This window comes from Micromys minutus, assembly GCF_963924665.1.
Source record: "Micromys minutus genome assembly, chromosome: 2".
Taxonomy (NCBI): Eukaryota; Metazoa; Chordata; class Mammalia; order Rodentia; family Muridae; genus Micromys; species Micromys minutus.
The window spans coordinates 21,776,366-21,842,581 of NC_137971.1; the positions used below are offsets into that span (position 1 = coordinate 21,776,366).

The 66,216-nt window shown below is 37.8% G+C and overlaps 1 protein-coding gene across 4 annotated transcripts; it reads right to left on the reverse strand.

Moving 5' to 3' along the window:
- Positions 1–20,895: 20,895 nt before the first annotated feature.
- HELLS (helicase, lymphoid specific) lies at positions 20,896–54,824 on the reverse strand (the record flags this gene model as incomplete). Of its 4 annotated transcripts, none has more annotated exons than XM_080911491.1 (21): positions 54,705–54,824; positions 49,753–49,875; positions 46,425–46,481; positions 44,470–44,503; positions 44,313–44,377; positions 42,029–42,067; positions 40,744–40,971; positions 39,064–39,246; positions 37,869–37,916; positions 34,139–34,335; positions 32,785–32,881; positions 31,307–31,468; positions 30,374–30,513; positions 30,153–30,291; positions 28,844–28,927; positions 28,642–28,761; positions 26,737–26,853; positions 25,304–25,463; positions 22,668–22,764; positions 22,082–22,158; positions 20,896–20,990 (listed from the first exon to the last, which is right to left on the reverse strand). In XM_080911491.1, exons 1-21 carry the CDS (start codon positions 54,807–54,809, stop codon positions 20,896–20,898), a joined length of 2,367 nt encoding a protein of 788 aa, XP_080767617.1. In that variant the 5' UTR covers positions 54,810–54,824. The 4 variants fall into 4 exon arrangements, with proteins under 4 accessions (XP_080767617.1, XP_080767616.1, XP_080767619.1 ...); XM_080911490.1 differs by having other exon boundaries at positions 37,773–37,916; XM_080911493.1 differs by lacking the exons at positions 32,785–32,881; positions 34,139–34,335.
- Between the last annotated feature and the right edge of the window lie 11,392 nt (positions 54,825–66,216).

Sequence of the window (66,216 nt, forward strand, 5' to 3'; positions counted from 1 at the left end):
TCTGAGATCTTAAATTTTCTTCTTCAGAGTCTTGAATTTTTTGTCATACAGATCTTTCAGTTAATTGGTTAGGGTCACACCAAGGTATTTTATATTACTTGTGACTATTGTGGAGAGTGTTGTTTCCCTAATTTTTTTCTCAACCTCTTTATCCTTTGAGTAGATGAAGGTTACTTCTTTGTTTGAGTTCATTTTATAGCCATTCATTCACTTTGCTGAAGTTGTTTATCAGGTTAGAAGTTCTCTGGTGGAATTTTTGGGGTCACACAAGTATATTATTATATCGTCTGCAAATAGTGATGTTTTGACTTATTCCTTTCCAATTTGTATCCCTTTGACATCTATTTATTGCTTAATTGCTCTGGCTATGACTTCCAGTATGATATTGAATAAATAGGGATAAATAGGTAGCTTTGTCTAGTCTCTGATTTTTTGTGAGATTGATTCAGATCTCACCATTTAGTTTGATGTTGGATCCTGGTTTGCTCTATGCTGCTTTTACTATGTCGAGGAATGGGTCTTGAATTCCTGACCTTTCCAAGACTCTTAACATGAAAGGTTGTTGAATCTTGTCTAATGAGATGATCATTGGGGGGGGGGCTTTCTTTGCATTTGTTTAGATAGTAGATTATGTTGATGGATTTCCACATATTGAACCATTCCTGCATCCCTGAGATAAAGCCAACTAGACATGATGGATGATTGATTTGATGTGTTCTTGGATTTGGTTTGCAAGAATTTTATTGAATATTTTTGCATTTATGTTAATGAGAGAAGTGGGTTTTAAATAGTTTGAAGAGTATTGCATTGGGTCTTCTTTGAAGGTCTGATAGAATTCTGCACTAAACCCATATGGGCCTTTTTTGGTTGCGAGAAATTAAATGACAGCTTCTATTTCTTTGGGGCTTTATGGGACTGTTTAGATATCTATCCGGTCCTGATTTAACTTTGGTACCTGGTATCTGTCTAGAAAATTATGCCTCTCTTCCCTATTTTTCAGGTTTTTTTAGTATAAACTTTTGTAGTAGGATCTGATGATGTTTTTTAATTTCCTCTGTTTCTGTTGATATGTCTCTCTTTTCAATTCTGATTCTTTTAATTTGGATACTGTCCCAGTGCCTTCTGGTTAGTCTGGCTAGGGGTTTATCTATCTTATTCCTTTTTTGAAAGAACCAGCTCCTAGTTTTGTTGGTTCTTGTATAGTTCTTTTTTGTTTGTACTTGGTTAATTTCAGCTCTGAGGTTGCTTATTTCCTACTGTCTACTCCTCTTGGGTGTATTTGTCTATTTTTGTTTTAGAGCTTTCAGGTGTGCTGTCAAGCTGCTCGTGTATGCTCTCTCCAGTTTCTTTTTGGAGGCACTCAGAGCTATGAGTTTTTCTCTTAGCACTGCTTTCATTGTGTCCATAAGATTTGGTATGCTGTGCCTTCATTTTCATTAAATTCTAAACAATCTTTAATTAATTTATTTATTTATCCCTTGATTTAAGTTATTATTGAGTATTGTTCAGCTTCCATATGTATGTGGGCTTTCTGTCATCTTTGGTATTGAAGACCAGCCTTATTCCATGGCGACCTTATAGGATGCATGGGATTATTTCAGTCTTCTTGTATCTGTTGAGGCCTGTTTTGTGACCAATTATATGGTCAGTTTTGGGGAAGGTACCATGAAGTGTTGAGAAGAAGGTATATTATTTTGTTTTAGTATGGAATGTCCTATGGGTATCTCTCTAATTTATTTGTTTCATAACTTCTGTTAATTTCACTGTGTCTCTGTTCAGTTTCTGCTTCCATGATCTTTTTTGATAACTTTTGTTTGAAGGTCTTTTTATTTGATGTTAGAATGGCTACTCCAGCTTGTTTCTTGGGACCATTTGCTTGAAAATATTTTTTAAACCTTTTACTCAGAGATAGTGTCTACCTTTTTCACCGAGGTGTGTTTTCAATATGCAGCAAAATGCTGGGTCCTGTTTATGTATCCTGTCTGTTAGTCTTGTCTTTTTATTGGGGAGTTGATTCCATTGATATTGAGAGATATTTAGGAATAGTGGTTGTCCCTTCCTGTTATTTTTGTCATTAGAGGTAGAATTATGTTTTTGTGGCTATCTTCTTTTGGGTTTGTTGCAAGAAAATTACCATCTTGCTTTTTGTAGGATGTAGTTTCCCTCCTGTGTTAGAGATTTCCATCTATTATCTTTTGTAGGGCTGAATTAGTGAAAAGATATTGTGTAAATTTGGTTTTTTCCTAGAATATCTTGGTTTCTCCATCTGTGGTGAGTGGGAGTTTTGCTTGGTATAGTATCCTGGAATGGCATTTGTGTTCTCTTGGGTTTGTATGACATCTATCCGGGATCTCCCAGCTTTCAATGTCTCTGTTTAAAAGTCTGGTGTTATTCTGATAGGTCTGTCTTTATAAGTTACTTGACATTTTTCCCTTACTGCTTTTAATATTCTTACTTTGTTTTGTGCATTTGATGTTTGAAAAGAATTTTTTCTGATCCAGTCTATTTGGAGTTCTGTAGGCTTCTTGTATGTTCATGGACATCTCTTTCTTTAGATTGGGGAAGTTTTCTTTTGTAATCTTATTGAAGATATTTACTGGCCCTTTAAGTTGGAAATCTTCAATCTCTTCTACACCCATTATTCTTAGGTTTGGTCTTCCCATCATGTCCTGGAATTCCAGGATGTTTTGGGTTAGGAACTTTTTGCATTTTTTATTTCCTTTGACTGTTGTGCCAATGTTGTCTATAGTATCTTCTGCATCTGAAATTCTCTTCTTATCTCTTGTATTTTGTTGGTGATGCTTGCATCTATGATTCCTGATCTCTTCCCTAGGTTTTCTATCTATCCAGGGTTGTGTCCCTTTGTGATTTTTTTAAATTGTGTCTATTTCCATTTTTAGATCCTGAGTGGTTTTGTTCATTTTCTTCACATGTTGTTAGTTTTCTCCTGTATTTCTTTAAGAGAGTTATTCCTGCCCTTCCTAAAGTCCTCTACTATCATCATGAGATACGATTTTTAAATCCAAATCTTGCTTTTCAGGTGTGATGGGATATCTAGGACTGATGATGCCAATTAGCCTTGGTTTCTGTTGCTTATATTCTTGTGCTTGCCTTTCACCATCTGGTTATCTCTAATGCTACCTGACCTAGTTGTATCTGACTGGAGCTTGTTCTTCTTGAGATGCTGATTGTGTCAGAACTCAGCAGAGTCCAGGTGTCTCTGTGATCCTGTGATTGTGGGATCCTGAGATCTTCAGTGTATCAAAGTTTCTGAAAGTCAAGCTGCCTCTGAGACACTGAAGTCTTAGTGTAACCAAGCTCCTGAGTCCTTGAGTGTGTCAGTGCTCCAGTGCTCCTTAATGTGTCCAATCTCCTGGGAGTTGAGCTTCCTCTGTGATCCTGTGATCCCGGGTCTGTTAGGACACTGTGAACCTGTCATCCTGTGTTCCTTTGATCCTGTGATCCTGGTCATGTTAGAGCACCTGGGTGACAGGCTTCCTCTGGGTATAGTGGAAGTGGGTGCAGTACTAGCACCCAAGGTCTGCTTAAGGCACAAGTTCAGACCTGAGGGGACACATGCCACTCATAACATTGTTTTTTAATTAATGAAAATAAACATGGCCAGATGGAGGCAGGTAATCCTAGCTCCTCAAGAAGCTGAAGCAGGTGTGTCTTAAACTCTCAGCCTGCCTGGGTTACAGTGAGTTTGAGACAATCCTGGACACATTATAGAGAATATCTCAAAACAAAATGTGAAATCAAGATTTTGATACAGTTGAGTATTTTCTTAGCAGATTCAAGATTCTACATTCAATTTCCAATGACGTTTTAAAAACCAAAAAAGAAAACAATTATTAGAAGATAGCTTTGTTTGCCTTAAATAAGTTAAATTTTTATTAGATACTCTGTATTTACATTTGAGATACTATCCCTTTACCCTGCCCTGCTGCCATTTCCCTTCTCTCTCCAGCTGTGTGGAGAGCCTTTTTGGCACCTCTGGTCAGCTGGTGGCAGAGAAATATTAATTTTTCAGGACACCATGAAGTGACCCATAAGCCAGAAACTGGCTTTTATGCTGCACCCCTTAAGGGCTGGAATTAAGCACATTGCATCTGAAGTTCAGAGCAAATCTGCTTAGGACAGTAACCTAGGGAAGTACATTTGCATTTGAAGCTCCAAGAATGCAGTTCTAGACAGGGCAAATTCAGCCAGGGCAGATTCAGTAGGATGTAGGCTCAGCAGTCTCTTTGTCTCAAGACGCTTTTTTGTCCCTGATCTTCACACCTGTCCTCCAGAAGGAAGTTTACAGGATCTTTGATTGTTAACTTGCTGGTTCCCAGTCTTAAAACTGTTATCTTTCTGCATGCAATTAAAGTGGTTTCAACCTCAGAGCTGGCCAAAGTTGTAACCATTAACTAACTTGTCTCTTTTCTTTCAATCCTCACTCTGGTTCTGGAGGACCCGAGTTGTTTGCCTGAGCTGGTCTCAGACAAGTTGCCTTCACAAGGGTGCACTTTCTGATCCCATTTCTAACTTAAATGGCACACAGGCCAAACATGAGAGTTAAATTGATAAGTAGTATCCAAATTGATTCATATTCCAGGATTGAAAACTAACAAGAGGTTCCTGTTGTAGAAGTAACCTTTAATATCACTATATCACCAGTCAGGGCTCACATTTTTTGTCAAAGCTCACCCTCTAGTGGAGGTTGGTTCTATTTCATGATAAACCGTCAACAGAATATAGGTTTTTTTTTTTTTTTTTTTTTTTGCAGGTGTGTGTTTTGGTTAGGATTTATTTATTTCATGTGTATAAGTGTTTTGCCTGCATGCATGCATGTGCATTATGTGCATGTCTGGATCCATCAGATGTCAGAATGAGAAATCAGATACCTAAGGGCTAAAGTTAGATAGTTGTAAACCTTCATGGGTTTGTGCTGGGAACCAAACCTAGGTATGTCTTCTGCAAGAACAGCCAATGTGATAAACTCATGCATACTCTCTCCAACCTCTATAAGGTTTTTAATTTCAGTATCACTTTAGCCCATTACATTACATTACAACAAATTAAGTCAGAGGAAATTGGTTTGTGGGCAATTTTCGACAAAACTGTTCTAATAAAATATGAATAAAATTTAATATGAACATTCTACAAATGTACATCAGCTATAATTGAGGTTGATAAGTCAAAAGGTTCATAATCCGCACAATAATGAAGAAATGTCCACAGCTAGAGTAACTGAGATTTATACTCACATTCAAATATTATTGTCTTTAAAAGAATGAAATGCAATCCTTTATACTAAATAGAAATATTTGGGCCATATTACATAAAGTGAAACAATCCAGGCACAGAAAGCCAATATTCTGTGTTCTCATTCATAGTGGAAACTAAAAGAGCAAGATTATCTTATAAAAAAAAAAAAAAAACAAGGTGGATTGCTGTGGTCAAGAGGTACTTGCTGACAGTAATCTTGTGTGGTGGTTCCTGAGGAAGTGTGACCAGCAACTAACCAAATGCAGATGTGGATGCTTGGAGCCAACCGTCAGACTGAACTCAGGAAACCTGGTGAGAGAGCTGGCAGAAGGTCTTGAGGAGCAGAGGGAGATTGCAACCCCACTGGAAGAACAACATAGTCTGGCCTGAACACCCAGTTCTCCCAGAGTATAGACCACTAACCTGGAGGGATCCTTGGTTCCAGATATATGTGTAGCAGAGGATGGCCTTACTTGACAACAATGGGAGGGAAGGGCCTTGGTCCTAGTGAGGCTTGATGCCCCAGCATAGTAGGATACTGGAGTGGTGGAATGGGAGAGTATATGGGTGAATGGGGGAGCACTCTCATACAGGCAAAGAGGAGGTGGAAGAGCAGGTGTGGGGTGGGGACTGGTGGAGGGATAACTGGGAAGTGAGATAATGAAAGGAAATTAAATTCTAGGATTAAGAACATTTTAAAACAAGTCCAGGCATGCCCAGCTAAACCCATTGTTACCTTAAAGATAAGAATGCAGAAGCTGGCCCCGGCTGTCTTTTACAACTTAGTCAAATGTAAATTAGATGTTAACCACATGTATCTGGACTTAGATAAGCATCTGCCCCACCAGTCTCCTGACTTCCTAACTGCAGGTAGGCTATGGGTGTTGGGTAAACTTTGTACTTAAGAGTCCCCAACCCTCTCTCCCAACCCCCGCCCTATAAAATCCCCCAGCTTTCCAACATCATGGCCTATACCTCTATCTCCTTCGTGAGATACGTATCGGCCCGGAGCTCCATCATTAAACTACCTCATGCTTTTGCAACAAGGTCTCTCGTGTTTCATTGGGTAACTCCGTGTCCTGAGACTCAAGTGGGGGTCCCCAGAAGGGGGTCCTACAATATCATGGGATGGGGGGTTGGGAGGGGGTAACCAGGAAGTGGGATATCTTTGAGATGTGAACAAATGTAATGATTAATTTTTAAAAAAGAAGAATAGAGAGGCTGGAGAATAAAAAATAATACATTTACATAGGGAGAAGAAACTCTAGTTCTCCAAAGCATGTCACAGTGGGCTCAGTTACTTCAATTTCTTACATATTTTATAAAGAACTAGAAAATGTTGATTCTGATTCTCCCAAGAACTGACAAATGTCTAAGGAGACAAAATGTTATTATGTAATCATTGCAAATATATGCATGTGCTATAAACATGTATAATTACTTGTCTATTAGTTTTAAAAGATATTTGTGCACAAGTAATGAGGAATTTAACAAAAGAAGCCTATTTGGTAAATAATGATACCTAACCAGGCCCCTTTTCTATTACAACACACCATGGCAGTGGATGTTCAGAATTATTTTTTAATTTTTGCATAGGAGAGAAAGAAATAGTCTTTGGAATTATTAATTTCAAATTTGGAGAAAGGGGGTTCAGAGTGAAAGTCTGATTCTCAATTGACCTTTCCAGTTTATTTTGAAGAGAATGTAAATATCAAGGTCATTTGGAAACCAAGCTGAAAATTCATATTTAAGATGAGCAGAGCCAAGAGTGGAGAGAAGGTAAAAATTACCATCAATATTCTAACTCAAAATCTAATTGTTTCAAAAATCCAGCTATAAATTTGTTTTCTTTCAGATATTGTGAGGTTTGCTGATTAGGCTTCCCTTCAACAAACTCTGCTAGAAAGAACAAAGACAGTTCCCATGGGGTAGGAAGCAGATGGCAAAGAGAAAGCAGAGACCTGGCCTTTGTTGGAATTTGTAGGCAAACAGACAGCTGAGACAGGAAAGGCAGACTTTTTAAGGTTAGGATTGCAAACTATGCAGAAACTTCTGGGCCCTGGTTGTGAGGAGTTCTTAACTGTTCCACACCCTGGCCCTAAATGGATTTGCAGCTAGAACATAGACCCAATGCATGGGAATTTTTTACTAAAGAAAATGGTTGAGGGCCATAGATTGGCTGTATTGTATGTCAAAAACATGCTTTGGGAAAGCTATGTTCTACTGTTAGCTATATTAGCTAGCTTTGGGAGGGGCAGCCCAAGATGTTAGAGTCTCATAAAATATAGAAAATAAAACTCACAATTAGTACAAAAATACAGATAGAGGATAAGAAGAGGAGAGGAGAGGCCAACAGAGACCAAGGACCCGAAGCATCTGGCTACTTTCACAAGGTGGAATAGTGGTTATAAATGCAGAATCATGTTAATGTAATGAAATTCGATTGAATCTGGAACACTCTATAGAAAGGGAGGGTGGTGGGGACATTGTCAAAAGCATGGAGACTATAGGAGAATGGACCAAAGGCTAAAAATATTATAGGCCATTGGTGTTGCTATTCCACAGAGTATTATTAATGTATATAACACACACAGAAAATCTATATATGCAAATGAGGACTATGGGAGTCCTCTTCTGAGATCTTCTTTAATTTCCTTCTTCAGAGACTTAAAGTTCTTGTCATATGATCTTTCACTTTCTTGATTAGGGGAACACCAAAGGTATTTTATATTATTTGCAACCGTTGTGAACGGTGTTGTTTCCCTAATTTATTTCTCAGCCTGATTATCCTTTGAGTAGAGGAAAGCTATTGATTTGTTTAATTTTATACCCAGCCACTTTACTGAAGTTGTTTATCAAGTTTAGGAGTTCTCTGGTGGAATTTTTGGGGTCACTCAAGTGATCAGAGAAACGCGAATGAAAATGACCCTGATATTCCACATTACACCAACCAGAATAGCTATGACCAAAACCTCAGGTGGCAACACGTTGGGTAGGATATAGAGAAAGAGCAATACTTCTCCATTGTTGGTGGGATTGCAAACTGGTACAACTACTCTGGATATCAATTTAGAGGTTTCTTAGAAAATAGGAAATAGATCTACCTAAGGACTCAGCAATACCTCTCTTGGAAATATACCCAAAAGATGCCCACCATGCCACAGAGGCATGGCAGGTGCTCCACTTTATTATTCATAGTGGCCTTATTTGTGATAGCCAGAAGCTGGAAAGAACACAGATATCCCACGGCAGAAAAAATGGATACAGAAAATGTGGTTAATTTACACAATAAAATACTACTCAGCCATTAAGAAAGAGGACAACCTGAGTTTTGCAGGCAAATGGAAAGAACTAGAAAATATCCTGGAATGGGGTAACTCAGAACTATAAGAACATGCATAGTATATACTCACTAATATGTGAGAATGAGGGAAAAAAATACAGAATAACCAAGATACAGTCCACAGAACTCAAAAAAGTGAACAACCTGATGGGCCCAAGTGAGGATGCCTCAGTCTCACTTGGGAGAGAAAAGAAAGCAACTATAAGGGTAAGAAAGGGAGGGACCTAGGAGGGAAAGGAGACGTGGGGGAGGAAGGACTGAAGCCCTAAGGCCCAACAAAAATAATGAAAACAGGCAACCTCGGGTGGTAGGAGATTAGGATGGCATCCCAGAATGCAGGAGAGACCTGGGAGGTCAAAGACTCTCATGACTCAAAAAGAGTGGGCAGCCGTGTGTAGTCCCTGGTTTTAGTGTAATTGTTCCAAGTTTCTCTCCTTTTAGTTTGATGTTGGCTACCGGGTTGCTGTATATTGCTTTCACTGTGTTTAGGTATGGGCCTTGAATTCCTGATCTTTCCAAGACTTGTTGAATTTTGTCAAATGGTTTCTCAGCATCCATTGAGATGATCATGTGTTTTTCTTTGGGTTCGTTTATATAATCAATTATGTTAATCGATTTCTGTATATATTGAACCATGTTTGCATATCTGGGCTGAAACATACTTGATCATGATGAATGATTGTTTTAATGTGTTCTTCGATTCCATTCGTGAGGGAAATTGGTCCGAAGTTCTCTTTCTTTGTTGGGTATTTGTGTGATTTAGGTATGCATACAATTGTGGCTTCATAGAACAAATTGGATAGTGTTCTGTTTAATTTTGTGGAATAATTTGAAGAGTATTGATATTAGGCCGTCTTTGAAGGTCTGATAGAATTCTGCACTAAAGCTATCTGTTCTTGAGCTTTTTAAAAATAATTTTTGAAGGGGGGTTGGGAGAATTTTAATGACAGCTACAATTTATTTAGGGCTTATGGGACTGTTAAAATATTTTATTTGATCCCGATTTAACTTTCATACCTGGTATCTGACTAGAAATTTTTTTCATCCAGATTGTCCAGTTTTGTTGAGTATAGACTTTTATAGTAGGATCTGATGACTTTTGATTTTGTTTCTATTGTTATGTCTCCATTATCATTTCTGATTTTATTTACATGGATACTGTCTCTATGGCTTCTGGTTAGTCTGGCTAAGGGTTTATCTATCTTGTTGATTTTCTCAATGAACCACTCCTGGTTTTATTCTTTGTATAGGTCTATTTATTTCTACTTGGTTGACTTCAGCAATGAGTTATTTTTCCTGCCCTCTACTCCTCTTGGGTGCATTTGCTTATTTTTGTTCTAAAGCTTTCAGGTGTGCTGTCAAGCTGCTAGTGTATGCTCTCACGTTCCTTTTTGGGGGTGCTCAGAGCTATGAGTTTTCCTTTTAGCACTGCTTCCATTGTGTCCCATTAGTTTGGGTATATTGTGCCTTCATTTTTATTAAATTCTAAAAAGGTTTTAAGTTATTTCTTCCTTGACCAAGTTATCACTGAGTTAAGCATTGTTCTTTTGTATGTATGTAGGCTTTCTGTTGTTAACCAGCTTTATTCCAAGGCAATCTGATAGGATGCATGGGATTATTTCAATCTTCTTGTATCTTGGGAGACCTGCTTTGTGACCATATGGTCAGTTTTGGAGGTCCCATGAAGTGCTGAGAAGGTATATTCTTTTATCTTTCTCTCTCTCTTTTGGATGAAATGTTCTATAGATGTTAAATCCATTTAGTTCATAGCTTTTATTATTTTCATTGTGTCTATTTCTGTTCCTATTAGCTGTCCATTGATGAGAATGTGTTGAAGTCTCCCACTATTATTGTGTGAGGTGTAATATGTGCTTTGACCTTTAGTAATATCTTTTAGTGAATGTGGGTGCCCTTGCATTTGGAGCATAGATGTTCAGAATTGAGAGTCTATCTTGGTAGATATTTTCTTTGATGAGGATGAAGTGTTCTACCTTATCTCTTTTGAAAACTTTTGAAAATCTCTTATATTCGTTATTAGAATGGCTATCCCAGCTTGTTTCTTGAGATCATTTGCTTGGATTTTTTTTTTCCAGCCAGCCTTTTACTGTTAAGGTAGTGTCTGTCTTTATAAATGAGGTGTGTTTTCTTTATGCAGCAAAGTGCTGGGTCCTGTTTATATATCCATTCCCTTAGTCAATGTCTTTTTATTGGGAAATTGAGTCCCTTGATGTTAAGATATATTAAGGAAAAAAATGATTGTTGCTTCCTCTTATTTTTGCTGTTAGATGTGGAATTAATGTTTGTGTGGCTATTTTCTTTTGGGTTTCTTGAAAGATTATTTTATTACTTTTTCTATGGTGTCATTTTCTTCCTAGTATTGGAGATTTCCATCTATTTTCCTTTGTAGGACATGTAAAAATCTTGCCCTAAAGAGCTGATAACACCTCTGATTGGGAAGAGATATTTCTCTCCCAAAGCTTCTTGCATCCCAGGCCCAAGCCTGAGCTCGCACACACCAGCTGGACCCAGCAGTGGGAGTCACAGAGGCTGCCCTTTCTCCAGCCAGAGAGCTGTGTGGGATTTCTGGCACCAGGTCCCAAACATGACAAACAATGTTAAGATGCAAGACTTAGTCTTAAAATCAAAACTAATCATTTTAAAAAATTCTTCAAAAAGTTTAAGTAACTAATCAATCTGTTTTAAAGCACTTGTATTACAGTATATACAAAAATCATCTTAGCCATGTATGGTTACATATACAGACACAGAAATGAGTATCAGCTAGAATAGATGGCTATGTGGTTAACATGCTATTGCTCTTGTTAAGGCCCCAAATTCAGTTACATCCACATAGGGTGGCTCATAACTGCCTGTAACTTCAGCTTCAGAGGATAAGAAATCCTTTTCTGGCCTCTGTGGGCACGCCCCACCCCCCACGACATATACTCACATTGATACATGCACATACATAAAATTGAAAATCTTGTTTTTAGTATTATTTCATGTGTCTTCAGACACACCAGAAGAGGGCATTAGATCACCATTACAGATGGTTGTGAACCACCATGTGGGTTTGAGAGGTGGCTCAACAGTTAAGAGTACCGACTGCTTTTCCAGATGTCCCAAATTCAATTCTCAGCAACCACATGTTGGCATAAAGTATATTTTTTTAAGTCTAAATCTAGTTTTTCAGGTGAGTTGGGATTTCCACTATTTGCTGTGGTGGGAGAACTGGGTTCTGATGTTGCCAGGTTGTCTTGGTTTTTTTTTCTTAGATTCATGCTCTTGTTATCTTGCTATTGGTAATGTTAGGTGATCTTGTTGTCTGACTGGAGTTTGTCTCGCCTGTGGGTTTGTGGGCTGTTGGTCTCCAGAGGGAGATTGCTCCAGGGTGTTCATCTCTGTGGGTAGGCTGACTTCCAATGGCAGCGCCTAGCTGTAATGCAACTGGGCCGACTATCCTTGGGCTGGAATTGTCTATTCCCAGGTAGCACCTCTACCTGTACCTCCAAGTGGCCTCTCCTGGAATAGTCAGTGGAGAGGGAGTATGAAATTACCCCATGGCTCAAGAATGAGAGCCCTTCTATGGCTCTTCTGGGCACCCAGCAACCCGCATCAGGTTGCCAGTTCTGATACAACTGGGCAGGGTCTGGTCTTGGGCAGGAACTCACTGAGAATCAATATCTGGTATGAAATAATCTTTTTTCCTTTTCTTTCTACAGGTAGTAACAAGCGGACTATCCAAATAAGATATTTCTGACTAAGGAAGGGATGAAGTCGTCTCTAATTTAGGACTGAAGTTACCTCCAATGGTATGTTTTAGGATGCTGTCATCTGAAATGATGTAATTTCCAGTAACAAGCAAGATGAGATCATCTGGAATATGAACCTAGGATATCCTAAGTGCACATTCACTATAGCCTCTACCATTGTACTTGTTTTTAGAGGGTTAAAAATTACATGCTTGTATGGCAATAAGACTAACCATGGCTGTGATATGTATACAAGCTCTTGCAGGTTTCTTGTGTTTGTATACAAGTATGCTAAAAAAAACTTTCCTTCAGAGCAAACAGAAAGAAAACCTTTGGAGAAAATTCAGCTGAAGAAATGTAATTCAGAATGCTTGTGACTCTTGCAAGATATCACAATTCTGTTCCTAAAACTACCTCAGGTGGCTTTAAACTGCCTATAACTTCAACTCCAAGGGACTGAACATTCTGGCCTCCAATGGTACACACATGCATGTATGAATAATAAACACTTGCAGACATGCATATACATAAACAAAAACAATTTTTTGAAAGGGAAAATGAAGTTTTTTAAATTGGTGTAAGTCTGTCATGGAGCACAAATATTAAATTATCTGGGGCAAGATGAAGGCACATTTATAGATAAGAAATTGATGAGATCATTATGTCTTCTAGTTAAACTGGTGATCAGAAACTTATGTATATGGAAGTTAAATTTAATCATTTTTCTTTAACAATCCAGTGTTACATGTTTTGAGAAGTGAAATATACCACTGATTCTAACTATTACTATGAATGTGAGTATCCTGGCAAGACTGAACATTGCTTCCTAACTCTATGCATAGACAGGTGATTTTTATTTTGGTTGTCTAGAAGACAAGTGCTAGGCATGATGATGCATACAGTAAATTCCAGCATTCAAATAGCAGGCACAGATGGGAATCTCTCAAACCCTGCCTACAGCCACCAGAAGGGCTGCAATAGGAACCCGTACTAATCACCACCACTATAAGAATTGGATGAAGAGTAGAAGGCAAGATTCATAAACCTAAAGGGACAATTCTAAATGGCAACCTAGGGAGATTAGCCATGCCCTCAAGTGCTAAAGAATGATGGGCAACAATGTAACTCTAATCTACATTGTTGGCAATGAATAGCAGTTATAGTCTGGTACCACTGCTACTCATACAACTAATACTAAGGGGCTGCTAAGATACCTGATTGGTGAGCAGTAGTCATTTGGCACATTAAGATCTTACCAGTGACTGAAGACAAACACATTTCACCATCAGGTGAACTATGTGAGAGAGCAGTGGCTTATTCTAATTGTAAGGATGCCCTAGTAGACATGTTGAGTTTATAAGGACCTACTATTTGCCACAGAACATTATGTGCAGCTGCACAAAGAGTACTAAGACAATAAAGAGACAAGTAAGAAAGAAACCAGCTAACGTTGCTATACTGATACATAACATGAGAATATATGGACAACTTGCATTAGAAGCTGTGAACTTGTGGACACCCATGAGTTGCTAAGTCTTGATAGGACATAAAGAGGTGGCTTTTACAAGAGTATCAGGACCACGAAGAAGAAAGAGTATGTCTTAAGTTTACAGTAAATAAAAGCTCAGCAAAAGAGAAAGCAATTAAAGAGAAAAAACATCCAGGGTAATGAAGCCTGAAAACAAAAATTAGACAAATGAGCTAGAGAGATGGTATAGCAATCAAGAGCACTGACTGCACTTTCAGAGGTCCTGAGTTCAATTCCCAGCAACCACATGCTGGTTCACAACCATCTGTAATGAGATCTGATTCCCTCTTCCTGTGTGTCTGAAGACAGCAATAGTGTACTCACATATATAAACACATAAATAAACATATAAACACATAAAAAATAATAAATAAATAAAATTAGACAAATATAGGCTCAAGAGTTAAAGATGTTTGCCACCAAGCATGACAGCCTGAATTTGATCCCCAGGACCCACATGGTGAAAGGAAGATTTAACTCAACTTTTACTCTGACCTCCGGATATGAACTGTGGCACACATGTGCATGCACATACACACACAAAATACATACAATTAACAATTTAAAAATTAGGTAAATATAAAAAGGAAAAAATGCTACCAAATGACTAACATCCATCCATAACGTTATAAGGGTTTTAACTCTTTAGTGTTCAAAAATGCTTCCCATTTAACAGATGGTTTACAAAATGTTAGCAGGTAGATGTTTGAAAAACCCTGAAAACATGACCTGTTTTAAACTAGATAGCCCAGTGAAAGAGTCCTCAAAATTTCATGAAGTTCTAGTAGACCCAATGCTGGAAGAGGTAGGGGCAAAGGTTGGTTCATGACCGAAATCATCAATATAGATCGTGATCATTCTTAGATTTTTTGGTGGGTAAGTGGGCAACTTATGTTGTAAATCTGGTCTCATTAAAAGTAACACATAAGTCTTCTTTAGCAACAGCATGTTTGTCTGAAGAAATACTCGAATCTTAGGTTTCTTTTTTCCAAACACTAAAAAAAAAAAAATAATGAAAATACACTCTTGTCTAATAAATTTATTTTTAATTCTTAACAATGGATATTAAGGTTATCATAAAAGTTTCACGCAGTAGTGTAAAGTGCTCTTTTCTTATGTGTGTTGACTTGAGCAATGACAACAGTTAGAGTTTTGTTTTGTTTTCTAATTCCATGGACTAGGGTTTTCTGCTCTCACTTGGTAATATTGGATTGATTTAATTTTTTTCCTAGTCTTAGTATATTTTTATTTTACTGGGCATTCTCTGAATTTATATTTCAAATGTTATCCCCTTTCCTTCCCACACTCACTCCCATCCCACATCCCCCTCCACTTGCTTCCATGAAAGTGGTCCTTTTCCCAATCAATCACCCTTTCCACCTCAGTGCCTTGGCATTCCTCTACACTGGGAAAACTCGCTTTCACTGGACAAAAAGGCCTCTTCTCCCATTGATGCCAGACAATGCTATCCTCTACTACATATGCATCGGGAGCCAAGGGTCTCCTCTCCACGTGTGCTCATTGGTTAGTATTTTAGTCCATGGGAGTTGTGGAGGGTTTGTTAGGTTGATAATGTTGTTCCCATGAGGTTGCAAACCCATTCAGATCCTTCAGTCCTTTCTCTTGGTCCTTCATTGGGGTCCCCATGTTCAGTCCAATGATTAGTTGCAAGCATCCTCAACTGTATCTGCAGGACTCTGGCAGAGCCTCTGAGGAGGAATCCACATCAGGTTCCTGCCAGTAAACACTTCTTCGTATCAACAATAGTTCTTGGTTTGGTGGCTGCATATGGGGTGGATCCCCAGGTGAGGCAGTCTCTGGATGATCATTATCTAATCCCTGCTCCTCTATTTGACCTTGCATATCCTCCCATGAGTGTTTTGTCCTCCCTTCTAAGGACTGATGCACCCACATTCTGGCCTTTCTTCTTTTTGAGCTTCATAAGATCTGTGAATTGTTTCTTGGGTATTCAGAGCTTTTGGGGGCTAGTATCCACTTATCAGCGAGTGCATACCATGTGTGTTCTTTTGTGACTGGGTTACTTCACTAAGGATAACTTTTAGTTCCATCCATTTGCCTAGTTATTTCATAAAGTCATTATTTCTAATAGCTGAGTAGCACACCACTGTTTAAATATACTCTTTCTATATTCATTCCTCTGTTGAAAGACATCTGGGTTCTTCCCAGCTTCTGGGCATTATAAATAAAGCTGCTATGAACATGGCAGAGTATGTGTCCTTATTATATATATTGGAACATCTTTTGGGTATATGCCCAGAACTGGAATAGCTGGGTCTTCAGGTAGTATTATGTCTAATTTTCTGAAGAACTGCCAGACTGAATTTCAGGGTGGTTGTACCAGCTTGCAATTCCACCAACAATTGAAGTGTTCCTCTCTCTCCACATCATCGCCAGCATCTACTGTCACCTGAGCTTTTGATGTTAGCCATTCTGACTGATGTGAGTTGAAATCTCAGGGTTGTTTTGATTTGCATTTTCCTGATGAATAGGGATGTTGAGCGTTTCTTTAAGTGCTTCTCAGTCATCCAGTATCCCTCAGTTGAGAATTCTTTGTTTAGCTCTGTACCCCATTTTAAATAGGATTATTTGATTCTCGGAAACTACCTTCTTGAATTCTTTGTATATATTGCATATCAGCCCAGTTGGATTATTTTTAACCACATTTCAAAGAACCATTTAATAATTTACATATACATACATACTTACACTAGACAATAGTACCACTAGAACTCTATATAGGAGGACCTACTGTGGTGGTGGTGTGTGTGTGTGTGTGTCCCTACTAACAGAAATTGTGGTAAAGTGAGGGGTTAAGTAGTTGTGGAGAACAAGAAAAAACAAAAATTTCTACATTAAAGAAACATAAAGATATCATAAAATATTGGCTCTGGTACAAAAGAATTAAGAAACAAGGGCTATATGGTTGCCTCAATGAATAAGAATGGAAGCAATCAAACCTGATACCCTGAGTTGGATCTCTGAAACTCACAGGAAAGAAAACTACTTCTGGCAAACTCTATCCTCTAACTTCTATGAGCCATATAACATCTCATCCTACATGGAGGCTCCTGAATCAGAAGGCAAACAACTCTGAAACCAGAACGACTGCACCTGGAAGAGGTGTAGGACATGGGGTCTGTTAGACAGAACACACTTCAACCCGCTGAGCTAGTTTCAGGCTCTGCAGTATGCTCCAGCTTTGCAGCTTTTTTAAGCTGTCACTCATGCTTGGATGAGCTGTCTCCTGTAAGTAACCCCAATAAAAATCACTGGTTCATCAAATTGGACTCTGCTGGTATCAGTACTTTATCCCTGTGAACATAGCCCAATTTGTGTGTGCTATTTCTCTCAGGAATTTTGTCACAACGCAGTGATACAAACTGGTGACAGATATAACGTGCACAACATAAAAAAAAAATATAAAATTTGATCAGATTATGCACAAAACTATGCAAAGATTCCTTAAGTGACTATGATGAAAGAGGAATTGGGGAGATGGCTTGGAGGGTAAAAAACTTAAGAGTTAAGACCGATGGCCTGAATTTATTCCCAGGACACACACGGTAAAAAAGACTGTCCTACGTGTCCTTATTACTTCTATATGCAGCAATGTAACATTCAAGTACCCGTCCAGAACACAAAACAAAACTCAATAAAAACTTAAAGATAATAAACTTGAGATCAAGCTAATGTATAAAAGTGCTGACAAGAATATGTGGGGAAAAAAGCTTTCCTAGATACATGTTATACTAACAGTAGAAACTGAATATCTAACAGTATAATTCTTGATGTAATAGAGAACGATGACATACATTTTAACATATAAGCTTCTCAAGAAGAAAATTAACAAATTAAGCAATTATAGATATTCATTAAAGAGTAAAACAATTTGCAAAGCAATAATCAGAAAATGTATATCCTTTTCACGTATAAATACAGACATTCATAAAACTAATCATATATTGAGCCAGAAAGAAAGTATGTCATCTAAAAGCTAACCTCATGTATGTGTGGTGAGGCAAGCCTGCAATGTCTGCACTTAATGGGTAGAGGCAGAAAGATGAGTACTTCAAGGTCATTCTTGGATATAAAAACAAATGTAAAGCCAGCCCTGGAGATCCTGTCACTAAGCAATAAACAAGCAAGCTATTCAATACAGTGAGCATCACACTAATAATGCTTTGTCAAAGTAATACAATATAGGTAAATGGAAACAAAGAAGTTAACTTTTAACAAGTAATACATACCTGCAAGATAAGTATTTAAGAAATCCTTCAGTTAACATGAAAATTTAAGAAATGAATAATTTAAGCAACCATGAAATATAACCAACAAAGTTTATGAAATGTCTAAAGGAATAGAGAAAGTAACATCTTTAAATATGCAAACAATCAGCACTTAAAACTTAGTTAGATTATCTAATAAGATGCAACACTGTGGAAATAGTAAAGAAATCTAAAAAAAGCTAAATAGATGCAAAACAAAATAGGACTATCAAAATTTAAATGAGATACTACTTTATAATAATCAGAGTTGCCAAAATTAGAAAGGATGGAGAAAATTGAAAGAGCTGTGGCAAACAAGCATTTCACTGGTTGAGGGTGAAAATTCACCAGCAATTATAAAAAAACCACACAGCAGTAGGCAAAATGTGAGATACACTGTAACTAAAATGTGTGGGCAGCAACATGGTCAGGCCTTTCCAACACAGTAAGGAAAAATAAGCTGTGTAAAGTTAGAGATAGGTAGTACATCGTACACAACAGTTCTTACCATCTGATCTCTATAGCTCACCATTATTGGAAATAAATGACGAGCCCAGATAACGTATCCTATCTTTTACATGTATGGGTATTATGCCTACATGGACGTCTGTGTATGAGGGGTATGCCTGGCTCCTGCAGAGGCCAAGAGGCCATCAGGTCCTCCGGAACTGAAGTCACAGTTGTGAGCTGCCATGTAGGTGCTGGAAATCCAACCCCAGTTCCCTGGAAGAACCGCCAGTGCTCTTATCACTGCTGTATCTTCAGCTCCCCTTGAAAGTCTATTTTTATGACTGCCTTGGACAGTGTTTGATACTTTAGAAAGTTTTCAGAAGAAAACTCTAGCTATAAGATCCACTAGCTATAAGGTCTTACTTGTATCCTCTGTAAAACTGCACTGTATGATTGGGATAAGAAGGTAAAACATTACAATAGCATATGAAAACCTTTAATCATACATTCTCTTCGAAAGACTCCAGCTCACATGTTAAATGGCGGTATCCTAAAAGATGAATATAAAACAGCCCCCTTCTGAGAAAAAGGAAACTATTTTGCAGCTGTACTGCATAAACTTTAATCCTTACACCAATGCCAAGGTTTCCACAGTGTACAAGTAAGGAAACTACAGCGACTAGCTCATGGATTTTTCCACAGATCACATTAGAATTTGATCCCAGAACTGACAATAGAGCTCATGTTAACAATCACAAAACTATTAGCTCTTGTGACACACTTTTCTGACTTGCAAACTGCCTATGAACCACAGAGAATTATTAAACTAAACAAACTGAGTATGGTGTGTACTGTGATCCTAGCTACTTAGACAAAGGCAAGGAGGTACTAACAAAGGACAACCTGGGAAAACTAAAACACTCTCAAAATGAGCGAAAGAAGTCTAAGGACAGACCAGTGCTTGTCTAGCAGGCACAAGGCTCTGAGTTCCTTGGCACTAGATATAGATGTCTCCCAAAGGCTGTCACCTTGGAAAGAGAGGATGGAAGCCTTTGCTCAAGATCAGGCGTAGGGTGGCGGTGCACTCATTTAATGTCAGCACTTGGGAGGTGGAGGCAAACAGATGCTGGTCTACAGAATGAATTTCAGAGAAACCCTGTCCTGACGACAACGCTCCCTCCACCCCCAGTCATAAAGCAGAACAATCTCCCATAGGGCAATCAGCAAGTAGATACATGGTTCAGGGGCTAAAGAGGCAGCTCAGTGGTTAAAAGTGCTTATTTGTCTTCCCAAGGACTTGTGTTTGGTCTCAGCACCAATATCAGGAAGTTAATAACCTCTTACAACTCCAGCTCCAGGGGCTCAAACAAAATACATACACACACACACACACACACACACACACACAAACACACACACAATCTTTTTAAAGGAAATAAATAAATAAATGGGTCATTGAACATAGCCCCTCTCCTAGGTAGGTCATACTACTGTTATATAACCTCCTGCTCAGGGCCTAGATTGCTACCTTAGTGGCTGGTATGCTCCCTTAATTTGTATCCTGAGTTTCGTAGATACATCACTCTGGCTATATCTGCATCCCTTCTATAAACTCTCTTGGCTTCTTTCTCCCTTCAGATACTATTCTCCCTTTGTACAATATATCACTACCAAAATCTGTTTTTAATCACGATCTTACATTTTCTTTGAGCTTTTCTGACAAAATCTGTATATGACATTCTTACAAAAGAATGAAGTCAATTCAGACAATACTGTTGAATAAGCTTTACTATTTTAAATTACCAGTTGTCTGACAAAAAATAATGTGACTAAATCATATTATAATAAACATTTATTTAATAAGTCATCTTATTGACTCAAAAATTTTACTTCAGCAACAGAAAGTACAATTTCAATCAATCTCCCCCCCATCAAAAGCCTGCTCCATAACTGAAGTCAAAATCCCATGAATTATATTACTAAAGGGGGTTGGGGGAGATACTAAACTTCCACAGGAAGACTGATAAACTTGGCAATGGTTAAGTACATAATAACAAAACTCGAAAGTACTACCCAGTCCCAAAAACTAACTGAAAATCTAAATTTATAAAAATTTTATACTAAATAAAAATCCACAGAATTATCAAGTATGAAATAATACTAGTTACATTATATAAACTGATATAAAAGTAAAGTGAACAATATGGATTTCAAAGACAAAAGGCAAATTACCAGAATGGGCGTAAACAAGTTTTAAAATCCATTTAGCTTAGCTTTTCTTTAAAACAAACATTCAGCACTGGAATCTTCAGAATTTTCTAGGATCTTGAATATCCCTGTTTTCTCTTTAATTGGTCTTGAAGCCTTCATTTGATCTAAGAGAGAAATAACAGAACACATACATTTTAAAAGGCATAATAAATCTAAAGAAATAGTATAAGTAATTTCTAATATGATGTTGAGATGTCACAAGTCCTTTCTCTAAACTATAAAAACCCAGAGAATTGTAGAATATTCTTTCCCTTACTCATAGAGCTCACGTTAATATTGCCTTTATTTAAGCTCCAATTAACAGAAGCCTCATTTTGATAATCCAAATCTACACAAAGCTATAAACAAAACAAAACAAAAAAAACCTAATCTATTTTTTCTGAGATTTTTTTTTTTAAAGACAATCATGCTTAATTTGAACACTAATGGTTGGAGAGATACGATTAGCTTTGGTTGCTCCTGAAGAGCTCTAACACCCACATTTCACATCCATCCAGTTCCAGGCCATGATAACCTTTTCTGACCTCTGCCAAGAACCAGACATGTACCTACTACAAACACGCATGCAGGCAAAACACTCATACACACATAATAAAAAATAGATCTAAAAAGCAACTTTTTAAAAGTCGACACTATGAAAAACTAAGCTTCAGCTTAAAACCAGTGCAAATTTCTGTTTATGCCATGCATCTCACAGAATTCTGTGCCATTAATTTAACAAAATCTGATCGCCCCCTAAAGTGAGCTCTATACTTTATGAGTAGTGATTTAAGATAAATAATAAACACAATTTGGATACTATTTTAAAACTGCAATAAAAAAGTGAGACAACTGGGAAAACATGAATAAACTAAATAACTGATGAAATTACATGCTTAGTGCCAATATTAAAGTGCAACACTGACCCTGAATGCTCAGGTCGACACCATGGACAAGTACTCAGTTATAATGTCTCTACAGATGTTTGTTTAAACACCATGAACAAGTACTCAGAATAATGACTCCACTGAGGCTTTATTTTAATTCTCCAAAAGAGAAATAATGAGAAAATAATACTCACTAAATGGTGGAAACAACTATAGCTGAATAAACTATACCATACTATACTATACTATACCATACTATACATACATACTACTATACATACTACTTTCTGAATAGGTTTCAAAGTTTTCAATACAAGACAAATACTCACCAATGAGATCACTTCGGTCTAACAACAATTCTAGATCTTCATCACTAATGACCTTCCCTCTGGATCCTTTTACTTCCCTATTTAAAAAAAAAAAATCCAAGTATATGTGAATTTACAAAGAACTCTAAACTACATTATTTTGCAGAAAGTGAGATCACTTAAAGGTTAACAGGACTGATTGCTCTCTCTTACAGAGGACCTGGGTTCCAATCTCACACCCCACCATGTAGCTCATAACTATCTATATTTAACTCCAGCTCTGGGAAAGTCAGTACCAACATCTTGATTCTGTAGGTCTAAGGCATGCATATGATACAAAAATACAAGCAGCTAAAACATCGATATATATAAAATAAAAAAGTAAAAAGTTTAAAAAATAAAGTTTGGGCCAACAAAATGGCTCGTAGGTAAAGGTCCCTGCCGCCAAGCCTGATAACCTAAGCTCAATTCCCAAGAACTACAAGGTACAAAAAAAGAGCCAACACTTGAAAGTTGTCCTCTGATCTCTATAACAGTACAGCAGCAAAAGCATGCACACACACCCTCTTCTACTACATTATTAAATGTTAAAATTTTTCAATTTTACCTTTCATAATCTCTAGATTTTAATAACTCCATCAATTCCTTTGCATCTAAGAAATTCTTAGATTGACTTAACCCAGACTGACCACCTTTGAAATGATCTGGGGAGGTAAAACAGAACAGAACAAAAATCAATGCATTTATAATAAAACTTCTTTGAATAATACAATATATTACAATTTGAAAGAAAATTTAACATTTACTGATTTACTTGTTGTGTACAGATCCACTGTGTTCTTTCATTGGCTTATAACTTGTAAAACTATTAGATCTTGCTGGAAGTATTAAACTGTATAGTCATTTGGCAAAGATCTGGTATTTACTAACAAGATAAACACATAGCCCATCTTAAGAAAAGAGGCAACATATAAACAACGCCTCAAACAATTAGATCATTCATAATAAATACAATCTGGTAACATTTCAAACATCAACAGAAATGTTAATGAACTGATTAAAACACAATTCCTCTAATATAAACATACAGATGAAATTCAAAATAAACTAAAGTAACTAGAAAAAAAAACCCAACTAAACAGTTAAAGAAAAAGAATAATTATTGACAAAAACCAAAACAGTATCTGTCAGAGAAAAATTAGGAAATGATTAGAGGGGGTACATGGAAACTTCCTGGAATTATATATTTATAACAATCAATAAAATATATACTTAAGATTTATGTGGTTTTGCTTGGTTGCTATCCCTAGGAGACCTGACTTTTGTTTAAGGAAAGGGAAGAGTAGATGGTGGAGGAGGAGAGAAAGACATGAAAGGGAAGAACAGAGAAACTTCTATCAGGATGCAATTGTGAAAGAATTAAAAACAGATTTGTGCATTTTAATATACGCATAAGTCTAGATTTTTATATTCTTCGGTATTCTGTTAAATTAGTATCTTCAATTTAACTGGTAACAACTTGAGAGTACATAATCATGAATAAAATGTATATAAACTAAAAATAGTCAATATTTAAGCAAATTGTAATTATCAAATTTCTTATTTATCACTTAAAAAAAAAACTTATGAAAGACAAGCTCATTTTACTCTAAAACTTTTAACTACAATTTAAATTTTCTGTGGGGCGCCGCCCACACATTCCCATGCATTCGCCATTACAAGATGGCGCTGATATCTGGCTGGAGTTAGCAGTAAACAAGCCATGTGCGCACAGGCTGGGTAACTTCCGCTTCATGAGTTCCGCCTCTCCCGTGGCGTCATAGGGCCTGCTGAGTCTCAACCAATCAGGGGGCTCTGCGTCCAAGGCAAGGACTGATCCCTTTATAGGGGACTGGCTGGATAGCTCCTCTCTCTCTTCCTCTCTCTTCCTCTCTCTTCTTCCTCTCTTCTTCCTCTCTTTCTCCCGTTGGTTTTCGGCCGTCTCGTGGAGCTTGTTCGTCCTGTTCGTCTCCTTGGATCTCTTGGTTTTCTCCGTCTTTTTCGTTACGTGAAGCAAGTACCGGTTTTTCCAGATTAATAAAGTTTACCGCAGAAGGATTCTATTTTGTGTGCCGCGTCGTTCTTGCAGGCGAGACGGTTGCGCGGGACAATTTTCCACCAAGTCAAATTAACAGTGCCTCTCATTTAACCGAATTTAAAACAAAATCTGGATAAGCAGCACATGAACCTCCCCATTCATCTTCCTCTTCCAAACAATCTACTCAACAGTATAAGAATTTGGTAATATTGGGCTGGAGAGATGGCTCAGTGGTTAAGAGAACTGATTGCTCTTCCAGAGGTCCTGAGTTCAATTCCCAGCAACCACATGGTGGCTAACAACCATCTGTAATGAGATCTGATGCCCTCTTCTGGTGTGTCTGAGGACAACTACAGTGTACTTATACAAATAAAATAAATAAATCTAAAAAAAAAATTAAAAAAAAAAAAGAATTTGGTAATACTACTATGATATACCATTAGCATTTAGTATCTAGTATATGGAGAACACTTAAGTTTAAAAACTTTTAATAAACATCATACTAAAGACCAGAGGGGGTAGCTCATGTACTTAACCCAACACTTGGGAGAAAGAGAAAAGTAGAGTTTGAAGCAAGCTTGGTCTACTAATTAGTGTCATGACAGCCAGGGCTATACAGACAAGCAAACAAACAAGCAAACAAATAGGGCTGGAGAGATGGCTCAGTGGTTAGGAGCACTGACAGTTCTTCCAGAGGTCCTGAGTTCAATTCCCAGCAACCACATGGTGGCTCACAACTATCTATAATACTCTTACAGATATTAGACAGGCACACAGATAGTAGCCAGAGCTGCGTAGAAAATCTGTTTTGAAAAAACCAAAATGAATGAATGACAGGACAGATGGATATAACAAAACTGGAAATTTCCATACAACATGAATGAATAACTGAAGCACAAAACTACCTCGTAATAATCATTACATAGCTATAGAGATGGCTCAGGTTGGGGCACTGGATGCTTTTACAGGGAACTTGAGTCAATTCCAGCACCCACATGGAGGCTCACAATAGTTACTTACTTTAGGTCCTGGTGAGCCAAATATCCTCTTCTGGCCTCCCTGATCCCTAGGCTTGTACATGGAAGACAGACATACATGCAGGCAACATGTTTATACATAAAGAATAAGATAAATATACTATTTTAAGTAAGTTAAAAATCATTTACTTTTATGGATTATCAGCTTCTCCAACTTTCTTTTAGCAGCTGCTCTCTCCACAATCTTCTGGTCAATAGTGTTTGCTGTCACAAGGCGATATACAACAACTGGTTTTGTCTGACCAATTCTATGACATCTATCTTGGGCCTGGAGATCAGACTGAGGATTCTTAAAGTTGAAAAGAAATGTACAGTTAGCAGAATTACGTTAAACCTAAAAATAAATAGTAAAAAAAATCATATACATTATCTAGTGAGAAACTTTTTTATGGTTCTTAAATTCATTTTAACTTCCAGAATGGCTGTAAAAACTACAACCACTCTGGAAATCTGTCTGGCGATACCTCAGAAAATTGGATATAGTACTACCTGAAGACCCAGCTATTCCACTTCTGGGCATATACCCCAGAGACACTTTAATACACAACAAAGATATATGTACCACAATGTTCATAGCTGCTCTATTTATAATAGCCAGAAGCTGGAAGGAACCCAGATGTCCTTCAGAAGATGAATGGATACAAAAATTGTGGTACATATACACAATGGAATACTGCTCAGCCACCAGAAACAATGACTTAACCAAATTCTTAAGAAAATGGCTGCATCTAGAGAAGATCATCCTGAGTGAGATAACCCAGTCACAAAAGAACAGACATAATATGCAGTCACTAATAGTGGGATGCTAACCCCAGAGTCTTGCACTCCCCCAGAAACAACTCACAGACTGTATGAAGTCCAAGAAATAAAGAAAACAAAACAAAACAAAACAAAATTTACAAAACAAGAAAACTTTAACTATTTCCATGTTACATTTTGTTTTACATGTACTTTAGCTCATTGTAACTATTAAGTTTTCAAGGCATACTATCAAACCTTGAAAAAAATCAAGTACTGACTAAAAAATATATTCATATAGTTTTATATAAAAATTATGTTAAAATCTGAAAAAAACATACTGACAAAAAATGTATAATTTTAAGCAAAAAATGTTTAAAATCTGTACATTTATCTTTGTTTTGTAAAATAACGTTGTTTAAAAAAAAAAAAAAACTACAACTCTCACATAAAAGTTAAAAATTGTCTACTTAAATGCTCCCAAGAGGGCCACTGAGATAGCTCAGTGGGTGAAGGTACCTGCCAGTAAGACTGGCCACTTGAGTTTAATACCCAGGATCCACATGGTGAAAAGAACTAACTCCTGCATATTATACAGTCCTCTGACCTCTATACTCATATGTACACCAGCCACTAAATAAATAGAAGTAACTTAAAATGATTTAATATTCTGAAAATGTTCTAAGGTTTTATCCACAGAAATCTTGATAAATTCCTACCTGCAAATAGGCACTTTTCAAAATAGATAAATGAAACTTCAATATGTTCAAAATAAAGGATAACATTTTCAGAAGAGAAATAGTCAGCATTTTCATACTTCTTACCCAATCACTGTCATAAATGATCACTGTATCTGCTGCAGTCAAATTAATGCCTAAGCCACCAGCTCGTGTGCTCAGTAAGAAAAGAAAAACATCTGGATCTGTGTTGAAATTGTATATCTAAATGCAAAAGAAACATAAAATTTAAAAAGAAACTAACTTTAAACATGGGTGGAGGGCATTATTTTTAAATATATTTTCCAAGAGAGCTAGGAACAATCATATTAGCTAATAAAACTCCGGCTAATATTGCTTTTCAAACATTTACATTATGCAAGATATTTTCATTCTGTTAAAGGTATATATTACATCCAGTATCAAAAACCAGACAAAACTAGTTTAACAGATGGCTCAATCAGTAAAGCGCTTGCCATACAAGCAAGTGAATCTCAGTTCAGATCCCTGGCACCTATGAAAAGACTAAGTAGCAGCCCTGGTCATTAGCGCAGAGCTGGCGTGAGAAATGGAAATGGAAAAGGCTCGCCCTGAAGCTCACTGACCCGCCTAAAAAGGAGTTCTGTCTCTAAGACACGATGGAGAGCAAAGGAAGACAACATTGAATGTCTTCTTCCTTACCTTGGTACAGGCACATATATACATCCACACAACAAACACATACAAAGCCACCAACAGACACAGACAGACAGACAGACAGACAGACAGACAGACACACACACACACACAGAGAGAGGAAACAGTATTAAAATATGAGATGGTTGCTTAACTAGTACAAAGCACATATTTTCTGGGCAGGTGGAAATTTTGATCTCATTAGTTGTATGTTAACAAATTTGGCACATGCTTGTCAAAAGCAATATTACATATTTTATTTGCTCAATAGTAACTTATACCCAAGTCACTGACAAATATATAACCTAAATGCATCCAGAGAACAGAAGTTATGTGTGATGGTTCACACTTGCAATCCTAACACTGGAGGAGGCCAAGGCAGTAAAAGTATTCCAAGTCTGAGCTACACTCTGGTTCAGAGCAACCCAGGACTATAAAGCGCAACCGTGTCTGACAAAACCAAAACGCTGCACATAAAAATAGCTGTGTCTCTAAGACTGACAACCAGAGTTTAACTCCTGTAACTCACATGATGGAAAGAGAATAACCCCATCAAGTTGTCCTTTCACTTCCATGTAAGTTACAGACCATGTATATCTTCATACACATAAAAACATACAAATAAGGAAATGACTAAAGATTAAACCTGAGAATGGTGTGGTGGGTATGAGTGCTTACTGCTGTCAGTGTCTGGGATTCAGTTCCTGGAGACTGCATACGCTCTTCTAGCCTGGCTATCAGGTGTCAGGTATTCACTCATGTAGTACAAATATATACAGGTAAACACTCATACACATAATATAAACATACATCTTAAAATAAACATACATACATACATATATATACATGAATTACACACACACACACACACACAAATCGAGGTAATGTTGAGTAGATGCAATGGCCTCTTGCTGGATCACAAGTGTGAGAAAAAGAAACAATGGGATGTGAAGGGCAGAGTCTGGGTGGAATAATAGTAGCCAACTAGGAAACTCTTCTAATTGCCACATGCTTATAATTTTCATGATGAAAAGTTGAAAACTAGGATAAAAAGCAGAAAACAATCCTCCATTGTCCCAGTAGTCTTCGAGCAGTGGTTAAGTAAGTAGGATACTATCACACGTAAGACTGTACCAGAAGGTTACATGTGCATACACAGGTGTGAGGGACAAACTAAGACCTGTCCGAATGCTTATCCTTGATCAATCCTACTACACAGTTTTTGGTCATATTATTTCAAATATAAAGACAGAAGTCACAAAAAAAAAAAAAAAAAAAAAAGAAAAAGAAAAAGAAAAGAAAAAGAAAACAAAACAAGAAATTCAAGTGTGGTCTCACATTTTTTTCTCTTTCCGAGTAAGACATGGACCCATCAAGTCTGCCAAAGGTGAAGTCTCTAAAATGACAATAATCCATCAAGATGTCCAACATGCTTGTCATTTGTGAAAAAATCAGGACCTAGAATTTAAGTACATCTTTGTCAATAACTACACTGGTTCATAAGAAACTAAAGGGCTAAAACTCTAATCAGAAGTACTACCTTGTGACCTCTTTTTTTAAGTTCTGGCAGCATTCGATCCAAAATTAAGAACTTCCCAGAATTTGTTACCAATTCTTCATCGATCTTAAAAGAAGACAAGAAAAAGGAAGAAAATGGTTAATACCATTTCCAATCATGTGCTAGTTTAATAGCTAATTTTTTTCTGGTTTTTAATCAGAGATATGCCTGTCTTTTATCTCCAAATAAGAGCGCTGGCATAAAAGGCATGTGTTACCACACCCAACCTTAACAGTTCAATTTTCAATGACAAGTCATTATTCATCTTTTTAATTCTAGCACTTAGGAGTCAGAGGCAAGCAGAGCTCTGTGTTAGAGGCCAGCCTGATCTACAGCCATTTCGAGGACAGCCAGGACTACATAGAAAAACCCTATCTTGAAAACAACAAAATACAAACAAAAACAACAACAAAAGATTTTATTTTAGCCAGAGGTATTGTGGCACACATCTTTAATTCCAACACTCTGGAGGCAAGGGCCATCCTGGTCTATACAGTGAGTTCTAAGATAGTCCTTCCCCTGGTCCCCCAAAAAATTAAACAGCAAACAAAACAGTTCACATATGTATGTGTGTATTAAGGTTTTTTACTTAGTAAAATATATACAAAAATGACCATCAGAACTCTTAATAAACATTAAATAATAATAAACAATATAAAGATTAAGGCTAAAGAAACACTTAGTAAAGACACTTCTTAATGGTCAGATATCTGGTCACTGGAATCCACATGAAGTTGGAAGAGAAGCATGCAAAGCTCTCCAGACTTTCCACACGCACACTGTTCCATATGCACAATTCACATACACACAGGTGCACACTAGTGGTAAATAGCAGTGAGGAATATTTTGGAGCTAGAGGCAGCTTAGTGCTGCAGTGATTTACTATTCTTATAGAGGGTCAGCATTCAGTTCCTAGCATCTGTCAGGTTATAAGAACCACCTAGAAATTCCAGTTCCAGAAATTCTGGTTTCTACTGGTCTCTTGGGTACTGCACTCATACATGCACAAACATATGTGAATACACATACAATTAAGAATAAAAAATAAACCAGGAGGAGTGGCACATGCTTTGAATACCAGCAAGAAGGGGCAAAGACAAGCAAATCTCTGAATTTTAGGCCAGACTAGCGTACAGAGTGAGTTCCAGGATACACAGGGAGATCCTTATCTCAAAAGCAAAAAAATAAGTAAATGAATGGAGTGGCTTTGTGTTTAATCTGTTAAGCAAAAATTACATATAATTTTTAAAAAGTCACAGTAAACAAAACAAATTACCAGCCAATCTTTTACCTTAAACTCTTGTGTGACAGGGTCTATAGGGTATTCAATCATATATGGATGATTGCAGCACTTTCGAAGCAGCATCATTATATTCTGAAGCTTCAGGTTAACTTCAGATTCTATAGGGATATTACTTTCCACAACAGTCCTACAAAAGCACAGAAAGTATGTTAAGAAAGACAAAATTAAAAACACAATTTAGATATCTAAACGTCCCTTTAAACTCTTACCTCTCTCTGTTTACTTCTGGCTGTATTTGACTTATTAGTTTTTCTAATTCACTAGGGAACTGATCTAGTTCACTGTAATTTATTGACTTTCTACTTCGCCGTTTTGGTCTTCCGGTAGGACTTAGCTCAACAGTTTCCGTCTAAAGAGAATACATAAAAAACCATCTGTTTAAAAAATGCTGAAGCCAGGCGGTGAAGGTGTATGCCTAAGAAGCAGAGGCAGGCAAATCTGAGTTCAAGGCTAGCCTAGTCTACAATGTGAGTTCTAGGACTGCCAGGGCTACACAGAGAACCCATCTCGAAAAGTAAGTAAAAATAAAACAAAAACTCTGAAGTTCTAAATATAAATGAAATATACTTTTATGCACATGTGGTAATAAAGCAATCTCAATTTTTTAAATATAGTAGATATTACTTGAAATTTTGAAATATTCTTGAATCCTTTTGGTAACAGCTACATGTCTATAAAGAAACTGATAGTTAGAGAGGGCTGGTCTAGCTATAAGCCTTTAGAACAGTGACTCAAGATTCTGTGGCTGTAAAAATGGGCTTCTAAAGGTGTCGAGGTGGATGAGATAAAGGATTAACAAATATGGTTAACATACATGATACACTTGAATGAAAATGTTATGAAGCCTATTACTACTAGTGATGATTATGTCTGACTTTTTGTTTGGTAGTATAATGGATCATCAAACCCAGGCTGTTGAACATATAGGTACGTAAGTTGTAAACACAGATTTCCAACGAACACAAAACAACTAATATACAGATGACCACTTACAAGTTTAGGAGGACTGTAAGTAACAGAAAGTACCTTCTGCTTTGGGTCTTACTTACTCACAAAGTCCCAAGAACAGGAGAGACAAGACTAAAAATTAGTCATAAATTGTTATATCATCCCATCAACAGTTACTTCAAACTCACAATTACCTCACAAGATGCAAACATGTTTGCAATTGTGCGGTTCACAATAGCTTTATAAAATATCTCTTGTTTATTGCAAAGGGGTGCATAAACAACCACTTCTCTCTTAGGAGGGACTTCAAGAGCAACATCAGACTTCAGTCTTCTCAGTAGGAAAGGTGTTAAAATCTAAAATTTAAAAGGGAACAAATAAATATCAACATTGGTTATCTTTATCTCTCATTAGGCTCACTCACTCAAAACACCCTTTATCCTTTCTTCCTATTGAGTTTTAAAAGACTAATGCATCTCCTTGAGATTTCCTCATACCAGACCAGCACTTGATAACTAAAATGTGTGCGTGAGTGCGCACATGTTTACTCAAAGACATCATGACAAGTTTATACAAATAGTCGGATGAGCTGCACGTGCCTTTTAGTATTCCAGTGGCAGGGGCAGGTAGATCTGAATTAGAAGCCAACCTGGTATACAAAGAAACCTTCTCTCAGGGAAGGTAAGAAAGTTTACATAAATATATTTTGAAAAAGAAAATATTAACAATATATAGAGCAGTAAGTTACTCATAGCACACATTATGAACCACTGAGAAAAGATACTAGAACAAGTAATTCATAAAAAAGTAATTCATAAAAAATTTACAACAGATCCAGAGACGTTTGAGTTTCTCAATTCTTTGTTGTGCTAATGAGATTAAGCCTGGGTTTATCAACTTTTCTTCAGATTCTGAAAAATTTCTAGTCCTCAAAATTTGTATATGCAGATTCAACTAGTTTCATTTTTAAAGTATTTGGCCCTGTGTAATTTTTGTGAATATAAAAATTCCTTCAGAAGAGCAATTGCCTGTATTTCCAAAGCTTACATAATACACTGGGGAACTGGCTCAGAGGCAGAGTGCTTGTCTAGGACACACTCCCAAAATATAGGTGAGGAACAGTCTAAAAATATGGATAAAAGAGGCAATAAGAACTTAAAAACTTTTAACCTAGAATTTTCTTCCAAGAAGAAAGTACAGATATTTTAAATTTACTTATAAGAAAAGTGGTATAAAACCATACATAACGTAAGTATAGAGGGGCAGAGCAACGGGACACTAAAGCATTACTGAAATCCAATGTGCCTACCTAGCACGAGTCCCAGAACTCCAGAGGCAGGCAAATCTGAGTTTAAGGCTACTCTGTCTGTATTGTGAGGCCTGCCATGGCCGCATAGTGAAACCCCATCTTAAAAAATAAATAAAATGTAATGAACTAAATATTGACATAGAAAAACTTTAATCTTTTTAATGAAAATTTGTTTACTTCACAGAATCCAAATAAACACAAGCTTACAAAGTGACAGGTGAATGTAAGGACAACACATGTACACTGGGAAGGGACATGGAAGAGAAGGGTAATTATTTTTCAAGTCTCTTCTACAAAGTTTAACTCTCAAAATCCGTAATTTATTTTTAAGTATAAAGTGAGCAGAATAAGGAGATTTGGTACCTGGTGCAGCATATGTAAAACGTTCTGTTCTCTTTCTTTAGCTATAATATCTTCAGCAGTTTCAGAAAGACTAGTGATATCAAACCAAGACTCAAAGCTAAAATAGAAAATTACAAATCAATCTATTATATGAATTCAACTATATTAACATGGTACATGTTTACAATTTCATACATATACATCTATTTTTTGGAGATAGACGGGTTCTCATTCAGGTCGGGGTGACTCAAATTCACTGTAGATCTAAGTCTGACCATGAATTCTGGGTCTTCTTAAACTCCTCCACCTACAAGTGCTGCTATTACAGACATATGGTATTATACACAGCATAAATTTCATATTAATCTGTGTATTATAAAAAAGAACATTGTTCCAAGGATTCAGAGGCAATTTTATTTTTAAATAAAGTTAAAACTTCATCCAAAAAAAAAAGCAATTATGCTGAAATCTAAAAGATATTTTTTTCTAAAAAAGTCAAATCATATACAAGCCAAACACAAATGATACTATACTTTTTTTTCTCATTTGTTTTTGTCTTGCTTAGAACCTAGAACTTCAAGTATGCTAAGCAGAAGTTCTTTTTCACTGGGCTACATCTCTACTCCAAAGAACATATTTAATACACATCTTTTTCCATTCTGAAGATATTTTCAGAAAACTGTTGGAAAATATAATTTTAAGTTTAAATAGTAATACCAACAATACAAGTTTTAAGTTGAAACTGAGAAACTTACAAATGCTCACTGGCTAACTAGTCATATCATATTTTTAAAAAGCTTTTCTGCAGGCTTCCTTCTTTGAGATAAAAAAGTGTAAGCTGCCTGGGCTATTATGTAAGATGGAATTAGCTACATGAAAGTACCCGAGAAAGAAAGACAAAAAAATAAAATGAATATCCTATTAACTTCATGAGTATTCAAAAGTTCATGTTTTACGTTGACTGCTTTCATTGTTGTTGCTAATGTACATTATTATTTGGGGAAGCAGTGCACACATGCACCACAACACAGGAAGGGAGGTAGAAAAGCAAACTGCCGATGCCACAGCCTTAGGCTTTCAGGACTGAATTCAGGCCTTCAGATTTGGTGGTCTACACATGCTGCACCATCTTCCCCAGCCCCTTACAGAATTATTTTTGTTTCCTTTTAATCAATCTGTATGTTTTACGTCTTTATCTTCTCTCTCATATATTCTGTCAAAAGCAGAAACATAATATACAGCACCAAAAAAAAAAAAAAAAAAAGCTAAAATGGCATTTAAGTTCAGCTACCAAATAGAAAGGAATCAGTTTCAGCTAACAACACAGATTTTTGAGGTTTTAAGAAGACATAAAACAAGTAACTGCCTTACCTACCTTTTCAAGTCATCAAATACATCTGGCAACAAAAAGTTTAGCAATGACCAAAGTTCTGATAAATTGTTTTGCAAGGGAGTACCAGTCAAAAGAAGTTTGTTATCAGCATTGAACCGTTTTAACTCCCTGATTAGCCGGCACTTCATATTCTTAATCCTGTGTCCTTCATCTACTATTAAGTATTTCCAATAGCAATGCTAGAAAATGAATTGAGGAAAGAAATTTAAGAATCAATCTCATCATTTTTTCCTGGAAATATTTCTTCTACCCATAAAATTTCTCATGAGGAACATATATTGAATTCCATTAAATGTCATTTTAGTATCTACTAAAATTATTCCTTTCTCCGGTATCAGAAAGATAACAAATTTTAAAACCCAGCGAGTATTATGTCCTTGAAATTCAGCTCACTGGAAAACCCCAATATCATGTGCTAATATAATATCTTCATTCATTCTAAAGTCAGTCATCTTTAGCTTTTCCCCTTAGTGTTTTGCCATATGCCATTAGAGTCCTGAAAAACCAGTATCAAAATAGTAATAATAATAATAATAATAATAATAATAATAATAATAGATAAAAAAATCTTCCATTAGATACATGTTTTATTATGTTTTTTACTTTTTCTTTATTTACTTTGTTCATAGAGTGTATCTCAACATATTCCTGGTTGGCTTGGATCTCAGATCTACCTGCCTTTGCCTGCTGATTAGACTAGGATTAAAGGCTTTCTGAAGCACCAAGACTAGATTGCTCCAAAATTTTAAAATATTTTTGGAATTTTCATTTTGACACTTACATGTAAAATTGATACTGTTTTAATCTAATAATTTTTCTCAATTTCCTACACTGACTTTGGTGTTTCCTATCTTCAGAAGCCATATTTAGTAATAAATATTTTCAAAAAACATCACATATTTATGTTTGAGGTCCTAAAAATTGTTCTCACTTGTCCTTTACATTGACCAAGTAAGTAAAATAAAAAAATACATCCAGGTTATTTTGTAACTATACAGAAATATGCATGAATTCTAGAATCAGAAACATCAAACAGTCACGCCAAGATATCTTAATTGTATGATTAGCTAAAAATATATCTAAAAGGGGCAGGGAGTAGCTAGAGATGGCTTAGTGGTTAAGAGGACTTGTTGCTCTGACAAAGGATCTGGGTTAGGTTCTAAGCACACACATAGAGGCTCTGTCACCCCAAAGCCAGGGCATTCAATACTCTCTTCTAACCTCAGAGGGCACCAGGCCATGTGCAAGACACAAATACATATTCAGACAAAACACCCATATTTTATATTATGTGTATCATCAAATAAAAGACTTTACACATTACCTTTTTCTAAAAGTAATGATCAGATTAGATAAAATATATGAAATGAGGTACATTTTAAAATTATACAGTAAATTCCTAACAGTACTTTTTAAATTTAAGCAACTACAAAGGATATAGCTTTTCTGGTAACATAGAACCAGATAATCTGAATAATCTTCCATTATATAACATCTATTTAAAAGTGCAACATAAATGCAAAACAGCCTTTGCAAATGAATAAGTGAAAGACAAGAGAAAGATCAAGAGGAATGAGATGAAACTTAAGTAACAAGCAATCACTAAAACTCAGTGTCATATACAGCAACCTCATTACCTACTAAAATTAAAATCCTGGCAATGATTCAATAGCTCAGTGGGAAAGACAATATACGCAAAGAAAAGTGAAAATAAAACATAAGTCTTCAGGCTACACATTTAAATAAGATCAACATAAGAAAATGCATATTGAAGCTGGAGATATGGCTCAGCAGTTAAGAGCACTGACTGCTCTTCCAGAGGTCCTGAGTTCAAATCCCAGCAACCACATGGTGGCTCACAACCATCTATAATGAGAACCAATGCCCTCTTCTGGTGTGTCTGAAAGACAGAGACAGTGTACTCATATACATAAAATAAAAAAAAAAAAAACAAAAAGAAACAAGTTACAAGACAGAATGTAACCTGAATTATGCATAAACTATACCTGTTATCTCAACAGCAGTTATTTACCACAAAATAATTCTCATGTAGAATTACAAGTACTCCATATATTACTTCTTCAGTCAAGGTCTCACCATGTAGTGCTGGCTAGTTTTGTGAACCAAGCTAACATCAAACTCAGAGATCTGCCTACCCCTGCCTGCAAAGTACTGGAATTAAAGATGTGTCAACCATGCCAATACTATTTCTTCTATAAAGATGCTTGCTATAAAAAAAAAAAAAACTCTGCTCAGAGTGTGAGTGTGTGTGTGTGTGTGTGTGTGTGTGCGTGTTTTAAAGAAAGGGTATAACTATGTGGTCTATACTATCCCCAAACCACACCAATCCTACTGCCTCTGCCTTTTGAGAACTGAGAACACACCCATAATACACTTTTATTAAACTATAAAGCTGGGTAGGGAAGATAGCTTAGCAGTTAAGAGCAGTGGCTATTTTTCCAAAGGGTCTGCGTTCAATTTCCAGCAACCACATGGTGGTTCAGAACCATCTGTAATGGGATCTGATGCCCTCTTATGGTATACCTAAACACACCAGTGTACTCACAATTTACAAAGTAAGGACATAAATCTTAAAAACAAAAAAACGTATAAAGGTATGACTGTTGCCAACTATATTCAACAATACCATACATACAAATGGAACATTTGATGAACACTACTTGTGAATGTATTAGACATTATTACTCCACTTAAACCTGCGTGTTTTGATGTCATGTTGAAGCCACTATGTATGCTTACTTTCCTTGTTGCATGTAAAAAAAAAGTTAAAAGGTCTGGGCAGTCAGTGTTAATACATGCATACCTTTAATCTGAGCACTCTGGAGTGGATCTAGTTAAGTCTGGGGCTAGCTGGGTTTGAACAGTGACTTACAGGACAATCAGGGCTATGGACAAACTCTGTCTTAAAAAGACAAAGAAGCCACATGGTGGTGGCTCACAACCTTAATAGCAGAACTCAGGAGGCAGAGGCAGGCAGATCTCTAAATTCAAGGTCAGTCTGGTCTATAAAGCAAGTTCCAGGACAGGAAGGGCTGGACAGAGAAATCCTGTCTTAAAAAAACCAAAAAGACAAAGGGTAAAGAAAAAGGTAAGGATGAACTTAATTAGAATGAACATTACATTATCAGAGAAGAAAATCCAGAGAACTACACAACTCACATGGAATAGGTAAGAGAGAAAGGCAACTAACGGCATAGTAAAACAAGGATATTAATAAACAAACTGAAACAATGAAGAAAAAGAACTGAGAACACCCACAGTTCTAAAAGACAACACAGAAATGCTTTTCTGCAAATCTATTCATATTTGAGTAAAGCTGAACCAAGAAATAAATCCCAACTACATATCTCAAATTTATCTACAGCATATTTACATTAATGTGTAACCAATTCTAATACTTTTAATATGGCTACAGATTAAAATGTCAGTAATTCTAACAGATCTCAACCTTAATTACAATATTGCTATAGACAAATCTCCAGTTTATCAAGGAAATGCATCTACTACTCCAACCACAATAAAACAAAAGTTATTGGATGATTTTAATATAAGTTAAAAATCTGAGATTAGTGATCTACAAAGCAACCATCTGTACCTGTAAAGCATTCTGGTCTCTCATAGCTATTTCAAATGATGTGATTACCACAGGATGAATCTGCAATGTTCCTTGTCTTTTGTGGATATTCTTTACCAATTTTCTACGTTCCTCCCGGGTTCCATGATACAGCAGAGTAGGAATCTACAAGAGTATATTGGTTCATAGCAAAATATAAAGGATTTGGGAAATACAGACTAAGTCACTTTCTCAAAGAATATTTTAGTTCTATTTCCCTATAACTTAATTAACTGAACAAATCATTTGACTAACATAAGAAAGAAATAAAGGGGAAAAAAAATCCCTAAACCCACAAAAGCAAAACGAAGAGGTTTGTGGGTTTATGAAGCAGATGGGTACTTCAGAAATACTTCTCATAAGGCAAGGACATAGGTAAGAGAGCATGTGTATGCAAAACTTGTATATGTTTAACTTGAAAACAAATGTATAAACAAGTCCAAACAGTAATTCTTTTGTAATTAGTAACTTATTTAATAAGCTGATACACACAAGAAATGTTACAGGAGAAACAGTATGTATTAGGGTAAAAATTTAACAATACACAGAGGAGAATGGGACTGGAGAGATGACTCGGCTGTTAAGAGCACCAGCATTTACTGTTCCTCTAAAGGACCCAGGTTCAAATCCCAGCACCCACACAGCAGCTGACAACTGTCTGTAACTCCAAGATCTGACACACTCATAGACATACAAGCAGGCAAAGCACCAATGTACATAAAGTAAGAACGAGGAAGGACCTGCTTCCATTTCCAATTTTCACATTGATTCACTGTCTGTAACTCCAGTTCCAGGGCATTTGATGGCCTATATTAGCACCAGGCACTCATGTAGTACACATTTTAAAATGATTTTTTAAATAAGAATAAACATGATTATGATGAAGCCAATTGGATGAAGAAGCAGACTAGAAAATCCAAGGTCAGACTGGGCTAAACCTATCTGAGGACAGCTGGGCTATACAGAGTGAAACTGTGTCTCAAAAACAAGCAGAAAAATAAAGACAACAACAAAAAAAAAAAAAAAGGAAAAAACTTAATGTACATCTGACTCAGAAGAAATAATTTATGAAATCCCAAAATAATTTAACGAAATCTTCAGCAAAATGAATCAGACTACCAATCCCAATTCTTTATGTAAATCAAAGAATGGTCCTACTCAAAGCGTTAAGCCAAATCAGATGCAATGTATATAAAAATCATTTCAGTTACTGAGTGGTCTATAGTTCATGTAATAAATATATGCAATATATTAATGTAAAAATATATCTTACTTCTGGAGTAAATCTTTTGAATTCAGCCATCCAATTAGGAAGTGTAGACAAAGGGCCACAAACAAGGAAAGGTCCTGGTACTCCCCTCTGAATCATCAATGCAATTGTAGCAATGCACTGAACAGTCTTTCCCAAACCCATCTCATCTGCTAAGATGCCATTAATTCCATTTTCCCAAAGCATCTGTACAGAAGAATACATTATACATAAATGTTAATACAAACATTTGAATTAACAAAGACTTCATTTTTAAAAGCATAAACAATCCTATGAATCTAGCCTACTAATATACACTCTAAGTTATGAGAAGTCCTTTATCTAGGACATAGAAAGTGTTGAAGGGCCTAACACTCATTTTAAAAGTTAAAATTTCCACTTTAAAACACTCAGGAAATACACACAGGGGACTGGAGAGATGACTCTGCAGTCAGGAGCACTTGCTTCTCTTCCACAGGATCCCAGTTAAGATCCCAACATCTACACTGGGTATTCCACAATCACCTGCAACTCCAGTCACAAAGCATCTAATGCTCTCTTATGGCTTTATACAGACAACCACTGCAAAACATAAAACTATGAGGTGTACATGTACCACTCAACAAACACAAAAAATGTTTTTAAAAAAGCCATGCAAATATTTCTATACTAAAATTGAAATTTTTGAATAGTAGAGTATCATGCTACTTAATCAAAGAAAAGAATCCATATGCAATATCAAAATTTAAAACTTATGATCAGGTGTGGTACCACATATTTTTGATCCCAGCATTCAGAAAGCAGAGGAAGATGAACCTCTGAATCCAAGACTACACTAGCCTAAGAATGTAGTAAAACTAGGGTCAACCAAAGCTACAGAGTGAAACTGTGTCTCTAAAAACAAAACAAAAGCAGGTAACTCAAGGGCTGGGGAAATGGATCAGTGAGAAAAGTGCTCACTGCACTAAGTCTAAGAAACTGACTTTGGAAACCCAAACCACACAAACTGGACACAGTAAAACACATGCACTTGTAATCTCTCTCCTACAAAAACAGGAGTCTCAAGCTCCTGAGCCAGCTAGTAAAGTACTTTTACTCATGCATATACCTAGAATGACAATTCCACACAGGTTTCACAGGGAATGCAATGCCATCCTTTGACGAGTTGGATGCAAACCAGCCTCAGTTAAATATGAAACTTGCTTCTCTTTCAAACAAAAACAAAAATGTCTTAAAAACAAAAAATGGTGCCAAGTGCTCAGCAGATAAAAGCCCTACTACACATGCTAGGCTACACTGTACTCAATCCTCAAGGTGGGATCAACCAAAGTTACTCTGACACCCTCAAATCATACACCATGGCCGCACATGAGTCAACCCATATCTCTCTCTCTCTCTCTCTCTCTCTCTCTCTCTCTCTCTCTCTCTCACACACACACACACACACACACACACACACACACACACACACACCAAATAAATATAAAGATGATAATGATGATGATGATAAAATCTGGAATGGCATGATAGCTTAGCAGATAAAAGTGTTTGGCATGCAAGCCTGCTAAGTTAAATTGTAAATATTCACATAAAGGTGGAGAGAACAGACTCCACAAAATCATCTTCTGATATATACACATGTGCACATACCCTCAACCCCCACATAGACACAAAATTAAAAAAGAAGAGAAGACAACTCATTACCCTAAGCCATTCCATGCCTTCTACTTGGTACCATCTCATCACTCCTCCCGTGAAATGCTTTGGTTGTTGAAAGGGTACAGGCTGTCCATTACATTTCCGAACTGGGTCAAAAAAGAATTTAGAATTCTGTCTAACAGTTTGAGACAATCTATCTTTAATCATACTATTTGAATCCTTATTTTTCTGAAGATCTTCTACACAAAGATTAGTAGTGGAAGAGTTTTCATCCTGTAATGAGAAATGTTTAATTAAAGTCTTGATATTAAATGCTACTATGTACCCTATTTATCTACCAGAAAATGCAGCAGGCTGGTGGCATAGCTCAGTAGGTAAAAAAGCACTTGCTGTGGAAGCATGGAGACTTGAGTTAGAATGAGAAAACCACTGATTTTAAAGTTGTCCTAACTTTCACATATACACTGATGGGCACACACACACAGATCATGCATTACACTTTTTTTTCCCAAAAAAGAAAACATAACAAAATCTACAATACTGAAGTTACTAGTTCTAGAAAATAAAGCTGTATGTACAATCACAATCTCCAAGACCTTCCTTTTCCCAAATGTGAAGTCATTAAAAAAAAAAAAAGTTAACAGTGCATAGAGATGGCTTAGATCTTCATAGTTAGGAGATCTTGCAGAACAGAATTCACTCGTCTACTACTCTACTCGTCACCCACCTCTACTCCAGCTCTGGGAAAGCCTTTTATGGCCTCTTCAAGAACTCAAATGTATTTGTATTGTATAGACAACATAAATAAAAACAATCTTTAAAAAAGAAATGCCAATATATATCTATTTTTGAAGCTCAATAACAATAATCAATTATAGATTTTTACCAGTTAGAAAAGCCTTCTTTGTTTGTAACTTAACTACCTCCTATGCATCTCAGGCTGGCTCAAACTCATAGTCCTCCATGCACACCTGAGATAACTGGTTATACCAGATTCGAAATGCCATTCTCTCCTGTTCAAAAGTGTTAGAAGAAGCAAAATGGCTCAACATTTGCTAGCAACCTTAATGATGGTCTGACTTGTTCAATCCTAAGGACCCACACATGATAAAAAAATAATTTCTGCAAGTTACCCTGATACCTGCATGCCATACATCCAATAATTAAACTAATATAAAACAAACAAGTAAACAAGGGACAGCAAGATGGCATAGCAGGTAAAGGACCCTTCCATTAACCTATTCTTCTGAGCTCCATAGCACATGCCAGAGCATGCACATTCATTCATGCACACAGAAATACAAATAGTAATAAAATTTATAAGTCTTACCTCATTTTCCTTATGTTTTTTAGCCACTGACAAAATTTCCTAAGATTGAAAACATAAAAATAATGTTTAAGACTACCACTTCTACCACGGTCTAGTGGTGCATGTCTTTAATACCAGCACCAAGGAGGCAAAGACTGGAGGATCTGAGTTTAAACCAACCCTGGTCTACAAAGTTCCAGGATAGCTAAGACTTTTAAACAGAGAAACTCTGTCTCTAAAGAATAAAACAAAACAAAACAAAAAAAAGGACTACCATTTCCACACCCCCACCAACATGATCCAGGTAAATTACTCTCATCTTTAATTAAAGATGTGTCTTTTTACAACAAACAGTGGTGAATACACAAATACATGGCTGACTGAGATAGGCACTAGCTTTAGTAGCCAGCATTGTGAGGAAAAAGGGAGATGGGTGGGGGAATTGAGGACTGTTGTGAAGTAGCAAGAGCTCAGAGACAAGAACTGCGATGAAATACTTTAAAGCATGAGCTGGGAATAGCATATGACTTTAACCCCAGAAAGGCAAAGACGCACTGATCTAGCACTGTGAGTTCAAGACCAGCTTTACTACACAGCTAATTCTAAGATAGCCAAAGTTAAACTGTAACTTTTCCCCCCTGCCTCAAAGGGGGGGGGAAGATAAAAAATTGGGAAAATGGCTCAGAAAGTAAGAAAGATTACTATATAATCATAATAAGTACCGGAATTCAGATTTCAATATACATAATAATCAGGGCACTTCACAAATGACTTAACTACAGCTCCAAGGAACTTCAGGCCCTCTTCAGGTCTTTATTATGTACAAAGGTGTGAGCATTTATAAACCACAGATTCATGGATTCCTTCCACGGCTGGTACCATCCTCCTGCATGAGCACATCTTAGCATCTCTGCTGTAGCCCCACACAAAGCAGTCTATGCATCTCCACACACTGTTCCTATAAGCCAGAAAGCTCTACTCTACTTTCTCCACAAGGTTATAATTTTATTAAAATCCACTCGATACTTAATAAACATGATGAAGGTTGATGTACCTGCACACTATTGTATACCCAACACTCAGAAAGCTAGCTAGGGCAGCAGAATCCCGAGTTAGAGGCCAGCCTGATTTATACACTAAGACTTTGTATTAATAACAACAACAAAAAACTATTGTTAGGGTTAAAGAAATGGCTCAGTGGTTAAGAGCACTGTTGCTCTTCCAGATGACCTAAGTTCAATTCCTAACACTCACATGGTAATTCAACAATCTTTCTGTAATTCTGGTTCCTGGGGATCTGATGTTCTGTTCTGGATTGAGGACACTGCATATCTATGTAAGTAGGCAAAACCATGCAAATAAATTAATTTTTTTTCATCAAATGAATATCTTTTACTTAAGACAGGTCATATCTAGCTTGAAACAATGTAGACCAGGCAGGCCTGGAAACTAGAGATCCACCTGCTTCTGCGTCCCAATTGCAGGAATTGAAAAGCATGCATCACAAAGTCCAATTAAATAAACACATTTTTGTTAAATTTTTGAGACAGGGATTTCTCTGCATCTTTGGCTGTTCTGGGACTTACTCTGCAGAGTAGTGTGGCCTTGTATTCATAGAAACCTGCTTTCTTGTGCCACCAAAATATGGGATTAAAGGCATGTACCACCACTATCCAGCAAGTAAATATACTTTTTAAATTTATTTATTTATTGAATGTATATGAGTACATTGTAGCTGTCTTCAGACACACCAGAAGAAAGCATCAGATCCCATTACAGGTGGTTGTGAGCCACCATATGGTTACTGGGACTTGAACTCAGGACCTCTGGAAGAACAGTCAGTGCTATTAACCGTTGAGCCATCTCTCCAGCCCAAGTAAATACATTTTTAAAGTAAAGCCACCCCAACAGAGGAGCTAAAGAAAGGACTGAAGGGGTTGAAAGGGTCTGCAACCCCATGGGAAGAACAAAATTATCAACTAACCAAACCCACCACAGCTCCTGGGGATTAAAACACCAACCAATGAGTTCACATGGAGAGACCCATGGCTCCAGGTGCATTTGCAGCAGAAAATATCATACTCTGGCATCAATGAAAGGAGAGGACTTTGGTTCAGCAAAGGGTCGTTTTCCCAGTGTACAGAAATGCTGAGGTAGGAGAGTGAGGTTGGATGAGATTGTCTGATAGGAGATTAACACCTGAATTGTAAATACAAAGAATATCCAACAACAAAAAAAAACCCGGTAAAACCAACAGTATATTTTAGACAACATGAAATATTATGTCATCTCCTTATATTATTACCTCTTTTGACATGACCTCTGAAATATTGTAAGATTCATCTTCTCTTCCTCTTTTCTTTTTCATGACTATAAATAAGAAAAAACCATTTAACTTATAATAGCAGCTAAAAACAAAAGTACAAACATACATCGTTTAAGCTGGAACAAAATCAATTTACCTGGATTCTCTTCATTTCCATCTGGATTTTTACCCTACAAAACAAAGATTTAGAATGTTAGTATTTTTAAATTTTATATGTTCTCCCTACAAGTTCATCTGTGCACCCTGTGCAAACCTGGTGCCAATAACAGAAGAGAACATCAGATTCCCCTAAAAAGAACCATGAATGTGAGCCAGGTGCTGGTGGCACACGCCTTTAATCTCAGCACTTAAAGAATCAGAGGAAGGTGCATCCTGGTCTACAGAGCAAGTGTCAAGATAAACCTGTCTGAAAAAACAACAGAACAAAAGAACCATCATGTGGATACTAGGAATAAAAGCCAGGGCCTCTGGAAGAACATGCAGTGCCCTTGATTGCTGAGCTATCTTTTAAGATCCTAGAATGTTATTTTTACTAAGGATCCTTATGTTATTACACTTCCTTTTATGTTTGTTTGTTTTGAGAGATTCTCACTGTATAGCTTTAGCTGGCCTAGAATTCATTAACCAGATGATCGACCTTATAATTTCATGATCATTTTGCTTGTGTGTATTCCAGGTTATATAAATGGTATTGATCAGGGACTGTAAAGATGACTCAAGGCTTAACAGTACTTCCTGTTCTGGCAGACAACCAGAGTTTGGTTCCTAGAAGCCACACTGGGCCAGTCACAACTGCTTTATAGGATTCAATGCCCTATTCTAATACTCCATGACCACTCAAACATAGTTGGGTGATCACACAAATATATATATAATAAAAATATCAATATAAAAGACTTCCTGATGTGGTAGTGCCAAATACTTAATCCCAGCATTCCAGAGTCAAAGACAGGCAGAGCTCTGTGAATTAGAGACCAGTAATATAACGTCCCTATTCATCATGCTCACACAAAAAACCCCAGAACTCAGTGAGTCCCAAAAACAAATAGATATGAACATAGAAGAACAAAATGTTAGGGAGAAGGGATTCAATGAAAGTGAGTAAATGGGATAAATACAACCAAAATACTATCAATAATTATGTTTAAAAAAAAGGGGGGGGGGGGCCAGGGAGATGCCTAGACAGTTTTAAGTGTGAAAACTAGTTTAGATTCAAGAACCCATGTAGATGCTAAGTGAGCATAGTGTCCCCAGTGAATTCTAGAGCTCTCTGGAGAAAGCAGGTTAGCTAGTCAGAACATACTGGTAAGTAACTGAGACTCTGCCTCACAAACATGGAATAACCTAGGAAGCCTCCAAACACCAACCCTGGTATTTCATACATGTACACATGTAAATATTCATAAGCCTTCAGACACACCACAAATACATATAAAAATAAAAGGATAGTTTAAAGGTTTTTTTGGTTTTTTTTTTGTTTTGTTTTGTTTTTTAATTTGAAGGGGGAGCAGGAACAATGGTTAAGTGTTTAGGAGCACTGGCTCCTTTCCTAGAAGTTCCAGGTATAAGTCCCAGCACCCACCTAGCATCTCACAATGCCCTCTTCTGGCCTCTCCAGGTACCAGGCACACATGTGTTTTAAATGTGTGTTTGTATGTATGTATGTATGTATGTGTATGTATATATGTGTAAGCGTACACACACACATACACAGACTCTAACTCATATTCATAAAATAAAAATGCATCTTTAAAAAAGATACACTACCCATTAAGAAAACTTGTAAAGAGCTGAAAATTAAAGTAAACAAACAGCAAACAGATGGACAAGCTAAATATATAACACCCACTTCTGGCTCTCAGGGGTATTCCACACATGGCATACTTACACACATCCAGGCAAAACAAAAACATACATATAAATTAGTATTTTAAAAAGACAATGGAAGAATAAATCTGAAATTAGGTAGATGATGAAATAAATAACAATTTTCTCAAAAGAACTGAATCTTTCAGTGGTAGATCATGTATTTAACATATATTCAAGACCAATCCATAGCACTAGAAGGGAAATCCTGGTTTATTATATTACCTCTGTAACTTTTAATGACCGTTTTTTTTTCTCCAACTTCTCTTTCTTCTTCTGTTCCTGTAAGGTAATTTTTCTCCTTAGGACATGTGACAAAAAGTACATATTACAATTACAACATCATGTATTCAATTTTTTAATCACCTAATAATTAAAAATAAGAATTTCTAGGCTTCATGGGATTATAGGAAACAGATTTGTCCTCTTCTGCCATACAGAACTAAATACAGTTCCAATATATTAGACAAGTGTTTTCAAAAGGACAGTAAATTCTGAGAAGAAAACCTTCTGACTGCTTAGCTCACAGCCTGAGTTCAATCTCAAGGATAAATAAACAGAAACCAAGTCTTTGAGATGAGATAAAACTCAAAACTGAAAACTTGTAACATCTCCAAGGTCAAGTACCAGAGAGAACCGTGAAGCACAGAGAAAGCTGGTATGTCCATGGGCAAAGCCATAAGACAACCAACTGAACATTAAATTGGTAAAACAATCTTCGTATTTAAAAAAAAAAAAAAAATCAGGAAAAGGAATAAGTTTACTCCCTAGACTAAAAAGTCCTACAAAGCAGTGCATGGAAGACAAAGTTATTCCTAAACTAAAAGCTATGCCATATTTACATTATCATTTGTCTTAACAAAATGTCATTTTCTTGTCTGTATGTTAGCACATCTGTAAGGAAAGGTTGCCAGGTCTGAGATCAAACACCTTTACCTGCTCAGCCATCTCATGGGTCCTGTCTCTTCCATTGTAAGCAAGTGATGTAAATGTACTGACTCACATCAGTCTAAGAGATGACTAAAACAGAAGCTGTCTTGTAATTCATTAAACTTAAGACTTATTTTGTGCTTATTATTTTACCACAAAGATTTGAACAAGGTTTCTAAAAGGAAGACCTTTGGCAAATGTAGTAAAGTCTTAGTTGATCACTGTGATAAAGACAAATACACTCTGGAAAATGCTCTAAAAGCTAATGAGGTTGAAGTAGGTAGCTAACTTTCTTTAAATCTTGCATTAAATCTCGTGAGAAACAAAAGCTAGAAGACAATTTTTTTAAAAAAATCACAGGAGGGAACTAAAATACTAAAGAAAAAATCATTAATTATTATTTGTTTATTTGAGGGGTACAGGTAACACGATACACATAGTCAGACAGCTTTCAGGAGGCAATATTATTCTACCGTCTAAGTGTCATGGATCAAATTCAGGTCTTCAGGTTTAGTGACTTTAACCTATTGAGCCAACTCACTGTACAGAAAAAAAATTCCTCAGAAGCAGTATCTTGTTTTTTAACTTATTAACAGGATGAGCTGGCACATACCTTTAATCCCATATATATGTGTACCATATTCATGCCTATGGATAGTTGCAAGCCACCATGTGTGCTGGGAACTAAACCCAGGTCCTCTGCAAGAATGGCAAGTGCTCTTAACCACTGAGACATCTCTCCAGCCCCACAAGTTAAAAAAAAAATCTTTCAAAAGTTTGAAGATAAAGTTTTCAAACATGAAGAAGATATTCAGATACACTATAAGATCACCAAGGGAACATGCAAATAAAATCCGTAATACTAGAAAACATATCAGCACAGAGTAGCAGTGGAGAAACTGATGAAGGTAGACATGATGAAAAACTTGATGGGAATATTCATACAACTGTTGTACCCTTCCCAGGTATACATGTATCCACAAATAGAAACTGTAAGTGTAGGGTTCAGTGTATTCAGAGTACTCAGTATCTGAGATGAACCGTAACACTTGATTAAAGCCCTAGCACTGCCAAAGAAAATAGAGATGAAGAGAAAGTGGCTGCACATGATAGTGTTATGACTATAATCACAGCACTTAGGAAGCAGAAATAGATGAATCCTGAGTTAAAAGCCAGTCTAAAAAATAGACATATTTGAGACACATCTCAAAAAAAAACAAAAACAAAAACAAAAAACCCAAAATGTGCAATTCAGTGCTCTTCAAAGCATCAAAAATAATGATATTTTAAGAAATGAAGGGAGCTGGGGAGATGGCTCAGTGGATAAGAGCACTAATTGTAATTCTAGGTCCTGAGTTCAATGCCCAGCAACCACATGGTGGCTCACAACCATCAGTAATGGGATTTGATGCCCTCTTCTGCTCTGTTTGAAGACAGCTGTGGTATACTCATATAAAGAAAATAAATCTTTAATAAAAAAAGAAAGAAATGAGATGCTTACTTAAAAATAAAATTTTAAATTTTAATTCTATCTTTAAAAATTTTTTAAATACACTGCATAATAAATCTGAAAATAGAAAGAAAAAAGTGCATATCTAGTTAACCTACATATCGAGGGGAAAAAACTAGGTTTTTCCTATTCTTTCATCAACAATTACCTGCTCAAACTTTTTTCCTTAACTGGTAAAACTTAACTCTTCTTGTCAACATAAAGCAGAGAGTAAATGTACAGCTGCTAAACAGTATCAGAATTCAATTCAGTTCAACTCTGACATAATCTCTGTCCTAGAGTACCAGGTCTTAGAGACTAAATGCTTAGACTCCCAGTCCTCAATCACTCTGCCAAATGAAATGTTCAAGTTGTTCAGCCTTTGTTTTGACCATGAAATGTGGTCTATTACAAGATACTGATGAACACCTAATAAAGACATAGGTAAAGAACTGCATGGCAAAAGGGGCTTAGGCTTCAGTGCTCTCTTCAGAACACATTTCTTCTAACTGATCCATAAATGGATGCTCCTACAGGTACCAATGATTAAAGCATTGACCACAAGGGAACAACAAACAACTTTCTTTGAGCGTGGTATACACCTCTAATCCTATTTCAGCTTGTGAGTGACTAACCCCCAGTTCTAGGCACCACAATGTGTTAACTCATCAGCATACAAAAAGATACCACAGTGGAGATCCTAGGGCTTTCCGAATTATATGATATAGAAAACAAGGTGAAACCAAAGTTCTATAATCCTATAATACAATGGTTCCACTAATATACTATCCTGGTCAAGCACTACTAATCAATAGTGAGAGTCACCATAAAGCCTGATGATGTCACAGGAGTACATTTGGAATAGAAATGCACATTATTTCAATTGTGTTGGTGATTACACAAGTCTATACATTCACTAGTCAAAACAAGAACTAGGGGCTGGAGATCCAACACCTTCTTCTGGCATGCCCATGGTACATACACATACAAATATGCGACAAAAACATAATTAACATAAAATTAAAAAATTTAAAACTGAGAATAAATTTGAAATCTCTACATTTAACTGTACTAATTTATACCTCAAAAAGCTGTTTCCAAAACGTTTCTAACCTATCTATCATACATACATACCTCCAACTGCTGTTGTTCCATTTTAGTCAACAAAAATTTTGAGTAGATATTGCTCTTTTCAAGCAAATGCTGAAGTCTGCGGTACCGAATTTCAGTGGACTCTCTGTCCCAAGACTTTTGAGCCTATACAAAGAAAAATATTCCATGATACTAAATTAAAGACATACAATTATCATTCAAGGATATCTTTCTACACAGCAAGTTAGGTAGCAGCCTAATAATTACACAAGACCCTGTCTCAAAATACATTAAACAAAGCAATGAAAATAAAATTAAAATAAAAACAACACCCAAAGAACGCAAACCACTAAGAGAATAGGAAGGGAGGAATTAACAAAGTAAATAAAATGACACGTATGAAAAATACTTTATGCTAATCAAAACAAAACTCACAAAACCACGTCTTCTTATAACTTTAAAATTGCTGTTATCCAGGCACAGTGGCCTATGCCTTTACTCCTAGTACTCAGGAGATAGATGGAGAATGAAGAGTTCAAGGATAGCCATTGTTATACAGGGAATTCAAAGCAAATCTGGGACACAAGAGATTCTCTATCAAAAAACAAAAACAAACAAACAAACAAAAAACCCTCAGAACAAAACACAAAACCTGTGCTATGTATATTATGTCCTCTGCCACTTGGAGATTCCGCCTTCAAAAATGTCATTACCAAATTCAGCCACTCAAACCTGAATCAGAACAGTGACACTGAAATAAACCTCTTCCTGATTTGTCTGTCTATATGCAGGCAACATGGATGGACCTTAGCAGGTCCGCACACCTATTTGTGAGGAGCAAAAGAAAACACTGAAGTTAATTTTCTCCTACCTTTACATAGATCCAGTTCCAGGTTGTCAGTCTTATACACCCAACAATTTTCCAGCTGAGTGATCTGATTAGTACAAACCTCTTTTCAAAGTTCAATATGCATGTTATAGGGTTCATGCCTTATTAGCCCCTGTCAACATTTTGTGTTCCTCAGAGCTTTGCCTTTATCCTTTAGCTTCCTTTTGAGAGCTGAAACTCACCTCAAATTTACTATGTTAACAGAAGATGACCTTGAGTTGATACTCCTGCATCTACCTCCCAGATACTGGAATTACACATGGGCCACCACACCCAGCTAGATCATTGGTTTCATGTCTTTGAAACTTTGAACTACAAATCTCTACTTTCTTTGTTACTTTTATATAACATTTATTTATAAATTTATGTGTATAGATGTTTTATCTACATGTATCATGTCTGTGAACCACTTGTATGCCTGGTATCCAGAGGTCAGGTGGGCACTGGATCGCCTGGAACTGGAGTTATAGAGGATTATGATCCACCACATGGGTGCCAGGAATTAAAGCTGTGTCTTTGAGAAGACTGAAGGCGTGCATGGATGCCAGAGATGTCAGATCCCCTGGAGCTAGAGATTTATGAGCCACTCAACATGGGTTCTGGACTCTAACTCAGAACCTTTGCAAGAGCAATTAACACTAACCCACCTCTACAATTTTTAAAATGTAATTATCTCTATGTACTTCACAAAGTAGATAAGGACTCAATAAAACATTGGAAATAAAACCTGACCTTTTTCTGTCTTTTGTTTTGAGATTTCTTTCTCCATGTCTTGTCTAGACTTTGCTATGTAGACCAGGCTGGCCTCTTACTCACACCTGCCTTCTGTCCCCTACCCCCATCCTGAGTGCTGAGATTAAAGGCATACATGCACAACCATGTCTAGCATGATTTTAAGATTTATTTTAGGAGTGGGGAAAATTATATTATGTAGTTAACTATTTTCCCTGTGTGTGTGTGTGTGTGTGTGTGTGTGTGTGTGTGTGTGTGTGTATAAATATATGTGGATATGTGTAATATAGCACACAATTTCCTGATACCTATAGAGTTCAGACAAGGACGTTGGGTTATCTAGGAACTGGAGTTAGAGATGGTTGTAAGCCACCATGTGAACACTGAGACCCAATCCTGGATAGCATGTCACTACAGCCCAGTGACTATTTTTGATATAAGGTTTTGTTTTACAGCCTAAGATAGTCTTAAACTTGCAATTTTTCAGCCTCAGTCTCCCAAGTGTTGTCCTTAATTTATAGGTGTGAAGTACCACAAAGACCAAGCATTTTTTTTTTTTAAGATAGACTATCATATAGCTAAGGCTCCCTGCAAAACCCCTATTTAGCTACGCAGCTGAGGGTGACCCATGTAGGGATGACTGGAACATGTGATCTTCAAGCTGCCACAAGTACTCTGATTCCAGGTATGAGGCCTAGTGTGACCCTACTCTTAATAAACCATCATTGAGGTTTAACAATGCTAGAGCCTCAACAGTCTGAGGCTAACTAGAACTATATATTATGCCCCCATCTTTATCCAAAGTGGAAAAAACCAACAGAATTAAAAAATGCTGACTGGCAGGAGGTTAGCGAGTGGGTTTAGTTGATAAAGTGCTTAACGTGAAACCATGAAGACTCAGTTAGGACTCCCAGAACCCCATAAAAGTGAGCACCATGATGTTAGTAATTTCAACACTGAAGAGGTAGAGACAGGAGGATTCCTGGGCTTGCTGTCCTAACTAGATGAATAGGTAAGATGGGTGATCAATGAGAGGTTATGTCTTAAGAAGAAAAAAGCGGTATACAGGGAAATGGATTAGTGGGTCAGTTTTAAAAAAAAAAAAAGCCTTGCCATTCAAGCCTGACAACCTGTATTCAATCCCTGGAACCCACATGAAGGCAGATGGAAGAACAGACTCCATAAAGCTGTCCTCTGACTTCCACACATGTGCCACGGTATATACGGGCCCACTCACACTAATCATTTTTAATTAAATGGAGAATGGAAGACATTTAACATCAATTTCCGTCCGTCCTTCACATGCAACACAAACACAAATAAAAAAGAACACTGACATACAAAATATGCAACATGAATCACGTGACTTATCACTTCGTAAAGATTTGTTAACTGAAAGACGGTTCCAGGAACTCTTAGGCACTTACACCTGCTCCCGAGGACGGAAGCACACAAGTGAGAGGAACAATCGAGACCCAGAGTCTGAGATAGTGCCCACAACTGATTCCCTGGGTGTGTGACTTACGAGATGAAAGGTGTCCCTGTGAGGAGCAGATTCTGTTAAGAAGTTAGACTGGCTTGATCCCTCTACCATAGACAGGAGCATCCACTGAGGGAAGGAGGATGGTACGGCTAATGTAAGAAGAGTAAGATATCAGGAACTTTCCTTTGGGGACAGAATGAGAACAGGCCCATATTTTAAGACTAAGGCACGTCGGAATGCAAGTAGGAAAAGAAACACTCAATGCTTATTGTGTTCCATGGTGCCAACACTGCCCCTTGAAGAATGAAAATTGCTCATAAGGGTTGGTTTCTCAGGACTCAGTGTCTGGGACCTCCTGACCACAAAGGCTGAGAGCCTGCTGGTGAAAATGTAAACGGTTGTTGAGCCTCAGAGAACAACAGGGACTTAGAATCTTGCTGAATTTAACAATCTGTGAGATCATACATCTCATGGAATCATTAAGACCACTTTCAACATTACCTGTGATTAAGCTACCATACAAATACAGAGTATAAAAGGTGTAAAGTCTTTAGTAAACCAGCTATCTTGCCTAATTTGTCTTTAGACAGGTTAGTCTCCCACTAACTCTACACCTCTTTGGGACCTGAACCCCACTGGAGCTGGACTTTGGCACATTTACTTTATGACCAACTGGCTCAGTTTGTTCATTTGTGAAAATAAGGGATGGAAAGACGGCTAAGCAGGTAAAAGTGCAACTGCTCTTGCAGAGGTGCCAGGTTTGTTTCCCAGCATTCCTGTCAGATGGCTCACAACCTGCTTATTCTAGCTCCAAACTCACCTGTAGCTACTCCAACTCAAATGAACATCACACACACACACACACACACACACACACACACACACACACACACACACACTTCAAAATAAAGGAAAAAATATTTTTTAAAAAAGAATGTAAGCTAGAAAAGGTGGTACAGGCCACTTTTGTATTAAGATTAAATATCCCAAAGAGAATTCATATTCTATTGACAGGATAAAATAAATGCAAGGAAGAAAAAAAAGAAAAAAAAAAAAAAAACTAAGGATTTAAGAACTTCCCATGAATATATCACCTTTTCTTGCATATGCAACAATTAAGCCACAGAGTGGGACTTCATACTACTAATCAAAAAATAAACTTGCCAAATGTTAAAAGCTGCTTTTACTAACTTTTAAAAGGTTCTGTTTAAAGAAACTACAAATACTATGACTTGTCATGAAAACCTCACACCTCAGTTTTAGCTAAATACCTTACTTCTAGAAAACTAAAACAGGTTGATCACTTGGGCAGCAAACAGTAATAAATTGTTAGGAAATCCTCAGCAGCAGGGAATGATTGCACAGCACTACAAAGCTAGGCAGGTGGACCCTGGGGTCTAGAGACCAGTCCAATCCTGTCTCAAAAACGAACAAACCCAACAGAAAAATAGAGGAGATGGGAATAATCAGCAGACCCGGATTACAGCCCAGCCTTTGATTTACGTCAATTTCTACCATCTCTGTCTAGTAGTTCATACATTATGACTCTGGGCATAAAAGATTAATGTTGGCTATTAGGTATACAGTGAAAGTACATAGCTTAAAAGTTATAAAGATGGCAAAAGAAAGCATGCTTCAGTGACTTTGGCTAACTCTTAATAGTCAAAATTGCAAACTGAAACGTTCACTCAAGAGACGTTGCAACCTACTCCAAGAACACACTTCAGAAACCTCCCATTTAAAGCACGTGCCCACGATTGCATCTTTACAAGTACGGAAAAGCCAAGTGACCTGGGCTGCTCTGAAGTTCAAGGGAAAGCCAAGCAAAAGGTGAAGGATCGCTCGGGGTGGGAAGGAAGCGGGGAGAGCCTCGGGTCCTGGGGCATTTACCTCTTCTAACATCTTCCGCTCTTGTTCAAGTCCCTCAGCCTCGAGCTGCTCTTCCTCCTCCAGCATGGCAGGAGTAATCACTGCAGGCTCCGTTTGCTCAGCCATTTCTGGAGCCAAGGGCCCTAAGGGAGGATGGGGGAGCTTTCAGAGTGTGATCTAAAAGTTCCAACCACCAAGTTCCAACTTACCGAAAGCCCTCCACGGCCCTCCTCCCTTCCCGGTTGCATTGGAAGCAAAAGCCATAGATAGCGATTGGGTGACAAAGCCCATCTGCCCGGACCCAGCTCGTGAGGAGAGGTGCAGGGGAGGCTTGTGGAAACCATTCCGTGCCACCCAGCAGACGAGGTCGCCGGCTCCTCACGCCTCATTCCCCCTCAGCCCAGACCCCGACGGGCTCCCTCCCCGGGGGGTGCAGCCTCCCCGCCGCCGGCTCACCGGCACTACTCGCCGGCCGCTCCGCAGGCATGGCTGGACACCGGCCAGGAATCTGGTCCCCTCAAACGCTGAGACCTAACTCCTCACAGTGCAGGACTGCTGGTCGGCTCGCCCACCCCACGGCGCGAGAAGTTCGCGCGCTTCTCTTTCGCGGGAAAACCCGCTCATCTCGCGAGACTTCCGGCTCCCCGCCCGCTAAGGGCCTCGGCTCACGAGATTTGGACCAGCTTGTGCTCGTCTTCCGCCTCTCTGCAGTAGGGATACATTAAGCTTTTACCTGGACCTGAATCTCTGGCTAATGGGTGTTGCCAGCTCCAGCCCAGAACGTCTCTTGTGATCAAGGAGACTCCGCGGACCGTTGTGGCCCAAATTGTCCTTTTTTTAATTTAAAAATCGTTCCGAGTTGTTCGGCAAATGCGGACTTTTTTGGTGTTTGAACACCCCCAATACCTGTCCTTTCGGTAAGAAAACGATCATGAAGGTCGATGTTAGGATGTCAAAAACTGCCAAGCTCGTTGGACCTTGCCCAGCTGTAGTTGACATTTTCGTAAAATTCCTTTCCAAATAACTCTGAGGAGTGGTTTATGAGTAAGAAGAGATAAAACAGAAATTAAGATTATGGCTAGTTCAGGAAATTTATTTAAGATAAAATGGGGAGTGGTAAACTGAGAGGAAAGACGAGACTCAGAAACTGGTCCGAAGACGTGGTGGAGTTGGTGTGATGCTTGCCTAGCAACGCGCAGAGCATTGAACCAGCCTCAGCGCTGCATAAACCCGGCGTAGCAGGGAAAAGCGCCCGTCATCTCGCGCAGTGGAGGTACAGACACAGGACTGACTTACAGGTCATCCTTGGTTACTAGCTAACTTAGAGACACTGGTGTGCATGAGAGGCCTTTTTTTTTTTTTTTTTTTTAACATTCAGAAACCAAAAAGAGCACTAATAAAAGTGGGTGCTTAAGAGTTTTTCTCGTAGCTGTTTTGCTTAGGTTTCAATTCCTTTTCTGCAATGCCTTCCCCATGTAGAAGAAAAGTCCTGCTAATTGTCCTTTAATCTCTGTGGGTATTTATAAGCCTACCCCACCACACCTCTAAACATGTACACTAAATTAAAATTAAAAAATAAAAAAAAAGACATGAGTTTACAATATACCATAATCACCTTCAGAATCCTCTATTTTTAAAAAAAATCAGATTTGAGCCAGGGTCTCGATATGCAGCCACACCTAACATAGAACTTGCTATGTAGACTATGCTGGCCTTGAGCCCGCAGAGCCCCCACCTGCCTCTGCCTCCCAAGTGCTAATATATGCAATCATGCCTTGAAGATCAACTTCCCTTCGTTTCTTCAGAAAGAGTGAGTTGATTTGTCCAGAACAAGAGTTGGATGGAGCACAGTGCAAATTCATTTGGTTCTCAAAGAACAGACATCTGCTACACTAATTTCCTGACCCATCTTTGCTGCAGTGCAGACCAAATACTAGAAAGGGCTAAGAAACATCTACTTTCTACTTTGTGTAAATGCCTCTAGGACAACAGAAAATACACAGCAATGAACTAGAGCTTCTAAATCTTTATACATAGGTAACTTAAATTCCATAACTGGAAACAGAAAGGGTAATGGGAGAATTGGTGGTTCTTTAACATTAGGTAATTGGATGCCTGGGGGAAAAATGACAAGCAAAGAAATGTTAAAAAAGCCAAACAGCCCAGAGCAAGAGTAACCCAGACAGAAACTACATCTATTCAAAAACAGAGGCAGAAACGGTTCAGGCAGGCTTTGAATGTCAAAAGGAAGGCTAATGTGGGTGCAGGGGAGACTGCTCAGCAGCTAGGAGCACTTAGGGCTCCTGCATACTACCTCAGTTTGTTTCTCAGCATGTGCCTGTGCGGTAACTGCATCTCCCAGAGACTAATGCCCTCTTCTGGCCTCCTTGGCTATCCATCTTCGTGCATAAAGACCACCCACAGGCTCATAAAAAATATTTTCTTAAAGAAGCTAAAAATAAGCAGAGTTGGCAAGAGAATGTCATGAAAGAAGTTAAAAACCCAGATATGACATTGGGATTTTTCTTCTGAAACATTGTAAGTTATATTTCTCTACCCCACAAAATGTGTTGGAAAATGCTTATATTGGTGGTTTCACTATCCACCCAATAAGATTTCAATACCAACTCTAACCACTGCTTGCTTTTATACTACTAGGTCTCCTTCAGAGAGAGTCCCTATTTTCCCAGCAGTAATATTTGCAAATCTAGCATCTGAATTACCTTTTCACTCCCTTATTCTCTCTTCTGGATAGAAATCCCAGAAGCTTACTCCAGGAATCTTAGATTAACATTCCATTCTCCAGGGTTCCTAAATGTTCTCTGAAGTCTTTCCATTATTATTCAAATATTCCATTATTATTCAAAATTTCTACTGGAAGAGGAAGACTGCAGTAGCTGGGGGAGGAAGAGGAGCAATTAACTTTTTGGCAACATCCATTCTCCCCTTTATATCTTATTTTAGAACGATTTATACTTAGCCAGGCATTGTGGCCCACTCCTTTGGTTCTGGTGCTCTGGAAGCTGAGGCAAGTGTTTTAAGCCAACCTGGTCTACATAGTAAGTTCTAGGACAGCCAGGACTACTTAGTGAAACTGTCTCTAAAAAGCAGAACAAAAGGAAATATTTACACTTAACTAGGCTGAGTGGTACACATCCATAACTACCTCAGGGGGGTCTGAGGTAAGTAAGAGCTTATCTGAGGTTAGCCTGGGCCACCAAGTGTTTTTTAAATCAGCCTAAGGTACAGCGTGGCTCCAACTTCCTGGAACCAGAGAGGAGGGGACCTGTAGATCTTGAGGCCAATGACCTTAACATTAAGGAGTTTGGGGCCAGAAAAGGCTGAGTACTTGTTACTGGCAGTTAGGGCCTCCAGAGTTTTGATCTTTCAGAGAACTGAAATAAATGTTGCAATGTAGCAAGGAGACTTTAGTCAAAGTAATAGGTAGAACAGAAAGAAAATTACCAAGATAGACAGTGGGCCACATGAGGGAGGGCACTTAAGGGTCCTGATTGTTTATGGCTTTCTTCTCTAGCGTTTGAGAGGAGTTTGGTTGCTAAGGGGTGCAGTTTGGGTGGTTTCTCTACTTTGATCAACACCCTTAAATAATAGAGGCCTTTGTTATTGAGCATGTCCTAAACCTAGTGCATCTGACTTTATAGGTACACCCAATTATATACAGACATACAATGATAGATTCTTTTGACAGTTTGACAGGTTACCTTATTACCCATATACCCAAAATCAACTAAGCAAATAGGTTCTCCTTCCTTCTTACCTGGATATACTAAGAACATGTCCAAATAGATGGTCATTATCCAAAGAAGAAACCAATTTTTTTGTTTGTTTGTTCGAAGTGGGGTGTGTGCAGATGGAGCAGGTGGGTGCTTAGGTTGGTATCAGGTTTCTAGATGCGTTTTTCAGAAAGATGTATGTACGAGTATATGATATGTGCATGTAAGGGTTTTAAGTTGTCAAATGCATTCTTAGAAGAGGAGCATGAGTTATATACAAACCAAGTAAATTCTCAAGATGCTAAACTATCTCCTATGGTTGCCAGTTAGAGTAGTTCTTGTATAAAACAAAACCCACTACACATAGAAACAAGTATCTACATTAGCATTTAAAAACTGGTCTCTCTGGACTGGAGAGATAGCTCAGTCAGTGGTCTGACTGCTTTTCCAGAGGTCCCAATGCCCTCTTCTGGTGTGTCTGAAGACAGCTAAAGTGTACTCATATAGTAAAATAAATAAATCTGTCTTTAAAAAAACAAACCTGGTACTGCTCACTGATTCTTCAGCAATCTGGTTGTAACACTCAATACAAATTAAAGTACTTACTAATTAATATAATGAGTTGTGTACCTCCCTCTGTGTTAAAAAACTGAGATATATCCAGTATCTCAGTTCCTATCTTGATCTCCCTGCACAAGAGAACTGAAGTTCCTGGGGACAAAAGCCCCACTCACCTATGGGAAGATTCTAAAAAGGCTGATTAGCTAATTATTAACTATACAAAAGGATCTAGGGAGACGGATCAATGGTTTAAAAATGCTTACTAAGCAGGCATGCACACAGAAATTCAGATCCCCAGAAACCCATGTAGAAACGTTCCAACCTCTGAAAGTGGAAACCGGATTCCTAGGACGATCTGTCTAACGTGACCAGTCATGACCCATCCACACGTGCATGCACGCCACTACAGGAACCAATGGAAAATGAGATACAAACAATGCAATGGAAAGAAGGATGCAGATGCAGAGCCAGAATGTTGTCTGTCTTTAGCCCCCCTGACAGCCAATCTTACCTCCTCTATAACCTCATGCTAGCAGGTGAAACCTTCAGGATGTTTTCTAGGCAGATCACAGCTTCCCCCAACTCAAAAGCAAAGTTTCTGCTTGCACCAAAACCTACTGCAGATCACCTAGTATGGTGACGCATGCCAGTGAAGTGCAGAGAAACTGCATTCACAGCCAGCCTCGTGATCCACATACAGTCTACACAGACCGAGACCAACCTGAACTGTGAGACCCCTGTCGTAAGAGAGAAACGTAGACAAACGTGCTGATGCGTGCCTGTAATGCCAGCACTCTAGAGCTGGAGGCAGCCTGAGCTACAATGTACAATTCTTACCTTTAAAAATAAACTTAAAAAAAAAGTTTTTTAAACTTAGAGGCAAGATTTCTCTATTAGAGATACAAAAAGAGAAGCGAAATTCTTACTTTCTAGCAGAGACACTGTGACCTGACCCAGTATTGTGGCTTTATTTTATTAAAGACGAACTCCTGATGGTCCTGTGCTAACTTGCCAGTCTCAGAGAGAACAAAGGGAATTTTAAGATACGCGCAGTAAAATCTACTCAAATAAGATCCCACTCAACTGTTAAATGGCACAGGCAGCAAGGCTGGAAGCACATACCCTTCTCATTGTGTATCCCCGGCTGGTCTGGAGTTTGCTGTAGAGACCAGGATGGCTCCAACTCAAGAGATATGCATGCCACTTGCCCCAAGTACTGGGATTAAAGGATGCAGCTCCAAACCCAGCCCAGGCAACTTCTCTAAATTGCTTCAAAGAACCCCAATTCCCTCTGAGGGATGTGGCACAATTTCTATCTGCCTCTATACCTCAATCTCTCGCCTGTCTTCTCTCTCCCCTTCTTTCATTTTGCCTGCTCTGCTGCTGTTCACTTTGTCTATTCTTTATTTTCCCATTTACTCCCCATGGGCTATCACGATTGACACAACATTCCCCATTTTTGCTGTAATCTACTTACTTGGTGTTCTCACTAACGTGTTTGGTAAATGCCTTGATTTATGACTCTTTCTTCAGAATGATTATGTATCTAACTTTCATGGGGGAACGTGTCATTTCAGGCAACTTGAATCTGATCTTGGGCCATAATCATTCATGTAAGATTGAGAATAAACCTTTTTTTTTTTTAACCTTGAAGTGAAAGCTGTGTTTTATGTCAGGTTAGCAATCGACAGTTTGATCCCAAAGACAATATGTACCAGAGACCAGTGGAGGCCCTTTGTGCCCCATTGCCCACCTTCCCTCCTTGTGGGATGCTTCCTCTTTGCTATGGCTGGTGGTCTGGGCTGGTGCTGGACATCCTCTTGCTTGCTTCAAATAGGAATTGAAGCATTTGTATGAAGGCATCTGACAGAACAAACCTCTATTAGCATTTAGCTTTTCTCCTGCCATTCCTCCAATGGCTAAACTCATGTGTTTTTCCTGTCTGCTCACTCCTGAAATTCTGGCCCTTTTACTTTGGAAATTATAGGAGCATCTAAAACCAAAGTGTATTACCACATGCCCCTAATTCCAGCACCTGGAAGGTAGAGTTAAGTGGATCACAAGGTTCAAGAGCTTCACTTATTCAACTACATGAGACCCTGTCTCAAGAGAGGAAGAGGGAGGAAGGGCAGAGGGAAAGGGAAGAGGAGAGGGGTCAAAGTTGAGAGGGAGAGAAAGGAGGCACTTGTTTCCTACAACTCAACAGTGTTGAGATGTCAGGAACTCCTGGAATGTTCAGCAGTGACTGAGGAAAGACCAAAACAACACATCTCATTCCTATATTGGAAGAACTCTACTGGCTCCTAAAAGATACATAGATAAGGAATGACCATCCAGTGTTCTGAAGCCCCTTACCATTCTATAAATATGCAGGATAAACAGGAGACATAGTAGGAAAACTGACTCTGGGATGAAACTTGAGTGAGCTAATCCCAAAAATACAACCTAAATCTGATCCAAAATACATCACTCATCTTTGCTCCCAAAGCCTGAAGTTAATATAATATGAAATAAAACATAACCCAACATTAAAAGTCCCATAGTCAGCCAGATATGGTGACACGCACCTTTAACCCCAGCACTCAGGAAGCAGAGGAGGCAGATCTATGAGTTCTAGGCCAGCCAGGACTACGTAAGACCCTATCTCAAAAACAAAACAATACCAAAACACACAATTTAAAGGAACACAATGTTATAATTTTTTTCTTTTATTTCTTTTTATATATGTGGGTAATATACAATGTCCTCACAGGCCAGAGAGAATGTCTTTTGGAAATAGAATTACAGACCATGTGGGTGCTGGGAATCGAACTTAGGACCTATGGCAAAGTAGCTGAACCATAGCTGTATATGTATTATTCCAAAAGGAAAGAATCGAACATCACAAGGAATAATCACACCAAACAAAACCCAACCCAGCAGTGTAAACCCCAATCCTATAGACCAATGTCCAACATCTGGGACTTACTCAAGGTATTGCTAAGCTTCGAAGGGCTTAGGCAGCCCTACCTCTCCAGCTCTACCATCCATAGCACACAAAGTGTTAATCCCACTGGTAGAGAATAAGACCACTATTACAATCTTTGGCCAAAATTGAAGCAATCTCTAGTTAAATACTGGCCGGGCTGATGAACACTGCCCATGCCCTTCTTGGGTTCCTCCCAAAAATGATCACAAGTTACATTTTTTCCCAAGGGCTTAAAAAGTCAAAACTCACAACTCACCACATTTCCCATTAGGTCAAATCAGGAAAAAGCATATATTCTGACATATTTCCTGCCCATGCACCTCCCTCCCACATGTCATCAAGCACATACAATGCAGATGAGTCAAACAAACTTGTATAGGGAGCAAAAACAAACACCAGCCATCAGCATTTCACTTTAGTTCTCGAAGTAGCTTCTCTCTTAGGCTTAAGCTGGCTCCATTCGATGGCTGTAGCTCTCTCTGGCAGACATCACGCAGTCCTGGCATCTCCAATATCCAGGGTTCTCTACTGCAACTGAGGCTTCACTTTTACTAGTGGCCTCTCTCGGAGCCTTTTTGTAGAGACTCTGGCCACAAGGTGCTAAGTCTTAGTTGCTCACCATGACCCTTTCATGTCTTCAACTCTTTCACTGCTAAATTCTGCTAAGATACATCTCAGAAGCCTGGCCCCCTTGGGACTACATCTTCTGACCCAGAAGAAATACATTCCTACTGTCTCAACGAAGCACAGAAGGTTATACTTCAATGGTGCTGATCTCTTATAACCACAGCCTTAGCAGGATCAAATGATACAATTAAATGAGTAAAATATCACATGACTGGCCCCTGACCCAATTTCTGATAAAGTTCTTGCTCCCTACTGAAACATCATGAACCAGGATGCTATAATTCACATTTCTCTCAGCATTACTATCTTCCAACTCTCACAAGAATAGTGAACCAAATTCTGCCTCCAACACTCAACAGTTTCTCCAGCACAAAGTTCCAAATGCTTTTAGATTACTTCTCCAAAAACAAGGCATAAAATTCACATGGCCAGGTCTGTCAAATGACACTCCACTCTCAGTACCAAACTGTGTCCTAGTTCATTTGTTGCTATGGAAAATAACCCAGATCAAAAGCAACTTAGAGAAGAGGGTTTATTTGGGTCACAAATTTAGGTCATAGGCCCTTATTTTGGGAGAAGCCAAGGCAGGGACTTGTGGACAGCCGTTGATGCCTCTTCAAGGATACTGGCAAGAATATTTACACTGGGCTAGGACAAAGGAGCAGGCTCAGGTAAGAATTTGACCTGGGGCTAGAACAAGGCTCAAGAGGAATACAGCCAAGGAACGTATTGTATTCCTTGTATCTTAGTCATCCTGAAAAAGCCCTACACACACTGAACACAGGACTTTGTTTATACCTTGTTTGTCACTTAACTACTCGGTTTGTTCCTTGACTACTTTGTCTTTGACCTAAAACTGATGCTATTCTTTGCATGTACCTAGAATGGTATAAAAGCAGGCTGGAAAAAAACAAACCTGTTTCAGCACTGTCTGAAGTCAGGTTATAATGTTATCTAATTGTCCTTCTTTAATCCTCATTCGCTTTCTTGAGACCCTGTTGACTGACTGAACTGGTTTGGCCAGGGACTAAAGTATCTGTCTAGTCACATATGCACAGATCACAGTAAAGAGACAGAATATATATATATATATATATATATATATATACACATACATACATACATACACATACATATACATACACACACACACACACACACACACACACACACACACACACACACACACACACATCCATTCATCCCCATCTGTTTTCTGGTTCTCATCTAGCTTTCTCCTGTCTTATATAGGTACAAGTTTCTGCCTAGGGAATGATACCACTCATAACAGGCTGGGTCTTTCTACATTAATTAACAAGAGAATACCCTACAAACATGCCCACTGGCCAATCTGGCCTAGACAATTCCTGAATTGAAGTTCTTTCCAGGTGATTCTAGGTTGTGCTGACAGTTTAAACTCACCAGTACATTGTAGAATAATTTCTCAAGGATGACTACCTGTCTCTACCTCTACCTATAGTTTAAAAAAAAAAAAAATGAAGAAATGAAAATTGTGTTGGAAAAAGGAATCAAAATTAACTGTATTGTTATCTGAAGACAGACTGAATGATAACTATCCCCAAAGACCCCTGTATTTGGATACTTGGTCCACATTTGAACTGTTTGTGGGAGGATTAGGAGGTGTCACTTTGTTAAAGGAGGTGTGTCACTGAGAGTAGTCTTTGAGGTTTCAAAAACCTATGCATGCCATTGCCAATTAACTGTTAGCGAGCTAGCTACCCACCTAGCTTTCTCTATCATCTGTTATCTATCTATTATCTATCCATCCATCTATCTATCTCCATCCTCTGTCTCTTGATCCCTCATTCCCTCCCCAGCCCTCTGGCTCATGCTTGAAGACGAAGATGTAAGCTCTAAGATACCGCTTGTGGTAGCTATTCCTGGGTGTCAACTTGACTATATCTGGAATAAACTACAATACAGAAATGGAGGGCACACCTATAATCTAGATCTTGAGGCTGCTTTCAGTCTCAGGATACAGGCTTTTGACCCAGATCTTGACGTGGAGTGGCATATGCTTTTGATCCAGATCTTGAGGCATGGTGGCCATGAAAAGCTTAGTTAGGTCCAGGAAAGGTAATACATGCCTTTAATTCTAGGAGACAGAGGCAAACTGATTCATGAGTTCAAAGACAGGCTGGGACAAACCAAGTTCAAAATCCAGTCATGGTGGGCTACATCTTCTGTTGGACATCTACATTAGTACAATGGACAAAAGAAAGGTTTCATTCTTCTTTGCCTGCTTAGACTTGACAGCACATCTGTTGGAACCTTTTTCAGGATTCCAAATTATACAGAAGACCAGCTTAAATACTTAGCCTGATGGGACTAAGCAACTACTAGATTCTTGGACTTCCCACTTACAGCTGCCCATAGTTAGGTCAGTTGGACTGCAGACTGTAAGTCATCCCAATAATTCCCTTAAGTACAGAGAGAGATTCCATAAGCTCTGCAACTCTAGAAAACCCTGACTAATAAATACACTGCTCCAACATCATGATGGCCTGCCTACTGCCAAGCTCCCTGCCATGATCATGGACGCACCCACTGAAATGCAAGCCTTCTTTTATAATTTGCATTGATCATGGTGTTCTGTCACAGCAATAGAAAAGTGACTAAGAAGATATCTGTAATATTTGTTTGTTGAAACAGAGTCTAGTATATAGGCCCTGGCTGGCCTGAAAGACACCAAATAGGTCAGGTTGGCCTTGAATTTGCAGTGAACTTGGATACATAAAAACATACATTTCCACACAAAATAATTCTTAAAGTACAAGAGCATAGACAGAAATGGTATTAGTCTAATTAAAGAGTATGGTGCCATATACAAAGGTTCTGGTTGGATAAAAGGCTGTTTTCCTGATATGCTACTTTTACTTCTTTAGGCCAGACTGTTCTCTTAATTATTCTAACCTTAGGTAGAGTATCACTATAATATGCCCATGCAAATTTTCTTTCAGAGAGAACTAGAATTACAGTTTTAAATTGCCATGTGAGTGGTGGAAATAAGTCTGGTCCTCTGCAAGAACAGCAACCAGTTCTAACTGCTCAGCCATCTCTTCAGCCTGAGTTTTGGAACTAGAAATGAATTTAGTTTCATTCTTTTACATAAGTATATTGTTTTCCCAGCACCAAATTATAGAAGGAGGCTGCCTTCTTGCCTTCTTTTCCCAGTATATGTTTTGTTTTGTTTTGTTTTTTTTTTGATGTTGTTTCTAGTAATTTTTTACTACTTACTTTGTAGATAAGCATTTACATTCATGTGTGCATGTGTATGTGTGTGTGTGTGTGTGTGTGTGTGTGTGTAGAGGTCACAGATCAATCTTTGAGAGGCAGAATCTCATATATTACAGACTGGCTTTGACCTTAAATTCCTGATCTGTTAACTTCCATCTCTGAAATGTTGGGGTCGGAGATGTGCGCTACGACGCATGATTTATGTGGACCAAACCCTCTCTACCAAGTAAACCACAATGTCATCCCACAAAACACACTTTAAAAAAAAATACATTTTAAAAAATATGATTGTGGGGGTGTTTTGCTTGCCTATATGCAAGTGCATCATGTGCATACAGGTCCCATGGAAACCAGAAGAGGTGGATCCCCAAAAATCAGCATTACA